Source organism: Oncorhynchus clarkii, unplaced genomic scaffold (genome assembly GCF_045791955.1).
Source record: "Oncorhynchus clarkii lewisi isolate Uvic-CL-2024 unplaced genomic scaffold, UVic_Ocla_1.0 unplaced_contig_5710_pilon_pilon, whole genome shotgun sequence".
Classification (NCBI taxonomy): Eukaryota; Metazoa; Chordata; class Actinopteri; order Salmoniformes; family Salmonidae; genus Oncorhynchus; species Oncorhynchus clarkii.
In genome coordinates, this window is record NW_027258243.1 from 2052 (window position 1) to 74140 (window position 72089).

The 72089-nt window shown below is 43.1% G+C and overlaps 2 pseudogenes; one reads left to right on the forward strand and one right to left on the reverse strand.

Moving 5' to 3' along the window:
* Positions 1–2893: 2893 nt before the first annotated feature.
* Positions 2894–4837, forward strand: LOC139396238 (alpha-2A adrenergic receptor-like; annotated as a pseudogene).
* Positions 4838–18063: 13226 nt separating this feature from the next.
* Positions 18064–51659, reverse strand: LOC139396237 (glyoxalase domain-containing protein 4 pseudogene; annotated as a pseudogene).
* Between the last annotated feature and the right edge of the window lie 20430 nt (positions 51660–72089).

The following is a 72089-nucleotide window of genomic DNA, read 5'->3' on the forward strand; positions in this document are numbered from 1 at the left end:
TTTATATGTTCAGGACTGGGCTGTTCTTTCTCAAATGTCTCTTTTGTACCTAGAAAAACGTGTCGTGTGTCATTTGTTGTCATTCGAGTGTACAAACTTTATCATTTCAGAATGTTCTGATGTTTGTATATTACTCCCGTTATGCCTGCACAACGCTTTGGTTTTCATTTTCTATTTGAGGTTTTCCCACTATTTGTCAAATTGTGGAATTTAAGCTCTGAAAAAAAACTGATAAATGTACTTTTAATCCAATTAATTGTAATGTGCAGTTTGTTACTTGTTCAATATAAAGAAAACGGTTACCCTGTCTTGAATGTATAAATGATGTTGTATGGATGTGTTGTTCTTTCAAATGAGAAAATATAACTGACCACTATATCAGTTTCCCGGCCAAAGATTAAGCCTGGTCATGGACTAAAAGCTAACTCAATTAGGCTTAATTAGTGTGTGGGAGACTGCCCCTATATTGTCCAATTGGATAAAGCGATAACAAATTCATAGACTGGTAGTGTCTTGCTGTTTCAATACAGTCTTACATTAGTTCAATATCTTCCTCTTATTTCACTTATGGCACATGACCGTTTATCCCAAATGGCACCCTATACAATGCACTGCACTACTTTTGACTAGGGTCCCTAGGGTTACGGTCAAAAGTAGTGCACTATATTGGGAAAAGCGTGCCATTTGGGATGCATACATACAGTAAAGCTACGTCAGACTGACCAATGAAAGGTCTAAACCGCAATCGAAGAGCAATAACAGGCACGTAGAATATCTACATGACTAACTTTGTGTAGAGCTGTAGTCGAGTGGTAACATTCATGGCACGTGTACAACTCCCCACTGTTCAATCTCACATCCACTCATTCTTCTGTACTGATGCTTCCCTGCCTCCCACTCTGTATCCAAACTGTCTAAATAAAAACGATATATACATAATTACACTTTCTATTTATATGGATGGGTACGTCTGACTTTGATTCAATATTACAGTTGATGAATTATGAATAAGTAGATGGATGTGGTCTGTGTAATAAAACTGGAAATTGTACTTCTCAATCTCGACACGTTCCATTGTATTGCACCTGTACCCAGAGAGGCTAAAACGGCTCTGCCTGTCCCAATACAAGAGCGTCCCCTACTGGATCATTGAAAACATGGTCCCTCACATCTCGACTCCAGTCAACATCAATTACTTTCACCCTTCAACTTCTAAATGTATTTGAATTCTAGTCAGATTGAGGTTTTTGACTGGGGTTTCAGAATACATTACATTAGACATATTACAAGTGAGGTACGTTTTTTTCTCTTCTGTCTTGTCCTTTGCCATTTAAGCCACCACGAGAAAATGGAGAAAGTATCTGGTAAAGTAACTGGTAAAGTATCACAGTACTTCATGTGTCATCTGAACTGGAAGTCCAAATTTGGACTGCACTTAGCACGTGATGATGATGTTGCATCGGAGTACATTACAATTTAGTGCATTAACCAAATGCCTTGCCTAAAGATTTACCTAGGAAAGTCCTTTCTTAACCTATTTAAATCATGTCAAATATGTGACGCTTTTGCATTTTTAAAAACGTTTTATGGTAGAACAGAAGTTGGAAGCACCTATGGTCTTATTAGAAAAGGTAAACGTTAAAACGCATAATGGTTCATATTGTTTTCAGTAAAAGCATAGAGTACTATGTGGTATAATTCGATACTTAACGGTAGGTTTTACAATCCTGAATGTCACATAACATCAGTGGTGAATGCGCGCCTCAGGCTATTTCTTCCAAAGCGAATCCGAGAGAGACCGACGCCGGGCGCGGAAGCTTTTTCAGAAGACGACAGGTGTCACTGTGTCCTCGCGCTCCATCCGCACGCTGACGCATGATCACTAGCAGTGATGTCTACTCAAAACACAGGATTCCGCTGTCATATGATATCACACTAACAACACCTCCCTCCACTCCCCAACTACACATGATATGATAGAAAAGCTTTATACTGATAGAAGGCTATGTTATTGAAAGCACCTGTTCCAAAATGGAAGAGTGGCTAAATTGGGCATAGCCTACCTCTTGGTGTTATCACTCTTCAAGTTGATCCAATGCGGTCTGTCTCAATAACATATGTTACAATATGCAGAAATCGCTCTGCCATTTCCTGGTTGCTAAAATCCTTATAGCCTCATTTTTAGTTTGTGACAAAACAAGCAATTGTATCATCTAAACTGCTATGAAATATGTTTTCAATAGCCACAAATATTGTTTTTTCAGTTGTTTGAAGCGGGTGTGCAAAACCGGAAAAGAAATACACGAAAACTAAACTTAAGAACAGGAAGCATAGAAGTAGTGCACATGGAACAGATCTATCGCTTCTTAGACTTGCTTTCAATGAAAATGACAGATCTGTAACTCACATTTCGCGGTCGTCCATCAATATTGATCCATCAATGATCATCACATGGGCTGACATTTGTTATTTTACCCTATAGGCTAACTATTAACCTTAGGCTAAAGCCAATGTTAACTGGTCAATAGTTTACTGCTTAGTCTATCTTACCATTGACTATGAACCCCAGCCCCTTTCGTTTTTTTCTATATCGTTTTAACAGTTTTAGAATGGTTGGTGTGACAATAAATGGTGCTTGAAATGGGTTGGTTCGTGAACGGAATGGAGTTGGCGCGCGCCAAGTAAATAAAAAGCCTGTGTTTAATTTCCACGTGGTGTAGGCTCCGGGTGCTGCTATAGCAACCCAGTTCTGGGAGGTTGGGGTTATAAATAGAGGGCGTGGCAGAACTGAGTTTGGAGCCGCCAACAGTAGCATAGTAGGGCGATAGTCTCCACTGATAGAACCGACGGCGGCAGCAGGAGCAGCAGCCACAGGATAACGTGATTACGGCTCATTAGCTCTCCGCTAGTGAGACAGACTTAGATACAGAGCTGTGCAGAGGAAAACTGACTGTGAAACCTTAGCTCGCGCTCGTCCATGGAACACAGAAGAGATGCGTGAGAAGCCAGCTGATTCGGGTAACTGACCTGCATGAAGAAGTTGCTCACTGTCCATTCTATTGTCGGCCACTCAAAAGGACCCAAGTGACACAGCACAATGCTTGAGGTAAGAGTTATATTTAGTGTGTACCTGCTATATTCTTGGAAAGTATAACTAGAGAGTTATGTTGTATTTGTGTAAATTGACAGTTAAGGCATCTCCAGTTCCTGCTAAAATTCTTACTTCTGCACCTCCTATTTTTCAGATGAAGTGACAATCAGCTGTATTCAACCTAAACTGTTCTTGATCGACCAACATGCAATGGAGCGAAAAATAACTAAAACAAAAACACTGAAGAGTCCCACACCCTCACTTTCCAGTCTTCCAGTTGCAAACTACATGGTCTCCTGGATGACATTTGCTGACCTTACATGATTGGATCCCTGAGGATCTAAGGAGAATCAATGGCGGGGTGGATAACATGACGAACGTGACCAATGAGACTCTTACAAGCACGACCATCATGAGCAACATGACCAATGAGACCATCCTTTGGGGTCCGCCCTATAGCCTCCAGATCTCGTTGCCCCTAACGATCCTGGTCGGGATGCTATCCTATTGACAGTCTTCGGCAACGTCTTAGTGGTCATCGCTGTGTTTACTAGCCGGGCCCTGAAGGCCCCTCAGAACCTCTTCCTGGTTTCGTTGGCGTCGGCGGACATTTTGGTTGCGACCCTGGTCATTCCCTTCTCCTTGGCCAACGAACTCATGGGCTACTGGTACTTTGGTAAAGTCTGGTGCGAGATCTACCTTGCACTGGACGTTCTCTTCTGTACGGCATCCATCGCCCATCTGTGTGCCATTAGTCTGGACAGGTACTGGTCAATCACCAAGGCCATCGAGTACAACCTGAAACGGACACCGCGCAGGATCAAGTGCATCATCGTCATCGTGTGGGTCATCGCCGCTGTGATCTCGTTCCCGCCCCTCATCAGCATGGAGAAGGAGAGCGATAAAGAGGAGGGGCCGGTGTGTAAGATCAACGAAGACAAGTGGTACATGATCTCGTCCAGTATCGGCTCGTTCTTCGTGCCCTGCATCATCATGATCCTCGTTTACATCCGGATCTATCAGATCGCTAAGAAACGGACGCGGGTACCACCGGGCGACCGGAAACTCAAAAATGGCGGCCTCAGTGTCGCCGGTGACGGGCAAGAAGGAGAACGGAGCTGGGGGAGTCGGAGGTGACCAACACGCTTGTCACGAGAAGCTGAACGGAGAGCAAGGAGACAGAGAGGGGGATGAACACAGAGGAGAGGACGGGAGATAAACGGCGTGGACATGGAGGACTCCTCATCGTCTGACCACCAGGTCAACAACCCCTGTTCTATCAAGAAGAAGAAACACACGGCTAAAACCAAACTGAGCCAGATCAAACCAGGAGTGGACCACCCGGCGCTGCCTAAACTGGTGGTGAGACAGAGCTCTAAGGGGAGTCGATGGAAGGGGAGACAGAACAGGGAGAAACGTTTCACCTTCGTCTTGGCTGTGGTCATTGGAGTTTTTGTCGTTTGCTGGTTCCCCTTCTTCTTTACCTACACTCTGACGGCGCTCTGTGACTCGTGTTACATACCTGACACACTGTTTAAATTCTTCTTCTGGTTCGGCTACTGTAACAGTTCAGCCAATCCCATTATCTATACAATCTTCAACAATGACTTCCGAAGATCTTTTAAAAAGATTCTCTGCAGGGATAACCGAAGAATGGTATGATTAGACTTGGGACTTTTTGGTTGTTTGTATGTTTTTAAAAAATATATAAATTGTTATCGTGCATGGTCGGATCCGTGGCTTTAAACAAATAATGTACCGTTTTATGTTGCAAAGGCTTTTGGGGGAAAGACTAAAACCCACTACAGTACGTGCAGTAAAAGCATCAAAATGTTGTTTTTCCAAAAGGTCGACAGCACTACGCCACACCACAGCTTGGAAACAAACTATCCTGTGAATACAGACTTTAAAAAAGCTCAACCATTCCAGCCACGTTCATTCAACCAATGTTTTTCTACAGTTTTGTGAATGTTTGAATCACAATATTGGATAAACGTGGCCAGGAGTATGATACTATATGTAGTATTTTATGATATGATGTTGAAATAATTGTCTCTTTCTGAGCCACCTTGGTGTGTTCTATTCATTGTTATTGAAACACACGGCCATTTCATATGATATCAAGCTACAACTGGGAGAATGGGTTACCATAGTTTTGTTAAAGAATAAACATCTCCCAATGACCATTGTCATGGTTTCTGAACTCTTATATGAACGTCAACTCTGAGATGACAGCATCACAATAGTATACGTGGTCACACACACACACACACACACACACACACACACACACACACACACACACACACACAGACAGAGCAGTGTTACTTCTGATGAAAATAATAATAATGCCTTAAGTTCATAGCTAGGGAGAGAACACAGACAATGGGATCGGGAGAAAGAAGTGAGACTGATCATTGTTCATGAAAAAGCTGAAAGAGTGTGAGGACAGGGAATATAGTGTGTCATTTCAGAAGTAGCACACTGTATACGGAATAGCGTTCCATTTTGAACATAGCCTAGCAGCTGTAATCAAAGGAACAATGTTAATTCCCAGTCTGTTCAGACTGACACACGCACACACACACACACACGCACACTGGTAGTTAGGCAGTTATGAGAGCAGGTCTCATCCATGTTGCAGAGTAACGTATCATTTAGAGTTCCACGTACCGCCGCCTCACGCATCATTAAACCCAGGATGTGGATCTAGCTGGCTCATCAAACCAGAACCTGATAGACTGGTCATGGGCAGAACACTCACAAACAAACACACACTCTCTCTCGCTCTCTCTAACTACTGAGCTCACATTTAAAGAAGACATCAAATGAATGTTAGTCTAACCCTAGCTATGAATGTTAGTCTAGCCCTGGCTATGAATGTTAGTCTAGCCCTAGCTATGAATGTTAGTCTAGCCTTAGCTATGAATGTTAGTCTAGACCTATGAATGTTAGTCTAGCCCCTAGTTATGTTAGTTTAGCCCTAGCTATGAATGCTAGTCTAGCACTAGCTATGAATGTTAGTCTAGCCCTAGTTATGTTAGTCTAGCCCTAGCTATGAATGTTAGTCTAGACCTAGCTATGAATGTTAGTCTTGCCCTAGTTATGATAGTTTAGCCCTAGCTAAGAATGTTAGTCTATACCTAGCTCATAGAGGAGCACAGCATGGTTTTTAAATGCCAATATCGTCTGTGTGAAGATATTGGCTATGTTCCCTCATTTTCAGGCAGAGAAACAGACCATAGACCTTTTTTGTAGATTTTTTACTCCAAACAAGCCACCACGCTCTGTGTTCGTTCACTTGGGCCACATAACAAGAACCTCATATGAATCAGCTCAACTAACAGACCTGCTGGTAAGTCTACAGCCCTCCCTACACACGCACGCACACACACACACGCACACACACACACACACACACACACACACACACACACACACACACACACACACACACACACACACACACACACACACACACACACACACACACACACACACACACACACACACACACACACACACACACACCTCATGGTAATAGATCAACAAACCTGAGTGCTCATTTGTCACCAAGAGGGCCCAACCAATCAAAATAAAGGAATCAATGTCACCCTCTTTCCTGCCATCTCGGACATATCAATTGAAGTTAGGAGGAGATGCTGTGGAGCTGGAATCACATTTGACCTGACTGCCTCACTGGTGATGTCATAATACCGTATAGTGGAGGAGGGAAATGATGATGAATCCAACACACCTGCGTAATATTCTGACCTCCAGTGCACTTTCAGCAAAAAACATCAGCTTTTTCAAGGGGCCTACCCAAACATACCAAACAATATCATCGGGGCAGAATAGGGCAATATGATTATGGGCATTGGTGTGATGACGAATTGTACAAAGCTGAAAAACATACGCACATCCAGGTACTTTTCTCAGGTACTGGAGTTGTAAGCAAACTAATGGACAACAGGAAGGAAAACGCTGCACACTGCTGCTCATGCTCCCAGGTGATATTTATTAACAACAAGGTTTCGACCCTTAGGTCTTCATCAGGCATCCATAACCCAGGTGGGGGCGGAAGGTCCTATATATAGGGGCAGTACTCAGTGACATCACTTCCTGAAACAGGTAAGATAGGTAAAATAAATTATAACATAGTTTCCCAATGTTAACATTCAATGTATCAATATATATGATCATACACAGGGAATGTGATCAATATTTACAGTAATATACATACACATACAATATTCAATTAGGATTTTTTTTAAACACAGTTTAGACATATTGAAACTATAAAAACGGTTTCAAGTCAAACTCGTCATTAAGGCCAAGAGGAGACAGTGTGTTGAGCCTGTGGATCCAGAAAGAATCCCTTTGAAGAAGCTTCCTCTCAGTGTCCCCTCCCCAGCGTGACATCTTGACCATTTCTATTCCAATGTATCTCAGAGAACTAATAGGAAGTCCAGCTTGTACAAAATGAGCAGCAACCAGATTGTTTTGTCTCACCTGTCCGTGTGTTGCTGCGGTGCTCACTGATCCGTGTCTTAAGGCTTCTATGGGTTTTCCCTGTGTAAGACAGACCACAAGGACATTTCAACATGTAAATAACATTGGGGGGGGGAATGAGTTGCATTTGTATGTGAAGCTACATTGAGCACATCGGCCACATTTGTAATTACCCCCCGGAACCTTGTCCAAAAACGTTTCCCTTTTCTCTGGTGGGTAATCAGTTTTAACCACAATATCTCTCACGCTTGGGGGTCTTTTAAAAAACATACCCGGGGGATATTTAAAAACGGGTTTCAACTGTGGGTCGGTATCAGTAATGTACCAGTGCTTCCTGATAATGTCCTTAAATGCCATCTCCAATGGTGAGTATTGGGTAAAGCATGAATTGACTGATAGTGAGATTTTTAATAAGTGGACGTGGATGAAAGCTGTCACCACTAAGGAGGGTAATTCTGTCCATAGGTTTCCTATAGAGATCTGCAGAGAGGGAGGTTTTGTCCTGAATAACCATCACATCAAGAAAAGAGATTTGCGAAAGGTCATAGTTAATGCTGATGTGAAGGTGTTCATTCATAGAGTTTAGGTAAGCATGGAATTCCAAAAGTTCTTCTTGGGTGCCTGTATAGATCACAAAAATGTCATCCGAATATCTCAGAATTAGGAGAATATTGGAGAGAAAAGGGTTAAGGTCTGGATTCAGCACCAGCTGTTTTTCATACATACCTAGATACAGGTTAGTATAATTAGGAGAATATTGGAGAGAAAGGGGTTAAGGTCTGGATTCAGCACCAGCTGTTTTTCATACATACCTAGATACAGGTTAGTATAATTAGGAGAATATTGGAGAGAAAGGGGTTAAGGTCTGGATTCAGCACCAGCTGTTTTTCATACATACCTAGATACAGGTTAGTATAATTAGGAGCCATAGTACTCCCCATCGTTGTCCCTTTGGTCTGGAGGAAGAAGTCTCCTCTGAAGAGACAATAGTTGGAGGGTAGTGCCAGTTCAGTCAAGTCCACCATACAATTGGTGCTGGGTAGAGCATTAGGGGGACGTACATTGAGGTAGAACATGAGGGCCTCTTGGCCGCCCTGATGGGGGATGTTAGTATACAGACTGGTAACATCAAAAGTACACAGAGTAGAATTTTCAGGTACAGTTGAAGTCGCAAGTTTACATACACTTAGGTTAACAAACAATAGTTTTGGCAAGTTGGTTAGGACATCTACTTTGTGCATGACACATGACACATGCATGAAGTAATTTTTCCAACAATTGCTTACAGACAGATTATTTCACTTATAATTCACTGTATCACAATTCCAGTGGGTCAGAAGTTTACATACACTAAGTTGACTGTGCCTTTAAACAGCTTGGAAAATTCCCGAAAATTATGTAATGGCTTTAGAAGCTTCTGATAGGCTAATTGTTATCATTGGAGTCAATTGGTGTACCTGTGGTGTACCTGTGGATGCATTTCAAGGCCTACCTTCAAACTCAGTGCCTCTTTGTTTGACATCATGGAAAATCAAAATAAATCTGCCAAGACCTCAGTCACCTCTGGTTCATCCTTGGGAGCAATTTCCAAACGCCTGAAGATACCACGTTCCTCTGTACAAACAATAGTACGCAAATATAAACACCACGGGACCACGCAGCCATCATAGAGCTCAGGAAGGAGACACGTTCTGTCTCCTAGAGATGAACGTACTTTGGTGCGAAAAGTGCAAATCAATCCTAGAACAGCAGCAAATGACCTTGTGAAGATGCTGGAGGAAACAGGTACAACAATATCTATATCCACAGTAAAACAGGTCCTATGTTGACATAACCTGAAAGGCTGCTCAGCAAGGAAGAAGCCATTGCTCCAAAACTGCCATAAAAAAAGCCAGACTACGGTTTGCAACTGCACATGGGGACAAAGATCGTATTTTTTGGAGAAAATGTCCTCTGGTCTGATGAAGCAAAAATAGAACTGTTTGGCCATAATGACCATCGTTATGTTTGGAGGAAAAAGGGGGAGGCTTGCAAGCCAAAGAACATCATCCCAACCATGAAGCACGGAGTGGCAGCATCATGTTGTGGGGGTGCTTTGCTGCAGGAGGGACTGGTGAACTTCACAAAATAGATGACATCATGAGAAATGAAAACTATGTGGTTTTATTGAAGCAACATCAGGACATCAGTCAGGAAGTTAAATCTTGGTCACCAATGGGTCTTCCAAATGGACAATGACCCCAAGAATACTTCCAAAGTTGTGGCAAAATGGCTTAAGGACAACAAAGTCAATGTATTGGAGTAGCCATCACAAAGCCCTGACCTCAATCCCATAGAACATTTGTGGGCAGAACTGAAAACGTGTGTGCGAGCAAGGAGGCCTACAAACCTGACTCAAGTTGCACTAGCTCTGTCAGGAGGAATGGGCCAAAATTCACCAAACTTACTGTGGGAAGCTTGTGGAAGGCTACCCGAAATGTTTGACCCAAGTTAAACAATTTAAAGGCAATGCTACCAAATATTAATTGAGTTTATGTAAACTTCTGACCCACTGGGAATATGATGAATGAAATAAAAGCTGAAATAAAATAATTCTCTCTACTATTATTCTGACATTTCACATTGATAAAATAAGGTGGTGATCCTAACTGACCTAAGACAGGGAATTTGGCGACGGTGCATGTAAACTTCCGACTTCAACTGTATATGGTCCACTGATTTTTTTAAATGGACGAATTGTAAAAAAAAAATAGAACAGAGAGAACAGAGAGAGAGAAAGAGATACATGAATGTATTTGGCTACCTGTGTTTTCCACAATGAGAATGTAGTCTCCGTGGTGGTAGAATGCCCCCCAAAATGTTGATGATTCATCTGATTTAAAAACCTGTTATTAACTTCCAGTAGGCCTAACTTAATACCTATTATTAAATATGTTAGCTTAATAACGGCAACAATCTATTTGCAATTAGTACTGTTCGTACACTGAGATTGTAGCCTAGAGGTTGGACATACCAACAATAGGTCATGGTAACCTTAATAATAATCTCCATGACAACTACATTATCATTTTTTATTTTATTTAACCTTTATTTAACTAGGCAAGTCAGTTAAGAACAAATTCTTATTTATAATGATGGTAGCTACTGTATTCTAGTCTGGGTGAACACATAAAGCTATTGTTCACTTTAACTGGAATAATCTATTTGATAATGGATTGGGCTGTATGTCCAACACATGATGAATATATGCCAACACCAATTTATGGTTAACCTTAATAATAACCTTAATAATCTCTTTGATAAATACAGGGAAATGCCAAAATAATGGAAACACTTGATTAAATGAGGGATACAAAGTATTTTGAAAGCAGGTGCTTCCACACAAGTGTGGTTTTCTGAGTTAATTAAGCAATTAACATCCCATCATGCTTAGTGTCATGTATAAAAATGCCCAGTTGCCCATTACTGTGGCTACCATGGCTAGAAGAAGAGCTCTCAGTGACTTTGAAAAAGGGGTCGCAAAGGAGCATAGGGAGTATAAAGTATGTGTGTGTATGTGTATGTGTGTGTGTGTGTGTGTGTGTGTGTGTGTGTGTGTGTGTGTGCGTGTGCGTGTGCGTCAGTCAGTCACCAGATCTCAACCCAATTGAACACTTATGGGAGATTCTGGAGCAGCACCTGAGACAGCCTTTTCCACTAAATTATGGAATTTCTCGTGGGAGAATGGTGTTGCATCCCTCCAAGAGTTCCAGACACTTCTAGAATCTATGCCAAGGTGCATTGAAGCTGTTCTGGCAGCTCGTCGTGGCCCAACTCCCTATTAAGACACTTCATGTTGGTGTTTCCTTTATGTTGTCAGTTACCTGTATATGATAGTACCATAGAAATATAATGAATATCTATTTTAAATGAATAGATCTATCTTTCTATGGATAGTACTGTATTAGGCTGGGTGTATTGTATACCATGATGCCAAATTCCCTAAACACAGATTTCCCGGAAAACTATTTGGGTGGACAATCTATTTTCCAGAGCTCATTATTACCGAACGCAATTATCTCTCATCCTCTCACAGACAAACAGAGGACATTTGGGGATTTGATTATTGAACCTTCCTGCCATTCTGAAACGCACACAGGCGCACATGCACACATTCATACACACACAGACACAAACTCTAAACAGACACACATACTCAGCCGTTTTTTCTCTCCTCTCTCTCTGTGCCATCGATGGAAACAGGAAGATTTCCTGTTCACTCTGATAAGAGACATAATATTGATGTTTTCAGTCGCTCACAGTTGCATTAATGAGGCTTTAACAGAATACAGCAAAGACACACACACACACACACACACACACACACACACACACACACACACACACACACACACACACACACACACACACACACACACACACACACAATCATAAAGGAGATTCTTCCCATGAACAAACGTCAATCATGGATATTACTGTAGAGTATATTATATTATAGGGTTTAATTCTGATATAATAATGATAGATGAATATAACAGTTATATTAAGACCCATTCTTATTGGTGCTCACTGATCCAGTGTTCCGGGTGTTCCTTCCTCACTGTGTGAGGGCATACAGTATAAAGACTGTTGTAAAGGAGGGACAGAGCTTCACTGTGTTCTCAAACTCACGTTCAGGGAGAGATATTATTATTTTAATCTGAAGTCACATTGATGTATGTGTGTGTGTATGTGTGTGTGTGTATGTGTGACTACACATGAAATTGTGATGCTGTCATCTCACAGAGTTGACCTTCATAAAAGAGTTCAGAAATCATAACAATGTCCATTGAGTCCATTAATCCAATGTCCATTAATCCATATTCCCTGTAACTTGATATCAGGAGGGACAGAGCTTTACCATAATCAACAGCCTCTCTCTCTCTCCTCTCCCTCTCTCTGTAGAGAGCTCTAATCTTCTATCCAGTGGGTGGTGATGGACAGCTTGTGGGTGTGTGATGGAGATTAGACCCAAGTACTCTCCTATTTGGCAGTCTGTAATGGCCTTAAACATAAACTGACTTTTTGCTAGTCGTAAACCCATGTCCTCATTGTCTTGTACAAAGGAGACGTTTTGATTTTCAAACTTGATTCTCAAGCAGTGATAGAGTAGTTTGGGTGTTCTCAATAAAAGCTTTTTTATGATAGCAGGGCGTGATGGTTTAATACAAGTAAGCCATTATCCTTGAAGTCTTGTATGACCAGTCTGTGATAGCTTGATGGTGTAAATGGCCATTTTGATAGCAGTGGGATGTCGTGCAACATCATAGTCGTGTACAAAGGTGTTTTGGGTATTTTCTATGAAAGAATCTCTAATATGTTTGTAGTAGAAATTAGAGTAATGATCAGTGTCAGTCTGGCTGAAAAGAGGCCGTTATGCCTCCATCCACAGAAAACTGGAGCAGGCCCATATGCACAAAGCAGCTCATACATAACTAGTGACCTTAATTCATCATTAGGGTTAGACTGACATTCATAGCTAGGGCTAGACTAACATTCATAGCTAGGGCTAGACTAACATTCATAGCTAGGGCTAGACTAACATTCCTAGCTAGGATTAGACTAACATTCATAGCTAGGGCTAGACTAACATTCCTAGCTAGGGCTAGACTAACATTCCTAGCTAGGGCTAGACTAACATTCATAGCTAGGGCTAGACTAACATTCCTAGCTAGGGCTAGACTAACATTCCTAGCTAGGGCTAGACTAACATTCATAGCTAGGGCTAGACTAACATTCCTAGCTAGGATTAGACTAACATTCCTAGCTAGGGCTAGACTAACATTCCTAGCTAGGGCTAGACTAACATTCCTAGCCAGGGCTAGACTAACATTCATAGCTAGGGCTAGACTAACATTCATAGCTAGGATTAGACTAACATTCCTAGCTAGGGCTAGACTAACATTCATAGCTAGGGCTAGACTAACATTCATAGCTAGGATTAGACTAACATTCCTAGCTAGGGCTAGACTAACATTCATAGCTAGGGCTAGACTAACATTCCTAGCTAGGATTAGACTAACATTCCTAGCTAGGGCTAGACTAACATTCATAGCTAGGATTAGACTAACATTCCTAGCTAGGGCTAGACTAACATTCCTAGCTAGGATTAGACTAACATTCCTAGCTAGGGCTAGACTAACATTCCTAGCTAGGGCTAGACTAACAACCCAAAAGGCAGACTATTATGTATCAGGCATCTACTATGGTGGGAAATGAAGACAGCAGCTGACAACTTATGATAAGGCTGAGGACTGCTGGCAGACTTAGCAAGACAGAGGAAATGACTATTCATTAGTTAAAGGACCAGTTTAGAAAATTTATTGAGGAAACAGAATGGATGTGATAATGAGGATTCAGGAAGTCAGTGAGAATGGAACGGATGAAGCAGAGGGCCGCAGATGAAGGATCCAGACTCTGTAGAGTTTGGCTTGGAGTCTCAGGTAGACGTCCCCGTCAGGCTGTGGTAGTAAGGCTGCTGTGGTGATGACAATCCCCCCCAAGAGATCCTCGGAAGAACCTTATAGATACTAGCTAGACGGATGCAAAACCTTGATCAGGCTCATAACATGCAGTGTCATTCAACGCAACATGCACTAGACTAACATTCATAGCTAGGGCTAGACTAACATAACTAGGGCTAGACTAACATTTATAGCTAGGTCTAGACTAACATTTATAGCGAGGGCTAGACTAACATTCATAGCTAGGGCTAGACTAACATTTATAGCAAGGGCTAGACTAACATTCATAGCTAGGGCTAGAATAACATTCATAGCTAGGGCTAGACTAACATAACTAGGGCTAGACTAACATTTATAGCTAGGTCTAGACTAACATTTATAGCTAGGGCTAGACTAACATTCATAGCTAGGGCTAGACTAACATTCATAGCTAGGGCTAAACTAACATTTATAACTAGGGCTAGACTAACATTTATAGCTAGGGCTAGACTAACATTTATAGCCAGGGCTAGACTAACATTCATAGCTAGGGCTAGACTAACATTTATAGCTAGGGCTAGACTAACATTCACATAACTGTAAACTCTCAGGCAGAGATTGTATTGCCAAAGAATTCCTTCACATAATTCAAACCAGACGCAAAGAGATTCAGGTTCACAGCCAACAGGTGTGTGTGTGTGTGTGCTTGCATTGTGATGAAATTCCTGGCTATCCCCGTCCACAACACCCTAGCAAAACTGAAACCTACTTGAAGGTAACAGCGCTCACTCTTGCCCCTAGTGGCTGATTTCCACGTAATCTCCTGACGTCCTCAGATGGATGGACGTCGAATACTGACTTGCACCGTGAGTTACCGGGCGGGAACAGATACCTACAGAAAGCATCTCTGTGGCATTTTATTGGGGTTGAATGTAATGGTGTTATCTTTCATATTGGAACCCGACACCTTGATTCTGTATCTGTTATGTTGTTAGAGGAAAGTTTCCTATCAAAGATACGTCTCTTATACTTCCTACTGAGATGCATTGTGATCATAACTCATTTCAATCTCCTGTTACACACACACACACACACACACACACACACACACACACACACACACACACACACACACACACACACACACACACACACACACACACACACACACACACACACACACACACACACACACCTCGCCTTTTCTGACACAGTTGAAACAGTCCGTCTCTGTCCTATTCAGACACAGTCGGCAAATTTACCACGGTAACTCTTCCTCTCTGTCCGTTGGTTTATAATGAATCTATACACCAGCCTAGCGCTCCAGTCTCCAGCAGAAACAGACCGGCCGTAGGGCAGTTTGGCAAATGCCAGATGGGCTGGTCCATTGTTAGCTGAGTGGGCCTGTCTAAATAGTTTTTTCTTGAGCAGAATTATCATTATTTGGCTAATACTGGGGGCCTTGAAGAAAACAATGGGCTAGTTTGGGGGCCTCAAGGAAAACCGGTGTGTTAGAAATGCCCAGGCCGATATCTGGTCCCAGTCCGTCTCTGGTCTCCAGCCCAAAAAGCATTATATTATATTAGATTATATTATATTACACAAATCTCTCCTGTCATTCTCTCTCCGCAGTCTCTATGGGGTTTTTTCATTACTGGTACCTACTAAAAGAGAATGCTAGAAATTAATGGAATGCCTTCTTATCCTATTAGAACCCAATGGCCTGTGGAAAGTATTGGGGGCACACACACACACACACACACACCACTTCCCTCTGTCATTGCAATGCGTCATTGGAAGTTTTATACATTTTTGCATTTCTAGAAAAAAATCATGCCGGTGATTCATAAATGCAGATTTTTTTATACAACTGCATTTTTCTATGAGTATCTTGTTGTAGCTGGAACCTGATGCACCTGAGGGAGGGATGTGTGTGTTAATGTGTGTGATGGACAACAATCAGGCAGGAGCAGAGAGCTCTTAATGGGATGACATGAATGAAACAGATATTGTGAAGTGGCCAACAGATATTGAAGAGGGCCAAGCGTGTCATGATGAATGTATTATTCAACAAATTAGATATTTTCACTCATCTTTGGTAAACTTGGTAAAAAAAAAAATGTACAACATTGCTCCATTTCAACTGACACTATTTTTTGTGCATGTTATAGGGAATAGGGTGCATTATATAGGGAATAGGCTGTTATTTGGGGTGCTTCCTAGAATGCAATTCAGGCCCCTAGTCTAGGTCAATATATAGTAGGAGGAAGATAGATAGCCTTACTGTCATAGTCAGACTTACTACCTGTATGTCAGTTGGGATAGAGCCTTGAGTGCCGGTTGGGCCCTAGCCTGTCAGAGATGTCTTCATGGGCCTGTTCACAGCACCACAGTGTAGGAGGAGGATACTAGAGGATAACCTTCCTGTCACAGCCTGTGATTTACTACCTATCTGTCTGAAGGGGGGCTCCAGTCTCTCACTCATTCAATTACCACTTTTTTATGACTCGCAGACCATCCACAGAGCACACATGCGCACACGCACACGCACACACACAGCATCCCCCAGAGTAAACACAGTAATCTCTGCTCAATCAAATACAGCCAGAGGGCCTCATCCAGATGGGATAACTCACAGTCCTGAAGATGCCATGCTGCCAGGCAGTCCCTACTCCCCACCTTTATTGGTTTGTTTGGGCTTTTACAGCAAATAGCTAATAACTGAGTCTGTCTGGTCTCTACCCGCTGCTGCCACAACACAACAATTCAAAAAATGGGTCTGTTTTTTTACACTCATTTTCTCCTGGCTGTCACTGAGGGAAAGAGCTGTTTGGTTGTTCATCGATAATCTGTTTATCAATATGTTTCCAAGCCCACAACCAAACATAACATCATGTAATGTTCTACCGTCTATGTTGGCGATGAGGACAAAACAACAATCGGGATATTGATGATTCCTCAGACATTTTCTTTTTATTTCCTGGCTGTCACTGTAGAAAGAGCCGTTCGTCTGTCCTCCGATAAACTCGACAAAACCTGCCACCGGTAGTCCAAGTAATCACACATTACAAACATCTCGTAGACCGTCTATGTTGAAGATTAGAGCAAAACAACAATTATCACTGTCTAGGCTTCTCCTTATTGGTTCAATGAATCTCAATCACATGCTGGTAATGATCATAACAATCTCCTTCCACACCTTGCAATAACCCTGATGTAATGTTGGCGCGGTGAGACATCCTCCTCCGGGAGTCTCTGCAAACCTAAGAAGGATGCCGGAAATTGAACCTCTGTCGGTTGCCTGACTGCCTCTAATTTCAACCATTTGAAGCACATCTGTAATCTTTTCCTGTTGCATTACCTTCGGGGTGTGTGTGTCTCTCCAAGGATGAGGAGATTCTGAAAGAACAAATACTCGTTATCGCTTATCTCCTCAAGCGCTGCCGCGCCGACATCAGCCGGTGACGACGGTGGCAGGCCTGTATAGCCTACAGTACAGCCTTGAGTCCCACTCTCTCTTCCATGTTTGTGTGGTTTTATTGGACGATAGGACAGTGTAAAGAAGACAAGAAAGGTATGAGTGTGAGACAGAAGGGGACTGGGTAGAGTTTGATCCCATGCCAAATCAGGCCAATCTGTGTCCTGTCCAGGGGGTGTACTTATACATCAAATTGCCTTAAGTTACAACAAGAGATAAGTTCCTGACCAATGGGCTGTTCTGGCTCCTTTCCTATGGGCCGTTCTGGCTCCTGCCCTATGGGCCGTTCTGGCTCCTGCCCTATGGGCCGTTCTGGCTCCTGCCCTATATTCTGGGCCCTGGGCCGTTCTGGCTCCTGCCCTATGGGCCGTTCTGGCTCCTGCCCTATGGGCCGTTCTGGCTCCTGCCCTATGGGTCGTTCTCAAGCGAGGCTACTTACTTTACTTACTACATCTCAGGCTGCTACGTGTTGTTTTCATATTTCAGCTGAGAGTTCCCACTTAGCCACTTAGCAGGGGGGAGGAGAGGTCCCCAGATGTGAGAGCAATGGAGGGAGGGATGGTGGAGCTGGAGGACGACTGGGGGGGAGAAGAGGGAGAGGGGTTTGTTAGTAAGAGGGACCAGAATAAGCTGGCTGTTTGTTATATTGGCCCCCCAGGGACCCTGAGGATAGACTACTAGGAACTCTGGACAGGCTCCATCTGGCTCCATGCTGAGTGGGTCAGAGAGATAACACACACACACACACACTCTGGACCAATCACTGGGGGATGACACATCCAGGAAAACGTTCCTCTCTCTAAGATCACATCCTTAAAGTGGGCTATGGGGTAATGTTTCTGTTTATATATCTCAATATGGGATCAGCACTTTTCCTTGACCCATGAGACCTGAGATCAGGAAAATACTCCAGTTATAAGAGAACTAAAAGTGTGTGAATGTTTAAATGAGGCCTCTGACTGGACATCATACTGTACCACATAGTAGTTCATGACAAATGGAATACCACGGACTATCTGCTGCTTTTTGGGGTCATTTTTCATTTCGTGAAGATTCGATCTCACTATTTTGCTGAGAAAATCCCCCATGGTCTGAGTAATTCCCCATGAAACAAACAAAACTGCCAACATGTGAGCAGAGAAAGAGAGAGAGAGAGAAAGAGAACAAGAGAGCGAGAGAGAGTTTAGAGAGTAGAGCAGATGGTTTCCCTCCCCTAAGCTCTCCTCTCCACTTTTCCTGCCGCTGCTCGGATGGACAGATCTGCCTGTTGTGAGGAAAGAAGGATCAAATGATTACTTCATCAGCATTCCACGCAGCAACTCACACGGACAACTGACTCTCTCACTCCTCTCCCTGTACATGGCCCCGTACACACTCAGGTTGTACAACTGACGTACAACACATTTGACACAACTGTTTTAATACAGCAGAGAGTTTGTCTGCACAATTTTACGTAAACAAAGGTTGTCAAGAATCAATGGTTGTGTAATTGCTTTTGTGCAGTGAAGCTCTCCGTTGTCAGACACAACAATACCAGTTGTAACACAACCGTTGTGTCACATAATTAGCATTTGACCTGCTTTGTGTCTTATTTTTATATTCCTCCATCCATCCATCCATCCATCCTTCCATCCATCCACCCATCCATCCTTCCTTCCATCCATCCATCCATCCATCCATCCATCCATCCATCCATCCCCACCCACCCACCCACCCACCCACCCACCCACCCACCCACCCACCCACCCACCCATCCATCCTTCCATCCATCCATCCATCCATCCATCCATCCATCCATCCTTCCACCCACCCACCCACCCACCCACCCACCCACCCACCCACCCACCCACCCACCCACCCACCCACCCATCCCCATCCATCCATCCATCCATCCATCCATCCATCCATCCACCCTTCCACCCACCCACCCTTCCACCCACCCACCCACCCACCCACCCACCCACCCACCCTTCCACCCACCCACCCACCCATCCTTCCATCCACCCATCCCCATCCACCCATCCTTCCATCCACCCATCCACCCATCCACCCATCCTTCCATCCACCCATCCTTCCATCCACCCATCCTTCCATCCACCCTTCCACCTACCCACCCACCCTTCCATCCACCCACCCATCCTTCCTGCCATCCACTAACCACTAATAAGCTCTAAGGATATAAGGCTTCTTTGTAAATCAAAAACATGAGGCATATGTCTGCCTTTTTCTCAGCGATTGTTGATGTAGAAGATGTATTTAAAAACTTCCCATTTGTCTTTCCCTGTGGGAAGGGATTGAGGGAGGGGTGAGAGGATGGAAGGATAAGAGGATAGAGGGCAGATGTGGTTGGAGCGGTAGAGGAGAGGAGAGAGAGAGCATGGAGTTGCTTCAGGGGCCAAGGCTTATTTCTAAAATGCACTCTTTGTTTCTCTCTCTCTCACACACACACACAACTGTATTGATTAACAATGTGTTGCTCAAGAGAGATACAAACAAAGTGACTCCCTGCAGACTCTCTACAAGAGCTTCTCTTTACTATGACCTGTGCTGCCATGCAACCAATACATCGGCATAGTTTAAAAGCCTTTTCTTCCCAAACAGTAAATAAATACATGGGCTCACAAGTGGGATGGAATACAGTTTTCCACTAGCTGTCAGAAGTATTTGAATATTTTATTTTTATTTGATCCTTTATTTAACTAGGCAAGTCAGTTAAGAACAAATTCTTATTTATTTTACAATGACGGCCTACCCGGCCAAACCCGGACGACACTGGGCCAATTGTACGCCGCCCTATGGGATTACAATTACAGCCAGATGTGATGCAGCCTGGCTAATAATAATGGATGGTTCTGGATACAAGTTGAGCTATCAAGTGGAATAGAATAGTCAAATGACACTGTGAACAAGTCTATCTGAAGAACAGAACAAAGCCCATGCTTTTGAAAGAAAAGTGAGAGATTGTTTCATTATGGTTGTCTAGTAGGCTTAGAGTTAAGGCAATAGACTACGTAGTTACTGTGGATCAACTATTTTAGAGCATATGATCATCTCCGGTTTATGACAATTGATTATTATTTGATGTGGATTAGGTCCTATTAAACAGTAGCCAACTGTCATTGCTAATTCAATCTAAAGATTGATAAAAGCGTCCAACTGAACCTATTTGCCACCCATTTTCCAGATCAAATAAACGTACAGTATAAACACACACAGGGAGAGGGAGAGAGAGAGAGAGAGAGAGAGAGAGAGAGAGAGAGAGAGAGAGAGAGAGAGAGAGAGAGAGAGAGAGAGAGAGAGAGAGAGAGAGAGAGAGAGAGAGGGAGAGAGAGAGAGAGACACAGTCTTGTAACAAATGTATATTTGCTAATGCACCTGTTTTTCGTTTTAAGGTCCACGCGACAAGGCTCATTCCCAGCTTAAATATTTGCTCGTCATGTAGGTTTAACATCCGCATTGTTCTTCTAGCTCTCTGAGGTGCATTAAATAACATGTACGAGTAACCACCTCTCTTAGATTATGTCCCAAATGGAAACCATTGTGTCCCAAATGGAAACCATTGTGTCCCAAATGGCCAATAGGGCTCTGGTCAAAAGAAGTGCACTATGTAGGGGATAGGGTGCCGTTTGGGAAGCATATCTTTCATGCTCTCTCATGTTTCTCTTAGCATCTCCAAGATCGCATAGCAGTTCAGACGTCTTTTGTCCTCGTCTTGCCGTGTCCTGTATATATATATATATTTACAACTTTTTTCACATACATTTTATTTTTATTTTCCATCAACTCATCTTCAAAACACTCTCCTGCAACCAGCCTCACCAATTTATAAAAAAATATTATTTACCTCAGATCTGTAATCCTCCAAGAAGCTAGCCAGGAACTCCAAGAAGCTAGTCAGGAGCTAGCCCAGAAGCTAATCCAGAAGCTAATCAGAAGCTAGTTAGCTTCTTTACTGGCAAATCGTTAGTATTCAGCGAACCACGGTTTGTGGTCATCAGCTATCCTTTAGCTCGAAAATCTATCGAAAATCTATCGCCAGTTTTGTACGGCGCAGCGCGGCTCGGAACGGAACATACCGGACCAATTTTTCTCTCCATGTCCCTGGATTTCAAATGCTCTCTGGACATTCATACCCGGATCTCACAGCTAGCTAGCTGCTATCCGTGTGACAGTCGGCTTTCGTCGATTCCGGAGAAAACATTGATTGTTCCGGTGCTAGACAGCTCCGTCAATCACTCCTGAGTTCCATCATTCACCCCTGGGCTGCAGTCACCTATCCGGACCCGTTTTACTGCCTACGCGGAGCCCCACCGGGCCTTCACAACTGGACTGCCGACGTTATCTACCTGAAGGAGATCCGGCTGGCTCCTCCGTCGCGACGTTACCTGAACGCCCATCTGCGGCCCGCTAACCGTTAGCTGTCTTACCGGCTGCTATCTGAATAGACAATCGGACAATTTATTTATTTTTATTATTATTATGTTTTCTTCTCGGGCCTCTATAACTATATCTATTGTTCTTATTTTTGTTGTTGTTGTGTGATCTGGATTAATCCCCTCTACCACACGGAACCCCACTAATCTACTGACCGAAAGCAAGAGGTGGCTAACAACAGACCTCCATCCTATGCTAGCTTGCTACCGATGGCCTGGCTAGCTGTCTAAATCGCCGTGACCCTCAACCAACCTCTCCACTCACTGGACCCTTTTGATCACTCGACTAAGCATGCCTCTCCTTAATGTCAATATGTCTTGTCCATTGCTGTTCTGGTTAGTGTTTATTGACTTATTTCACTGTAGAGCCTCTAGTCCTGCTCACTATACCTTATCCAACCTATTAGTTCCACCACCCACACATGCAATGACATCTCCTGGTTTCAATGATGTTTCTAGAGACAATATCTCTCTCTTCATCACTCAATACCTAGGTTTACCTCCACTGTATTCACATCCTACCTTACCTTTGTCTGTACATTATACCTTGATGCTATTTTATCGCCACCAGAAACCTCCTTTTACTCTCTGTTCCAGACGTTCTAGACGACCAATTCTTATTGCTTTTAGCCAGCCGCACCCTTATTTTACTCCTCCTATGTTCCTCTGGCGATGTAGAGGTGAATCCAGGCCCTGCAGTGCCTAGCTCCACTCCTATTCCCCAGGCGCTCTCTTTTGACGACTTCTGTACCCGTAATAGCCTTGGTTTCATGCATGTTAACATCAGAAGCCTCCTCCCTAAGTTTGTTCTATTCACTGCTTTAGCACACTCTGCCAACCCGGATGTTCTAGCTGTGTCTGAATCCTGGCTTAGGAAGACCACCAAAAATTCAGACATTTTAATTCCAAACTACAACATTTTCAGACAAGATAGAACTGCCAAAGGGGGCGGTGTTGCAATCTACTGCAAAGATAGCCTGCAGAGTTCTGTCCTACTATCCAGGTCTGTACCCAAACAATTTGAACTTCTACTTTTAAAAATCCACCTCTCTAAAAACAAGTCTCTCACCGTTGCCGCCTGCTATAGACCACCCTCTGCCCCCAGCTGTGCTCTGGACACCATATATGAACTGATTGCCCCCCATCTATCTTCAGAGCTCGTGCTGCTAGGCGACCTAAACTGGAACATGCTTAACACCCCAGCCATCTTACAATCTAAACTTGATGCCCTCAATCTCACACAAATTATCAATGAACCTACCAGGTACCTCCCCAAAGCCTTAAACACGGGCACCCTCATAAATATCATCCTAACCAACTTCCCCTCTAAATACACCTCTGCTGTCTTCAACCAAGATCTCAGCGATCACTGCCTCATTGCCTGCATCCGTAATGGGTCAGCGGTCAAACGACCTCCTCTCATCACTGTAAAACGCTCCCTGAAACACTTCAGCGAGCAGGCCTTTCTAATCGACCTGGCCGGGGTATCCTGGAAGGATATTGACCTCATCCCGTCAGTAGAGGATGCCTGGATATTTTTTTTAAATGCCTTCCTAACCATCTTAAATAAACATGCCCCATTCAAGAAATTTAGAACCAGGAACAGATATAGCCCTTGGTTCTCCCCAGACCTGACTGCCCTTAACCAACACAAAAACATCCTATGGCGTTCTGCATTAGCATCGAACAGCCCCCGTGATATGCAGCTGTTCAGGGAAGCTAGAAACCATTATACACAGGCAGTTAGAAAAGCCAAGGCTAGCTTTTTCAAGCAGAAATTTGCTTCTTGCAACACTAACTCAAAAAAGCTCTGGGACACTGTAAAGTCCATGGAGAATAAGAACACCTCCTCCCAGCTGCCCACTGCACTGAAGATAGGAAACACTGTCACCACTGATAAATCCACCATAATTGAAAATTTCAATAAGCATTTTTCTACTGCTGGTCATGCTTTCCACCTGGCTACTCCTACCCCTGTCAACAGCACTGCACCCCCAACAGCAACTCGCCCAAGCCTTCCCCATTTCTCCTTCTCCCAAATCCATTCAGCTGATGTTCTGAAAGAGCTGCAAAATCTGGACCCCTACAAATCAGCCGGGCTAGAAAATCTGGACCCTTTCTTTCTAAAATGATCTGCCGAAATTGTTGCCACCCCTATTACTAGCCTGTTCAACCTCTCTTTCGTGTCGTCTGAGATTCCAAAAGATTGGAAAGCAGCTGCGGTCATCCCCCTCTTCAAAGGGGGGGACACTCTTGACCCAAACTGCTACAGACCTATATCTATCCTACCATGCCTTTCTAAGGTCTTCGAAAGCCAAGTCAACAAACAGATTACCGACCATTTCGAATCTCATCATACCTTCTCTGCTATGCAATCTGGTTTCAGAGCTGGTCATGGGTGCACCTCAGCCACACTCAAGGTCCTAAACAATATCTTAACCGCCATCGATAAGAAACATTACTGTGCAGCCGTATTCATTGATCTGGCCAAGGCTTTCGACTCTGTCAATCACCACATCCTCATCGGCAGACTCAACAGCCTTGGTTTCTCAAATGATTGCCTCGCCTGGTTCACCAACTACTTCTCTGATAGAGTTCAGTGTGTCAAATCGGAGGGTCTGTAGTCCGGACCTCTGGCAGTCTCTATGGGGGTGCCACAGGGTTCAATTCTTGGACCGACTCTCTTCTCTGTATACATCAATGAGGTCGCTCTTGCTGCTGGTGAGTCTCTGATCCACCTCTACGCAGACGACACCATTCTGTATACTTCCGGCCCTTCTTTGGACACTGTGTTAACAACCCTCCAGGCAAGCTTCAATGCCATACAACTCTCCTTCCGTGGCCTCCAATTGCTCTTAAATACAAGTAAAACTAAATGCATGCTCTTCAACCGATCGCTACCTGCACCTACCCGCCTGTCCAACATCACTACTCTGGACGGCTCTGACTTAGAATACGTGGACAACTACAAATACTTAGGTGTCTGGTTAGACTGTAAACTCTCCTTCCAGACCCATATCAAACATCTCCAATCCAAAGTTAAATCTAGAATTGGCTTCCTATTTCGCAACAAAGCATCCTTCACTCATGCTGCCAAACATACCCTTGTAAAACTGACCATCCTACCAATCCTCGACTTTGGCGATGTCATTTACAAAATAGCCTCCAATACCCTACTCAACAAATTGGATGCAGTCTATCACAGTGCAATCCGTTTTGTCACCAAAGCCCCATATACTACCCACCATTGCGACCTGTACGCTCTCGTTGGCTGGCCCTCGCTTCATACTCGTCGCCAAACCCACTGGCTCCATGTCATCTACAAGACCCTGCTAGGTAAAGTCCCCCCTTATCTCAGCTCGCTGGTCACCATAGCATCTCCCACCTGTAGCACACGCTCCAGCAGGTATATCTCTCTAGTCACCCCCAAAACCAATTCTTTCTTTGGCCGCCTCTCTTTCCAGTTCTCTGCTGCCAATGACTGGAACGAGCTACAAAAATCTCTGAAACTGGAAACACTTATCTCCCTCACTAGCTTTAAGCACCAACTGTCAGAGCAGCTCACAGATTACTGCACCTGTACATAGCCCACCTATAATTTAGCCCAAACAACTACCTCTTTCCCAACTGTATTTAATTTATTTATTTATTTTGCTCCTTTGCACCCCATTATTTTTATTTCTACTTTGCACATTCTTCCATTGCAAAACTACCATTCCAGTGTTTTAATTGCTATATTGTATTTACCTTATCACCATGGCCTTTTTTTGCCTTTACCTCCCTTCTCACCTCATTTGCTCACATTGTATATAGACTTGTTTATACTGTATTATTGACTGTATGTTTGTTTTACTCCATGTGTAACTCTGTGTCGTTGTATCTGTCGAACTGCTTTGCTTTATCTTGGCCAGGTCGCAATTGTAAATGAGAACTTGTTCTCAACTTGCCTACCTGGTTAAATAAAGGTAAAATAAATAAATAAAATAAAAATGTAGCGCAGCACAAAGCAGCACTCCAAAAACCAGCACAAATACAACATCACTGTTTATATCCCCTTTCTTTGATAGATATGAACATGAAGTTTGTGTACGATAAAAATTATACTAATGCTCAATTTTACATCATATTCATTTATGTTTTGTTATATTCTTGTCTACATTTACCCTTTTGTGGATCGGTGAAGTAATTTAAGATCAATCTTATATTACATGTCTGTCTGGTATACTCATAACAGCAATGACATTTATATTGTGTGTTTTCCTTTAATCCTGTAACAGCAATGACACACAGCCTGGTATGTGACTGGTGTCAACGTGAAACATGGGCAGTCGCTTTTTTCCAGGAAATACAATTATTTAGACGATGTACACAGTGTGTGTGTGTGCCACAGGAGGCTGCTGAGGGGAGGACAGCTCATAATAATGGCTGGAATGGAGTCAATGGAATGACATCAAACACATGGAAAACACAGGGTTAATGTACCTGATACCATTACATCTATTCTACTCCAGCCATCACCACGAGCCCGTCCTCCTCAATGAAGGTGCCACCAACCAAATCAATTTAGAGTTTTCCTTTTTTCAATATAAATTATTATAAAAAAAATATTGCAACCAATAGACTGGTATACCGTATATATGGGGGATACAACAATCCCAGCTCTGCAGATTTTGCTGCAACGAGACAGAATCGTTCGATCTGTTTTGATACTGTCCATACGTAGCTTGTTGTTGGTTGCAGGTCCAGGAACAGATGAAGAATTGCAACACATACCTGAACTCTGGAGATAGGGTGATCTGAAAAGTCAGAGTCAATCGATCAATAATATAATAATACTCTAAGCAGAAATGTTTTTCTTTCATGTATAATTTGTGGAAACTATGAGAATAGAGAGAACTTTTGTGAAACGGCACAGTTGGAAAAATATATGGCAAATAGAAATCAAAACTGAATGGTGTTCAGAGATAGATCAGAGGGGTTGAGTGGAGCTGAAGGATGGGACTAAAAACAAACTAAATATAACTAATGTCAAATATACTGTGTCTGTAAAATGTATATAGTGTGTATAAGCTGGAAGTAGAAGCCTTGTGTTGTTGTTCATTAGTTTACTCCAATTACGGAAGGTAGGGTTAGGGGAAAATAATAAAGGAAAATATATATAAATAAATTATAATATATCTACATCTATATTTTTTACATAATATATACACTATATTTATACACTACCGGTCAACAGTTTTAGAACACCTACTCATTCAAGGGTTTTTCTTTATCTTTTGCTATTTTCTACATTGTAGAATAATAGTGAAGACATTAAAACTACGAAATAACACATATGGAATATGTAGTAAGTGTTAAACAAATCAAAATATATTTTATATTTGAGATTCTTCAAATAGCCACCCTTTGCCTTGATGACAACTTTGCACACTCTTGGCATTCTTTCAACCAGCTTCACATGGAATGTTTTTCCAACAGTCTTGAAGGAGTTCCCACATATGCTGAGCACTTGTTGGCTGCTTTTCCTTGACTCTACGGTCCGACTCATCCCAAACTATCTCAATTTGGTTGAGGTGGGGGATTGTGGAGGCCAGGTCATCTGATGCAGCACTCCATCACTCTCCTTCTTGGTAAAATAGTCCTTACACAGCCTGGAGTTGTGTTGGGTCATTGTCGTGTTGAAAAACAAATCATAGTCCCAATAAGCCCAAACCATATGGGATGGTGTATCGCTGCAAAATGCTGTGGTAGCCATGCTGGTAAAGTGTGCCTTGAATTCTAAATAAATCACAGACAGTGTCACCAGCAAAGCACCCCCACACCATCACACCTCCTCCTCCATGCTTTACAGTGGGAAATACACATGCGGAGATCGTCAGTTCACCTCACCGCGTCTCACAAAGACACGGCTGTTGGAAGCAAAAATCTCCAATTTGGACTCCAGACCCAAGGACAAATTTCCACCGGTCGCCTCCCGAGTGGTGCAGTGGTCTAAGGCACTGCATCACAGTGCTAGCTGTGCCACTAGAGATTCTGGGTTCGAGCCCAGGCTCTGACGCAGTCGGCCGCGACCGGAAGGCCCACAGGCGGCGCACATTTGGCCTAGCGTCGTCCGGGTTAGGGAGGGTTTGCCTGGCAGGGATATCCTTGTCTCATCGCGCATTAGCGACTCCTGTGGCGGGCCGGGCGCAGTGCACGCTGACACGGTCGCCAGATGTACGGTGTTTCCTTCGACACATTGGTGCGACTGGCCTCCCGGGTTGGATGGGCATTGTGTCAAGAAGCAGTGCGGCTTGGTTGGGTTGTGCTTCGGAGGATGCATGGTTCTCGACCTTCGCCTCTCCCGAGTCCGTACGGGAGTTGCGGGTCTTCTATTCCTGTGGCGATCCTCATGAGAGCCAGTTTCATCATAGCTCTTGATGGTTTTTGTGACTGCCCTTGAAGAAACTTTCAAAGTTCTTGACATTTTCTGTATTGACTGACCTTCATGTCTTAAAGTAATGATGGACTGTCATTTGTCTTTGTTAATTTGAGCTGTTCTTGCCATAATATGGACTTGATCTTTTACCACATAGTGCCATCTTCTGTATACCACCACTACCTTGTCACAACACAACTGATTGACTCAAACGCATTAAAAAGGAAAGAAATTCTACAACTTGAACTTTTAGCAAGGCACACCTGTTAATTGAAATGCATTCCAGGTGACACCTCATGAAGCTGTCTGAGAGAATGCCAAGAGTGTGCAAAGCTGTCATTAAGGCAAAGGGAGGCTACTTTGAAGAATCTCAAATATAAATATATTTGGATTTACTTAACACTTCTTTGGTTACTACATGATTCCATATGTGTTATTCCATAGTTTAGATGTCTTCACTATTATTCTACAATGTAGAAAATAGTACAAATAAAGAAATTAACTTGAATGATTAGGTGTTCTAAAACTTTTGACCGGTAGAGTATATGGGGGATTGGAAATGACGGAGACAATTAAATCTATCTGCAATATTAAAGCTGATCCACCCCATAAAAATAAATAATTAAAATAAAGTGCCACCAACCTCCTGTGGTGTGTCTTTGCATCTCTCTCTCTCTCTCTCTCTCTCTCTCTCTCTCTCTCTCGCTCTCTCTCTTAAACACACACACACAGTGTCACAGGTTGTCGAACAGAGAGTGAGCGTAGAGCGTGAGAAAGAGAGAGAGCGTGAGAAAGAGAGTGAGAGAGACAGAGAGAAAGAGAGAGAAAGAGACAGAGAGAGAGAGAGAAAGAGACAGAGAGAGAGAAAGAGACAGAGAGAGAGAAAGAGAAAGAGAGAGAGAAAGAGAGAGAGGGGAAACAACCCATACAGAAAAAACATTTTGAATTTCACGTGATCACATGTGAAGTGTTCCAAAAACACATGTTTCCATGTGATCACGTGGTCTTATGTAAAGTTTATATGATAATGTGACAACATGTAAACCAACGTGATAACATGGAACTATACGTGTTAATACATGTGATCACATATGAAGTGTTCCAAATTAACATTTTCACATGATTTCACATGTGAAAGTTCATGTGAAATCGTGTGATTTTCCACATGTGAAATTATGTTTTTTCCGTAAGGGAACTTGATGAATACTAGAACATGAAGCTTAAGTGACGCTGAAATGCATTGGTTGGATGTTTTTCTATTCAACTCCATTCTCATTGTCCCATAAGGGGGTGACTAAATTAATAGTCTTAACAACGGTACACACACACTCACACACACACAGTACACTAGTTGCGGTCGGTGTTTTTATGAGCATGGCCTTATTTCCATTACAGCATATTGGATGACTGTCAGTCATATTCCATTCACCCACCTCAATGTAAACATCGATAGGTTTAGGCTACTACAGGATACATTTTCTCTATACCCATCATGAGGTTGCTACAACCTATAACCTATGAATGAAAGTTTACAATGTAGGTGCACAGGTCGAGAGAAACATTTGAGTAATCAAAGTGACAGATTCAATAACCCCTTGCACACACGTGCATGCATCTAGCGTGTAATCATTAGCCCAACAGTTCCAAAATATACCGTGGGAGAACAAGTATTTGAGACTGCCGATTTTGCAGGTTTTCCTACTTACAAAGCATGTAGAGGTCTGTAATTTTTTATCATAGGTACACTTCAACTGTGAGAGACAGAATCTAAAACAAAAATCCAGAAAATCACATTGTATGATTTTTAAGTAATTCATTTGCATTTTATTGCATGACATAAGTATTTGATACATCAGAAAAGCAGAACTTAATATTTGGTAGAGAAACCTTTGTTTGCAATTACAGAGATCATACGTTTCCTGTAGCTCTTGACTAGGTTTGCACACACTGCAGCAGGGATTTTGGCCCACTCCTCCATACAGACCTTCTCCAGATCCTTCAGGTTTCGGGGCTGTCGCTGGGCAATACGGACTTTCAGCTCCCTCCAAAGATTTTCTATTGGGTTCAGGTCTGGAGACTGGCTAGGCCACTCCAGGATCTTGAGATGCTTCTTACGGAGCCACTCCTTAGTTGCCCTGGCTGTGTGTTTCGGGTCGTTGTCATGCTGGAAGACCTAGCCACGACCCATCTTCAATGCTCTTACTGAGGGAAGGAGGTTGTTGGCCAAGATCTCGCGATACAGGGCCCCATCCACCCTCCCCTCAATACGGTGCAGTCGTCATGTCCCCTTTGCAGAAAAGCATCCTCAAAGAATGATGTTTCCACCTCCATGCTTCACGGCTGAGATGGTGTTCTTGGGGTTGTACTCATCCTTCTTCTTCCTCCAAACACGGCGAGTGGAGTTTAGACCAAAAAGCTCTATATTTGTCTCATCAGATAACATGACCTTCTCCCGTTCCTCATCTGGATCATCCAGATGGTCATTGGCAAACTCCAGACGGGCCTGGACATGCGCTGGATTGAGCAGGGGGACCTTGCGTGCGCTGCAGGATTTTAATCCATGACGGCGTAGTGTGTTACTAATGGTTTTCTTTGAGATTGTGGTCCCAGCTCTCTTCAGGTCATTGACCAGGTCCTGCCGTGTAGTTCTGGGCTGATCCCTCACCTTCCTCATGATCATTGATGCCCCACAAGGTGAGATCTTGCATGGAGCCCCAGACCGAGGGTGATTGACCGTCATCTTGAATTTCTTCAATTTTCTAATAATTGCACCAACAGTTGTTGCCTTCTCACCAAGCTGCTTGCCTATTGTCCTGTAGCCAATCCGAGCCTTGTGCAGGTCTACAATTTTATCCCTAATGTCCTTACACAGCTCTCTGGTCTTGGCCATTGTGGGGAGGTTGGAGTCTGTTTGATTGAGTGTGTGAACAGGTGTCTTTTATACAGGTAATGAGTTCAAACAGGTGCAGTTAATACAGGTAATGAGTGGAGAACAAGAGGGGTTCTTAAGGAAAAACTAACAGGTCTGGAATTCTTTCTGGTTGGTAGGTGATCAAATACTTAAGTCATGCAATAAAATGCAAATGAATTACTTAAAAATCATACAATGTGATTTTCTGGATTTTTGTTTTAGATTCTGTCTCTCACAGTTGAAGTGTACCTATGATAAAAAATTACAGACCTCTACATGCGTTGTAAGTAGGAAAACCTGCTAAAATCGGCAGTGTATCAAATACTTGTTCTCCCCACTGTAGTTTATATTGGAGAAATTCAGGTATGTTTATCCCCGTTTCATTCCTTTTGCTTAAATTTAAGAAACGTTTTCCAACCGAAATTGCGGAATGAATAAACCCCTGATCACACGCAGACACGGTTGACTTTCATAGCAGCCACATACAAACAGCATGATCACTTTGCACGTTGTATAATTCCTTCTCGCGTCTACGCGCTCTCCTCCTCTCGCCCTTTGCTTGTGAACTTCAGTGCACAAAACATCAGCTGGTTGTGGCCAGGGGAAAAAAACTTTCTAAACCAAATCTTTATATCATAACCACTAACCGCTACACACAGCCTACATTGTTGTCACCTAATAAGCTAACATCATATTAGTCAACATAGCTATTGGAACTAACACATTAGGAAACTCACTACAATCATGCAGTACAGTGTAGTCAGCAAGCAGTTTAGCGGTTACACCGGCGGGCCCTGTTGGCAATAAATTAATAAAACCGAAAGATTACCTTAACTTGGAAGAATGCCGATGTTAGATAGCCATAGCCAGCTAGCTAACATAGCATCCCTTTCGGGTTGAGCCAGGTGTTTGAGTAGGCTAAACTAGCTAGCTGCATTCTCTAGCTAAGTGAAAGTGAAAAAAATACAACGACATATAGCTAGCTCTCTCTCCTGCTTCTCATTCATTTTAAAATAAATACATTTGTTCAAAACTGTTCAACTATTGTTTTTCTCGCTCTTTGAGTCGACTACTCACCACATTTTATAAACTGCAGTGCTAGTTAGCTGTAGCTTATGCTCTGAGTACTAGATTTATTCTCTGATCCTTTGCTTGAGTGGACAACATGTCATTTCATGCTACAAGAGCTCTGATAGGTTGGAGGACATTCTTCGGAATGTTGTCATAATTACTGTGTAAGACGTAAATATATTTCGTATAGTTTTATCTAAAAAGGATAATTATTTTAATGTTTCACTATTTTTATTTTTATGAACTTCACTGAGGAGGATGGTCCTCCCCTTCCTCCTCTGAGGAGCCTCCACTGACACACACACACACGCGCACACACGCACACACACACGTCAGTGAGTAATAACGTTACAGTCATCATAGCTGCATTGCATTTCAATGTTTGCGTGTCAAATGGTTTTCTATTCCCTATGGGACCTGGTCAAAAGTAGTGCACTATATAGGGAAAGGTTTCAATTTGGGATGCAAACAATGTTCCTTTTTGAAAAATAAATGTTACTTTTTTAAAGAAAATGTAATTTTCGATGTAATTACTCTTAAGCCATTCGGTTGGTCATGAACGACCTGAACCAACATTGGAGGATCTTACAGGTTTTTTTGTTACACTTATTGAAAACCCACACTGGTATTTGAGCATGAAGACATTAAAACACATGATCTATGACCCAAATGGCACCCCATTTCATTTTTAGTGCCCTACATTTGACAAGGAACCATAGGGCCTCCAGGCACAATATTGGGTGCTGTTTGGGATGCAGCCATTATCGTTGGCCACAGAAGGTTTTGTTCTCGCTTTTATAAAGGTCATACACTCCTACAGTACCCAACATTCCAATGTAATTTACACTAAACGTACCACTCCATAAGCCATTAGACCGATCACAGCCTGCACTTTCACACTACGTGAGTTGTCAGAAGGGCTGGGATGTGCGTGTGTGTGTGTTGCTGTCAGAAAGGAAGGGGAACCATTTGTAATGCTAATGAGAAATAGTGAATTTAAACATTTAGCTGGTGCTAATAAAAGAAGATAAGAAGTTTTACATTTTTCAAAGTAAGTCATGTTTTTCACTTGAAGCGAGAAAGAGACCTGTTTCCTCTACCTTCTTGCTTGTATCCGACTATGGTGATACCTTGTACATGTATGCCCCTGTTGCATCATTACGTATGCTTGACACTGTGTATCATGGGGCACTGAGGTTTATTACGAACACCAAAACCCTCACTCATCACTGTACCCTCTATGTGACAGTGGCTGGCCTTCCTTAGTCTCTGTCTCCCTGAAGAGCTATGTCATTGGTATGTTTTCATTTACAAGGCCATACTGAGACAGCTCCCATTTTACCTGTGAATCTACATTGTTCAGCAGGCTAATGGCAATTACCTCCTACACTCACAGGAATGTATCTAAGGCCCGTACAGAGCTAGGTAAAAAAGCATCCCAGTAGCTCACTCTGCCCCCTCTACTTGGAACGAGCTACAAAAAGACTTGAAAGCACAGGAGATCGTCTCCTCAAATTATTTTACAGCTAGGGTCAAATCTATTGTGGGAAATGATTTAGTGGGCTGTCTATGTTTTGACCCTTATTTGAACCCTCCTCCCAAACCCCATGTGCCTGTTCAATGTAAACTGATGTTTTTCAACTGTAGCGCTTTGTGTTTTACGTTGTAAGTTACGGAAACTTTGTGTGCGGTTCTTTTGGCCTCTCTTGGAAAACATGTGTTTAATCTCAATGAACCTGGTGAAATAAAGGTGAAATAAAGGTGAAATAAAGGTGAAATAAAGGTGAAATCATCAATTATATATACATATATTTTTTAGTGCATTGTTCTGTTTGCTCTTTCTCAATAACACACACACACACACACACACACACACACACACACACACACACACACACACACACACACACACACACACACACACACACACACACACACACACACACACACACACACACACACACACAATCAATATTTAACATTGCATTCACTGTTGACACATGCAAGAACTCTTAATACAGTGCAGAAACAACAGAATTAGTCAGTCAGGTAAATGAAGACCCATTTCAGTTGAATGGATTCAGTTGTGCAACTGACTAGGTATCCCCTTTCCCTTCCCTGCTCCTATTCTCACGTTAGACAGCCACCCTTCACACAATTTGCAAACACCATGTGTCTGTGTGTGTGTAAATCTTGGTGGGGCAAACAAATGCAACACTAAACAATACATTAATTGCACTATAACGGTGTCAAAGTGCCCACAAGCTGTTAGGTCCGACATAAAGCTGTCCCAACAGCAGAGCTTGCTTTTCAGCCACTGCTACACCTGGCTATCAGCGAAACAGTTCATTCAGCCTCATTTACTGCCTTTTTAAAAAACATAGCTGATATGGCTTACTTGCCTAACAAAGAGGTTAAACAAATGTGGTTTCTACTGACAATTGAGATGTACAAACTACGGCATAATGGGACAACGAGCGGATAAGAGGTAATCCGTCATTTCGATTGACATTTTGTTCAGCCCTTTTGAAATGTACAGTGTCAGAATTCAGAACATGGGCCGTTCGTACAGTATTCTCCCTGTACACCGAGTCAGAATCGATGGACAAATAAAGGGGAATATAAGCAGATAATGAAAGAACTTACAATATTCAATGATGACATTTCTCAAAAACCGGCTACAGGCTACATGTATGTGGACCCCATTCAAATGTGTGGATTTGGCTATTTCAGCCACACCCATTGCTGATGGGTGTATAAAATCGAGCACACAGCCATGTTATCGCCATAGACAAACATTGTCAGTAGAATGGCCCGTACTGTAGAGCTCAGTGACTTTCATTGTGGCACAGTCATGGGATGCCATCTTTCCAACAAGTCAGTTCGTTAAAATGTTGCCCTATTAGAGCTTCCCCAGTCAAGTGTAAGTGCTGTTATTGTGAAGTTGAAACGTCTAGGAGCAACAACGGCTCAGCCGTGAAGTGGTAGGCCACACAAGCTCACAGAACGGGACCGCCAACTGCTGAAGTGCATAGGGACTTAAAATAGTCTGTCCTCGGTTGCAACACTCAGTACCGAGTTCCAAACTGCCTCTGAAAGCAAAATCAGCACAATAACTGTTAGTCGGGAGCTTCATGAAATTGGTTTCCATGGCCGAGAACGGCACACAAGAATAAGATCACCATGCGCAATTCCAAACGTTAGCTAGAGTGGTGTAAAGCTCACCGCCATTGGACTCTGGAGCAGTGGAAACGTGTTATCTTGAGTGATGTATCACGCTTCCCCATCTGGCCGTCCGACGGACGAATCTGGGTTTGGCGGATGCCAGGAGAACGCTACCTGCCCCAATGCATAGTGCCAACTGTAAAGTTTGGTGGAGGAGGGATAATAGTCTGGGGATGTTTTTCATGGTTTGGCTAGCCTCCTTAATTCCAGTAAAATCTTAACGCTACAGCATACAATGACATTCTAGACGATTCTGTGATTCTAACTTTCTGGCAACAGTTTGGGGAAGGCTCTTTCCTGTTTCAGCATGACAATGCCCCTGTGCACAAAGCGCAGTCCATACAGAAATGGTTTGACAAAACTGATATGGAAGAATTTGACTGGCCTGCACAAAGCCCTTTGGAATGAATTGGAACGCCGACTGTGAGCCAGGCCTAATCACCCAACATCAGTGCTTGACCTTACTAACGTTATTGTGGCTGAATGGAAGCAAATCCCCACAGCAATATTCCAACATCTAGTGGAAAGCCTTCCCAGAAGAGTGGAGGCTGTTATAGCAGTAAAGGGGGGACCAACTCCATATTAATGCCCATGATTTTGGAATGAGATGTTCAAAGAGCAGTTGTCCACATACTTTTGGTCATATAGTTTATTTAGGGTCAAATCTATTGTGGGAAATGATTTAGTGGGCTGTCTATGTTTTGACCCTTATTTGAACCCTCCTCCCACACCCCATGTGCCTGTTCAATGTGTAAACTGATGTTTTTCAACTGTAGTGCTTTGTGTTTTACGTTGTAAGTTACGGAAACTTTGTGTGCGGTTCTTTTGGTCTCTCTTGGAAAACATGTGTTTAATCTCAATGAACCTGGTGAAATAAAGGTGAAATAAAGGTGAAATAAAGGTGAAATAAAGGTGAAATAAAATATATATATATTCATTTTTTTTCACATTGATCTGCTTGCTTCTTCTTAACACACACACACACACACACACACACACAATATTTAACATTGCATTCACTGTTGACACATGCAAGAACTCTTAATACAGTGCAGAAACAACAGAATTAGTCAGTCAGGTAAATGAAGACCCATTTCAGTTGAATGGATTCAGTTGTGCAACTGACTAGGTATCCCCTTTCCCTTCCCTGCTCCTATTCTCAGACAGCCACGCTTCACACTCTTTGCCAACACTGTGTGCATTTGTGTGTGTGTGTGTGTGTGTGTGTGTGTGTGTGTGTGTGTGTGTGTGTGTGTGTGTGTGATATGGTCACGCTTCATAGATCACTATAAGCCAAGCATGGGCAGTGTTCAAACAGTTGTGTGTGTTGATTTATTACTGCTTGTTCAGTCAATTGAATCATCACAAAGTGCTACAGATCCTGCTCTATATCCGGATAGGTTTAGGTTTATCAACCTTATCAACTATGTACAGTTGAAGTCAGAAGTTTACATACACCTTAGCCAAATACATTTAAACTCAGTTTTTCACAATTCTTGCCATTTAATCCTAGTAAAAATTCTCTATTTTAGGTCAGTTAGGATCACCACTTTATTTTAAGAATGTGAAATGTCAGAATAATAGTTGAGAGAATGATTTATTTCAGCTTTTATTTCTTTCATCACATTCCCAGTGGGTCAGAAGTTTACATACACTCAATTAGTATTTGGTAGCATTGCCTTTAAATTGTTTAAGTTGGGTCAAACATTTTGGGTAGCCTTCCACAAGCTTCCTACAATAAGTTGGGTGAATTTTGGCCCATTCCTCCTGACAGAGCTAGCGCAACTTGAGTAAGGTTTGTAGGCCTCCTTGCTCGCACACACGTTTTCAGTTCTGCCCACAAATTTTCTATAGGCTTGAGGTCAGGGCTTTGTGATGGCCACTCCAATACCTTGACTTTGTTGTCCTTAAGCCATTTTTCCACACCTTTGGAAGTATGCTTGGGGTCATTGTCCATTTGGAAGACCCATTTGCCACCAACCTATAACTTTCTGACTGATGTCTTGAGATGCTGCTTCAATATATCCACATAGGTTTCATTTCTCATGATGTCATCTCTTTTGTGAAGTGCAGCAGTCCCTCCTGCAGCAAAGCACCCTCACAACATGATGCTGTCACCCCTGTGCTTCACAGTTGGGATGGTGTTCTTCGGCTTGCAAGCCTCCCCCATTTTCCTCCAAACATAATGATGGTCATTATGGCCAAACAGTTCTAATTTTGTTTCATCAGACCAGAGGACATTTCTCCAAAAAGTACAATCTTTGTCCACATATGCAGTTGAAAACCATAGTCTGGCTTTTTTATGGTGGTTTTGGAGCAGTGGCTTCCTCCATGCTGAGCATCCTTTCAGGTTATATCTATATAGGACTAGTTTTATTGTGGATATAATTACTTTTGTACCCGTTTCCTCCAGCATCTTCACAAAGTCCTTTGCTGTTGTTCTGGGATTGATTTGCACTTTTCGCACTTTTCGCAAGTACGTTCATCTTTAGGAGACAGAACGCGTCTCCTTCCTGACCGGTATGACGACTGTGTGGTCCCATGGTGTTTATACTTGTGTACTATTGTCTGTACAGATGAATGTGGTACCTTCAGGTGTTTGGAAATTGTTTCCAAGGATGAACCAGACTTGTGGAGTTCTCCATTTTTTTTTCTGAGGTCTTGGCTGATTTATTTTGCTTTTCCCATGATGTCAAGCAAGGAGGCACTGTGTAGGTAGGCCTTGAAATGCATCCACAGGTACACCTCCAATTGACTCAAATTATGTCAATTTGCCTATCATAAGCTTCTAAAGCCATTTTCCAAACTGTTTAAAGGCACAGTCAACTTAGTGTATGTAAATTTCCGACCCACTGGAATTGTGATACAGTGAATTATAAGTGAAATAATCTGTCTGTAAACAATTGTTGGAACAATTACTTGTGTCATGCACAAAATAGATGTCCTAACCGACTTGCCAAAACTATAGTTTGTTAACAAGAAATGTGTGGATTGGTTGAAAAACAAGTATTAATGACTCCAACCTACGTGTATGTAAACTTCCGACTTCAACTGTATGTGTCATATGAGGACAGGATGGGCTGTGTGTGTGTGTGTGTGTGTGTGCGGAGGACTAAAATCACTAATGGAACTCAAAGAAGAGAACTAACCCCTAGAGTCGATTGACTCTAATCTAATTAGCATAATACAAATAATCCTCATCAAAATCCATCCGTTTTAGATAGAGATATCTGTTTCTTAATGGGCTACTGTCCGCGGACCGTCAGCCTTCCATCTGCGGTGGAAGCTGGTAGAGCTACACCAGGAGACATCCCGGAAGTCTGTCTTCTCATGTAAATGTCTGTAGCGACCAAACAGTACGCGCTACAAACTAATTACCCCACTGTAGAAAGAGGAGACTCTCACGAACACGTACATGTCAGATTTTTCTCTACGATGCTTACAAGCTTCGTCTGAAGTAACCCTGTACCAGTTTTAAAAAAGGAATGGAAGTATGGAGGTACTTTAGTGCCAAAAAAGGGTTAAATATGGGTACAAATATATGTAATAATTTCCTGAGCTTTCTTATAGCTCTCAGATATAGGACAGACACTTCAAAATATGCTTCCTTTTAATGTATTTTTTGACTATGTTATTCAATGTGTTGTTATGGGCTAATAGCAGGAAAGCCAAATGTAATGTTTCATCAAATTATTATTTTTGTTGGGTCCTAAAATTCAAACAATTCCTTGGTATGACCATCTTAAAACAATTACATATGTTAGCTTATTAGAAACCCAGCCCGGGCCCTTAGACTCTAGGGGGTTTAACGGGAAAAGAGCACGCCGCAAAGAACCCACAGCAGTGCCAGTAACAATAAACCATGTCTACAGGATGAACCTGTCCCCACTGAGACAACCTCTGCACGTCACCGATTGGCCTATTCAGCTATCTCCAGACCAATAGCAAGCCAGGCCCACACCACAACCCAAACACAGTATACTTGGAAGGAATCATACTGGACTAAGAGGGATCCCAAAGGAAGGTGTGTGATTATGCACACCCACGTGTGTGTGTGTGTGTGTGTGTGTGTGTGTGTGTGTGTAAAGGGCTTAATACGTAGAGAGATTAGCTGTACATGTCAGCTTACTCTGAATTTCATGAAAACATGGTACTGAGTGTGCTAACAGGGTTGAAATTTGTCACATTTTACTCAGTGGATACATTATATTTGCATACTCTCTACATTACATTTTAGCATAATTATTTCAAATGGGTAAGATGCTCCACAGCTCCAAGATGAAGGAATCCTTGGATTTGAACACAGCTGTGACATACTATGTTCTTTGTGTACGTGACAGGAATGTGAAAAAGGAACGTGACAAAACGTAAAGTCACTGAACTCTACAACGGCATAAAGTACTAGGGGTTTCATTCTCAACTTCAATGTGACGACTGTAAAGTTCAGGAATATGATTCGTTGAATGTTGGTTGAGTCCAAAACAACAGTCGTTCTTAACAGTGCTTCATACAACTACACTGCTCAAAAAAAATAAAGGGAACACTTAAACAACACAATGTAACTCCAAGTCAATCGCACTTCTGTGAAATCAAACTGTCCACTTAGGAAGCAACACTGATTGACAATACATTTCACATGCTGTTGTGCAAATGGAATAGACAACAGGTGGAAATTATAGGCAATTAGCAAGACACTGCTAAAGTTCTGCAGGTGGTAACCACAGACCACTTCTCAGTTCCTATGCTTCCTGGCGGATGTTTTGGTCACTTTTGAATGCTGGTGGTGCTTTCACTCTAGTGGTAGCATGAGACGGAGTCTACAACCCACACAAGTGGCTCAGGTAGTGCAGCTCATCCAGGATGGCACATCAATGCGAGCTGTGGCAAGAAGGTTTGCTGTGTCTGTCAGCGTAGTGTCCAGAGCATGGAGGCGCTACCAGGTGACAGGCCAGTACATCAGGAGACGTGGAGGAGGCCGTAGGAGGGCAACAACCCAGCAGCAGGACCGCTACCTCCGCCTTTGTGCAATGAGGAGCAGGAGGAGCACCGCCAGAGCCCTGCAAAATGACCTCCAGCATGCCACAAATGTGCATGTGTCTGCTCAAACGGTCAGAAACAGATTCCATGAGGGTGGTATGAGGGCCCGATGTCCACAGGTGGGGGTTGTGCTTACAGCCCAACACCGTGCAGGACGTTTGGCATTTGCCAGTGAACACCAAGATTGGCAAATTCGCCACTGGCGCCCTGTGCTCTTCACAGATGAAAGCAGGTTCACACTGAGCACATGTGACAGACGTGACAGAGTCTGGAGACACCGTGGAGAACGTTCTGCTGCCTGCAACAGCATGACCGGTTTGGCGGTGGGTCAGTCATGGTGTGGGGTGGCATTTCTTTGGGGGGCCGCACAGCCCTCCATGTGCTCGCCAGAGGTAGCCTGACTGCCATTAGGTACCGAGATGAGATCCTCAGACCCCTTGTGAGACCATATGCTGGTGCGGTTGGCACTGGTTTCCTCCTAATGCAAGACAATGCTAGACCTCATGTGGCTGGAGTGTGTCAGTAGTTCCTGCAAGAGGAAGGCATTGATGCAATGGATTGGCCCGCCTGTTCCCCAGACCTGAATCCAATTGAGCACATCTGGGACATCATGTCTCGCTCCATCCACCAACCATCCACCAACCACGTTGCACCAGACTGTCCAGGAGTTGGCGGATGCTTTAGTCCAGGTCTGGGAGGAGATCCCTCAGGAGACCATCCGCCACCTCATCAGGAGCATGCCCAGGCGTTGTAGGGAGTTCATACAGGCACGTGGAGGCCACACACACTACTGAGCCTCATTTTGACTTGTTTTAAGGACATTACATCAAAGTTGGATCAGCCTGCAGTGTGGTTTTCCACTTTAATTTTGAGTGTCACTCCAAATCCAGACCCCCATGGGTTGATAAATTTGATTTCCATTGATCATTTTTGTGTGATTTTGTTGTCAGCACATTCAACTATGTAAAGAAAAAAGTATTTAATAAGAATATTTCATTCATTCAGATCTGGGATGTGTTATTTTAGTGTTCCCTTTATTTTTTGAGCAGTGTATGTTAAATAACAGGAATTTCAGTCTGTCACGTGTCGAACACATACATCTTGTTGAAAACAACATCTATTACAATGACTCATACATGTCCTCGACTCTACAGGACACACAAATACTCATTTCCATCTTAAATTCAGCCTGACAACCAAACACACGTACACTCACTGAACTTGTACATAATCCATTAAAACGCCAAGTCTAATTCATCAGTCTAAAACAACAGCCATTATGGTGATTCATATCAACACACAACACTGAGGGGGAGAACCAACCATCCATCCATAATGGAGAGGACCTGTAGCAGGCCCATTATCCCCACATTACAACTTGGAGAAATGCCTTATTTGTCATGGTTACGTTTCCTGTCTGTCAGCGTGTTCTAGAACACGCAGCTCCAAATTACCCATGAGAGGGATACTTGGAGGGGTGTAATCACCCAGGTGCTACGACCTCCATTAGGTTCGCTAGTACACACACACACGCGCAAGCGCATACGTGCACCTTGCATACAGAACACGTGCGTGAACACACGCAGGCATGTACACATATTTCTCTCTCTATTGTGTACAGTATGTTCCATACTTGAGATATGAGATGACAGTGTGTGTGTGTGTGTGTGTAATAGTTGTGTTATGTTCAGCTAAGCCTTCCAGCCATTATGTTCAGTAAAGGGAAGGGTGAGGTACATTATAAGGAGAGGTGACAGATGATTCCGACATCAGCGGCTGATTTGCGCTGGGACTTTGTCAGCCTCTTGGACTTCATCCACCTTTAGCATCCTCCTCCACTAATGCTAGAGAGGGTTGAAAGGTCACTTGTTCACTGTTGTTGGCATTAGATCATCTACTATTACATTTTCACATTGTTTATCAGTTGATGTAAAATGTGTGGACCTTGTTGGCCATTTGATCTCGTGGTGTGGTTATTAAATATGGACCCACCTGGTGGAATTTTATCATCTATAATTTTTTTGTATTGTTTATTAGTTGTTATATGTGTATCTATGGACCCCGATGACCAGCTAACATTTGATCATATACTATAGATTTTAAGAAAACAAATTCTGAAAAACAAATTAGAGCCTTGTATGGCAGGAGAGGATTTGTACAAAAATCTATTAAGTATCTGGTAAGATGTTGAATGGCTTTCCTGATACAGCGCCTTCAGAAAGTATTCAGACCCCTTGACTTTTTCCACATTTTGTTACGTTACAGCCTTATTCTACAATTGATTAAATATTTTTTTTTACCACTCATCAATTAACACACAATACCCCATAATGACAAAGCAGAAACTGTTTATCAAATTTGGGAAATGTATCAAAATATAGAAAGGAAATTAAACATTAACGTAAGTATTCAGACCCTTTACTCAGTACTTTGTTGAAGCACCTTTGGCAGAAATTACAGCCTTGAGTCTTCTTGGGTATGACGCTACAAGCTTGGCACACCTGTATTTACAGAGTTTGTCCCATTCTTCTCTGCAGATCCTCTCAAGCCCGGTCAGGTTTAATGGAGAGCGTTGCTGCACAGCTATTTTCAGGTCTCTCCAGAGACATTCGATCTGGTCCAAGTCCAGGCTCTGGCTAGGCCACTTAAGGACATTAAGGACATTCAGAGACTTGTCCCGAAGCCACTCCTGCGTTGTCTTGGCTGTGTGCTTAGGGTCATTGTCCTGTTGGAAGGTGAACCTTCAGTCCAGTCTGAGGTCCTGAGAACCCTGGAGCAGGTTTTCATCAAGGATCGCTCTGTACTTTGCTCAGTTAATCTTTGCCTCAATCCTGACTAGTCTCCCAGTCCCTGCTACTGGAAACCATTCCCACAGCATGATGCTGCCACCACCATGCTTCACTGTAGGGATGGTGCTAGGTTTCCTCCAGACGTGACATTTGGCATTCAGGCCAAAGAGTTCAATCTTGGTTTCATCAGACCAGAGAATCTTGTTTCTCATTGTCTGAGAGTCTTTAGGTGCCTGAAGTCCAAGTCTGACAAAATTACAGCGCAAAACTCTGGAGCTCTGTCATAGTGACCGTCGGGTTCTTGGTCACCTCCCTGACCAAGGCCCTTCTCCCCCGATTGCTCAGTTTGGCCGGGTGGCCTGCTCTAGGAAGAGTCTTGGTGGTTCCAAACTTCTTCCATTTAGGAATGATGGAGGCGACTGTGTTCTTGGGGACCTTCAATGCTGCAGAAATATTTTGGTACCCTTCCCCAGATCTGTGCCTCAATACAATCCTGTCTCGGAGCTCCAAGGACAATTCATTCAACCTCACGGCTTGTTTTTTGCTCTGACATGCACTGTCAACTGTGGGACATTATATAGACAGGTGTGTGCATTTTCAAATCATGTCCAATCAATTGAATTTACCACAGGTGGACTCCAATCAAGTTGTAGAAACGGCTCAAGGATGATCAATGGAAACAGGATGCACCTGAGCTCAATTTTGAGTCCCATAGCAAATTGTCTGAATACTTAAGTAAATCAGGTATTTCTGGTTTTTGGATTTAATAAATTTGCCAACATTTTTAAAAACCAGTTTTTGCTTTGTCTTTATGGGGTATTGTGTGAGGATTGCTGAGGAAATTGTTTTATTTAATCCATTTAAGAATAAGGCTGTAACGTATCAAAATGTGGAAAAAGTCAAGGGGTCTGAATACTTTCCGAAGGCACTGCATGTCAGTGGTGTAGTTGATTATGTGTTAACTTATATGCCTTAAATGACGTACACAATTGATTACATGATTGTGGTGAATTTCCTACATGAACATGGTATGACACATTTGAGACAAAATATATTAATTACATGAATATTATAATACAATTGTATGTTCTGACAAGGTCAATTCTACAAAATAAATGCGTTCGTTATAGGTTTAACATTGTTTTTATAATTTACCATATAAAAAACTATAAGAACATTCCAATATTTGTATATACACTGAGTGTACAAAACATTAGGAACATATTGAGTTTGTCCTCAGAACAGCCTCAGTTCTTCAGGGCATGGACTCTACAAGGTGTCGAAAGACTTCCTCAGGGATGCTGGCCCCTGTTGACTCCAATGCTTCTCACAGTTGTGTGAAGTTGGCTGGATGTCTTTTGGGAGGTGGACCATCTTGATACACACAGGAAACAGTTGAGCGTGAAATACCCAGCAGTATTTCAGTTCTTGATACACTCAAACTGGTGTGCCTGGCTCCTACAACCATACCCTGTTCAAAGGCCCTTAAATCGTTTGTCTTACACCTTCACCCTCTGAATGGCTCACATACACAATTCATGTCTCAATCGTCTCAAGGCTTAAAAATCCTTCTTTAACCTTCATCTATACTGACTGAAGTGAATTTAACAAGTGACATTTATAAGGGATCATAGCTTTTACCTGGATTCACCTGGTCAGTCTATGTCATGGAAAGAGCAGGTGTTCCTAATGTTTTGTACACTCAGTGTACATTTTCAGATATGAGTTTCCATGGTTAAAGCTGGGCAACACCTTCTACGGGACAGTTCATTTATCTACGGTCTCCCTAACCTGGCTGGCAGGTTGCATTTGGACATCGTTTTTTTTATTCACATAGTGTATCTTGTCACTATTTCCAAGAACAGTATTTTGTCCTTTCAATTTTTTCTAAGAAATTGATTATGATGCATGCAGCAGAGCTCCGATAGTCATGAAAGATGTTCCAATAGGAAGAAGTGATACCCCAAGACCAGAGCCATATAGTGGGATACACCAATATGCATCATCCAATATTACTATTCTTATGTCCAGAATGTACTTCCCACCACCATCACCAGCACAACCAAGGCACAGTAATGCTAGCTAGGTGTGCAAAGGCTGTTAGGTTAGTCACGTGGGAATCCACCAATACCTTATTCCCAGGTGGGAAGAAATATAGGAGGACGGGCTCATTGGAGTGGAATAAATGGAACGGAGTCAAACGTGGTTTCAATATGTTTGATACCGTTCCGTTGATTCCATTCCAGCCATTTCAATGAGCCCGCCCCTCTATAGCTCCTCCCACCAGCCTCCACTGGAATCTACCCATGACCCAAACCACCCCGAGTCCCCAGCAAAGGCTCTTGGCCTCATCAATTGGGTTCAATCATCCAGCAATACTGGTCTTATACCCAAACACGGGGACGCAGGCATGCACTCATTCTCTCACACACACACACACACACACACACACACACACACACACACACACACACACACACACACACACACACACACACACACACACACACACACACGCACACACATAAGAAACAGGCAAACAATTAGACAAAAGATATGAGGGAAGTTGAACGTGAATATGTCAATAAGTAGTTCTCATTAACTTAAGTTAATTATGATTACCATACATTTTCATCACATTCGGTAGGTGGACTACTTGACCTCAAATAGGCAAATACTTTTTTGGGGGGGAATAGGTGTATTGTGCCTATTAGAAAATACCACTGGTCACTAGATCACTGTACCAGACAGAACATTTAGAATGTTACATCTCCTCTTCTTTACTCTTCTCCTCCTCCCCTCTCCTCTCTTCATCTCTCCCCTCCTCTCTGTCGCCTGTGCTGTCCTGTCCTCATCTCCCTCGCCTCTCCTAAATTATTGATCTTCCTGGCAGAAATACTGAGAGAGGAGATGTATTGGGTCTATGGGTGAAGGTTAGAATGTGCAAATGAGGTGCGATGCGAGTCGCACTTCGTTAAAGGATGCCAGTCATTAACAGAAGTGTGTGTGTGTGTGTGTGTGTGTGTGTGTGTGTGTGTGTGTCAATCCCAATAACAAATGCATTGTCTGGATGGTACATTGGGTTCTTTAGTTTGTTCTCTGGACTGACATGAAAGAGCACAGAATATATTATCATAAATATCCATGTGTCTTTATGCTACTGAAAATGTGATCCAAGTTTTGGCACGCCTGCTTTCTCCGTGAAATTACGAAACAACAGTTGAAGAATGTCTGATCTGTCTGCACAGACAGGTCATACAGCCAGCCTATTCTGTCTCTCTGCAAACTCTCTTTCTCCCATAAACTGTTTTCAAAAATGATATCAAAGTGATGGTGCTATTTCCTGGAGTGTGTTTGCGCCGGCTCACGCACAGCAGCGCAAGGAAACCCACAGCGGAATCACAATTCTCCACAACCTCCAATTTCATGTGAACGGTAACCAAGCAACCCACAGAAACACAATTATCATTCATGCGGTGTGAGCATTCAGTTTTTATACCATTTTCCTTTCCTCCCTTCCTCCCCCCACTCAATTTACAGGGTAGCATCCCAAATGGCACCCTATTGCCTATATAGTGCACTACTTTTGACCAGAACCCTGTGGGCCCTAGAACACCATATAGTGAATAGGTGGCCATTTGGGAAGAAGTCGAACATAAAAGCGGTATTTGAATAAAGGGAGAGGTATTGTCAATACTCGTGGGGGAATGGCGGTAAATGTAATTTCCTGCAATTTACACCTAGCAGCATCAAACAGACAGATAGTCCTACCTGTCTGTCTTGTCCTGAAAGGGGGGTGGAATCAACAATGTTCTATGGTGAATCAGGCGACAGGAGACACTTGTCCTCAGATTTGAAAGACACATTTCAAAGTCTATATTGGAGAGAAAGACAACGAGAGAATGGGAGAGTAAAATAGAGAGAAAGATGGATGGGGAAGGAGGATAAGAGAGAGACTGAGGTAGAGAAAGAAAGAGATGGGTAGAGAGAGAGAGAGAGATACGATAGAGAAAATATAGCAAGAGAACAAAAATGGCGAGAATGTAAGGGGAACCCCCCCCCCCCCCCTAGCATTGTAAGCGCAGCTCATATAGATTAGCCTGACTGGGCGGCAGGGTAGCCTAGTGGTTAGAGCGTTGGACTAGTAACCGGAAGGTTGTGAGTTCAAACCCCCGAGCTGACAAGGTACAAATCTGTCGTTCTGCCCCTGAACAGGCAGTTAACCCACTGTTCCCAGGCCGTCATTGTAAATAAGAATTTGTTCTTAACTGACTTGCCTGGTTAAATAAAGGTAAAAAATAAAAAAAAATAAAAAAAAAAGATTAGCTGGCTCATTTGGCAGCTCTAGTAGGTCTAGTACACATCGTACATTAACACACACATATACACTGCTTCATTTGGCAGCTCTAGAAGGTACTCTGTACTCCTGGGTCTGCTTCATTATGCATCAAATGTTTCAACAACAAAAAAACAGACAAATGGGAGGTCTTTACCTGAACTTGTCCAATAAGAAATGCTCGTTTTAATTTCCGGTTGCAAAACATTTTGCTACAGTGTGCCAAATGAATTTGAACCTGTACTCCTGTCCCCATCCCCAGTTCCAATCCGTGGGTGGTCACTTCCTGATTAAACAGATTGGGTAAACACTGGCGAGCTAGGAGGAAGGAGGTTGACTCCCAATTGGCACCCTATTCACTACACAGGCCCATGGGGCTCTGGTCAAAAGAAGTGCACAATATAGGGAATACGGTGTCATTTGGGATGCCTCCCCTGCTCCATGATTAGGGTTAGGATGTTCTGTACATAACGTGACACATGGTGAAGAGTTTTGAGAAGAGTAGGGTGTCTAGACAGCTCACTCTCTCTTTCCTTCTCCTTTTCTTTTGCTCACTCACTATCACTTTCTGTTGCTCCACCTCTTGCCTTCTAAAACCAACAACATATTTTGTAAGGGAGGAGACTTGGGCATTAGACCAATTTTAGAATCAGAGGAGGGGTGGTAGGAATATATTTTAGTTTGGGGAGATATCTACAGTATCACAGTGACATGGAAGGAGCAGCTTGTTCTGTCCTTGTGAGTGGAGTTACAGACAGAAAGAGCAAGAGAGAGGGAGATAGAGAAAGAGGTACTGGGACTCACAAACAAAAACAGACCCCACAAAGCCCCAGGACAGCAATACAATTAGACCCAACCAAATCATGAGAAAACAAAAAGATAATTACTTCACCCAAAAACTGAGCCAACTGGAAAGCTTTTTGGCACTAAACAGAGAGTAGACAGTAGCAGAACACCTGACAACTGTGACTGTGACTGACCCAAAATTAAGAAAAGCTTTGACGATGTACAGACTCTGTCACCCCCTGATCTGTTTCACCTGTCTCGTGCTTGTCTCCACCCCATTATGTGTGGAGACAAGGTGTCATTATAGGTGTCTCCTATTTTCCCCATTATCCCTTGTGTATTTATACCTGCGTTTTCTGTCGGTCTGTTGCCAGTTCGTCTTGTCAAGTTGTCCCAGCGTGTTTTTCCTTCTCTTTAGTCTTCCCGGTTCCCTTTCATCCCAGTGGGTCAGAAGTTTACATACACTCAATTAGTATTTGACATTGTTGTCCTTAAGCCATTTTGCCACAACTTTGGAAGTATGCTTGGGGTCATTGTCCATTTGGAAGATCCATTTGCGACCAAGCTTTAGCTTCCTGACTGATCTGGGTTTCATCCTGTGTCGTTGTAGACTCAGTGAGCATAGCCTCTTATCGATAGAGGCTGCTGTAGGCAGACCTGGCTCTCAAGAAAAGACAGACTATGTGCACAAATTAGATGGAATCTGAGCTGCACTCCCTGACCTCCTGCCAAATGTATGACCATTTAAGAGACAGATATTTCCCTCAGATTACACAGACCCAGAAAGAATTTGAAAACAAATCCAATTTTGATAAACTCCCATATCTATTAGGTGTGCAAGCACAGCAGCAAGATTTGTGACCTGTTGCCACAAGTAAAGGGCAACCAGTGGAGCACAAACACCACTGTAAATCCAACCTATTTATATCGGTTTATTGATTTTCCCTTTCGTACTTCAACTATTTGCACATTATTACAACACCGCACATAGCCAATAATATCATTTGAAATTATTATTTAAAAACTTTTGTGAGGGTAATGTTTTAATTTCTGATGGTTTATTTTCCTTTTGTTCATTATCCATTTCACTTGCTATGGTAATGTAAACATATGTTTCCTGTAAAGCCCTTTGAATCAAATTGAATTAAAGGACAGTGTGTGTAAGAGAGATAAAAACTGTGAGAGAGAAAGAGATGCAGAGAGAGAGCGAGAGAGAGAGAGATAGATAGAAATACAACATTATAAAATTAATGTACACAAACAAGTGTGTGGTTAAAATTGGCAAAAAACACACATTTCTTCCCACATGGCCGTGGGGTGACACAGGGATGCAGCTTAAGCCCCACCCTCTTCAACATATATATCAACGAATTGGAGAGGGCACTAGAACAGTCTGCAGCACCCGGCCTCACCCTACTAGAATCTGAAGTCAAAGGGTCTACTGTTTGCTGATGATCTGGTGCTTCTGTCACCAACCAATGAGCGTCTACAGCAGCACCTAGATCTTCTGCACAGATTCTGCGAGACCTGGGCCCTGACAGTAAATCTCAGTAAGACTAAAATAATGGTGTTCCAAAAAAGGTCCAGTCACCAGGACCACAAATACAAATTCCATCTAGACACCATTGCCCTAAAGCACACATAAAACAATACATACCTTGACCTAAACATCATCGCCACAGGTAACTTCCACAAAGCTGTGAACGACCTGAGAGACAAGGCAAGAAGGGACTTCTATGTCATGAAAAGGAACATAAAATGTGACATACCAATTAGGATCTGGCTAAAAATACTTGAATCAGTTATAGAACCCATTGCCCTTTATGGTTGTGAGGTCTGGGGTCTGCTCACCAACCAAGAATTCACAAAATGGGACAAATACCAAATTGAGACTCTGCATGCAGAATTCTGCAAAAATATCCTCAGTGTATAACGTAAAACACCAAATAATGCCTGCAGAGCAGAATTAGGCCGATACCCGCTAATTATCAAAATATAGAAAAAAACGTTAAATTCTACAACCACCTAAAAGGAATCGATTCCCAAATCTTCCATAACAATGCTATCACCTACAGAGAGATGAACCTGGAGAAGAGTCCCCTAAGCAAGTTGGTCCTGGGGCTCTGTTCACACACAAACACAGTGTTAAACTACCATATCTATTGGGTGAAATACCAGTGTGCCAAAACAGCAGCAAGATTTGTGACCTGTTGCCACAAGAAAAGGGCAACCAGTGAAGAACAAACACCATTGTAAATACAACCCATATTTATGTTTATTTATTTTCCCTTTTGTACCTTAACCACTTGCACATCGTTACAACACTGTATATTCAGTATACACATAATATGACACTTGTAATGTCTTTATTCTTTTGGAACTTCTGTATGTGTAATGTTTACTGTTCATTTTATGTTTTATTTCACTTTTGTATATTATCTACTTCACTTGCGTTGGCAATGTTAACATATGTTTCCCATGCCAATAAAGCAGAGATAGTTAGTGTGAGAGAGAGGGAGAGAGAGAGAGTCAGCCCAAATGACCACTTCTACTGTAGCCTTCCCAGGGGTTTCCAGGCTTACCAAGAGAGTAAGGATTTTGTGGTTTCCCTTTGTCATCAAGGGTTCACGATCTGCCAACTGCTCACATGGACACTAGAATGCTATCCACTCGAAGGCTGTCCCATGATCTACAGTCCCAACAATGTTGTGAATCTCTAGTTTACACTGAGTGTCTGTGAATCCCATCAGCACAGTCTTCTTCTCCTCATTTCTCTCTTTCACCTTCATCCCCAGAAGGGAGGAGCAGCGTATTGATTTCTGCAGGTCAGACCCTGCCAGACACACCTTCTGTACAGGATCATTGGGAGGCTGTTCTTTGTCCAGAAGAAGCGATAACCTCCTGGGGCCTCAGCCAGAGGCCCTTTCCAACCTCAGTGAGGGGCCAACCAAGCCGCTTAGCATTGCTGACAGCCTGGCTAGACTGCAGAGTTAAACCGAGGATGTCATTGCCTAGGCGATATCCTTCCACTCCATAATTGTAGATCAGTTCAGCCATGAAGTCATCATCCTCTGGCCCAAAGCCGACCATTGTCTTGGTCCATTTTCCATCATAAGGGCCCTTACAAGATGCCTTCTTTAAAAACTCTTTGTAACGCAAATATTGTGACGCAAAATCTTCATGCCGAGCACATCTGGGTAAAAATGTGGCCGTTTTGCTTCTGTCACCCACTTTGAAAACGAAATGCAAGGCTCGCCTCAAAGCCAATGTAATCCAAGTGAGTTTGCTGTGTACTGTACGATTATATATCACGCTCAGTTTGTCTACGTTGATTGAGGGTCCTTGTAATTGATTGCCGTATAGAAAAGTGAAAGGGAAAAACAGAAGAAACCACAGAGAAATGAGAGAAAAACACCCTATGAGGCATGATCATCATCATTGTTTTAATTTTCTCTGATCCTGACTACGTTTCCCATTACCCTTTGCTGCCGTGACAGCAGTAACACATTTCCTCAAATGGAAACGCTTCTTCACACTCAGCTGGTCTAACCCCACCGTCTCCTGGAACACAACAGCTGACCTCACAAACTTATTATCATCAAAGAAATCTGCCAATTTGACAGATTTCCCAAAAGTCTGATCCAGGAACCCATTTACATCCTCTAAATTGTAAATTGAGTCGTCACCAGCTGCTATCATATCAACAGAGATGTCCATATCCTTCTCCTGATCCTCCTCAACTGAGGCCACAGACCACTGACTCCCCTCAGGCACATCACTCTGAACACTCCCCACTTGCACCCCATCACTCGTACCGGGCATCTCCTCCACTACCTGGGAGACTGGCCCCACCTGAACCCCATTACCCGTACCGGGCATCTCCTCCACTACCTGGGAGACTAGCCCCACCTGAACCCCATTACCCATAGTGGGCATCTCCTCCACTACCTGGGAGACTGGCCCCACCTGAACCTCATTACTCGTAGTGGACATCTCCTCCACTACCTGGGAGACTGGCCCCACCTGAACCCCATTACCCATAGTGGGCATCTCCTCCACTACCTGGGAGACTGGCCCCACCTGAACCCCATTACCCATAGTGGGCATCTCCTCCACTACCTGGGAGACTAGCCCCACCTGAACCCCATTACCCGTACCGGGCATCTCCTCCACTACCTGGGAGACTGGCCCTACCTGAACCCCATTACTCATAGTGGGCATCTCCTCCACTACCTGGGAGACTGGCCCCACCTGAACCCCATTACCCATAGTGGGCATCTCCTCCACTACCTGGGAGACTGGCCCCTCCTGAACCCCATTACACGTATCGGGCATCTCCTCCACTACCTGGGAGACTAGCCCCACCTGAACCCCATTACCCGTACCGGGCATCTCCTCCACTACCTGAGAGACTAGCCCCACCTGAACCCCATTACCCATAGTGGGCATCTCCTCCACTACCTGGGAGACTAGCCCCACCTGAACCCCATTACCCGTACCGGGCATCTCCTCCACTACCTGGGAGACTGGCCCCACCTGAACCCCATTACTCATAGTGGGCATCTCCTCCACTACCTGGGAGACTGGCCCCACCTGAACCCCATTACCCATAGTGGGCATCTCCTCCACTACCTGGGAGACTGGCCCCTCCTGAACCCCATTACACGTATCGGGCATCTCCTCCACTACCTGGGAGACTAGCCCCACCTGAACCCCATTACCCGTACCGGGCATCTCCTCCACTACCTGAGAGACTAGCCCCACCTGAACCCCATTACCCATAGTGGGCATCTCCTCCACTACCTGGGAGACTAGCCCCACCTGAACCCCATTACCCGTAGTGGGCATCTCCTCCACTACCTGGGAGACTAGCTCCACCTGAACCCCATTACTCGTATCTCCTCAACTACCTGGGAGACTGGCCCCACCTGAACCCCATTACTCATAGTGGACATCTCCTCCACTACATGGGAGACTAGCCCCACCTGAACCCCATTACTCATAGTGGACATCTCCTCCACTACCTGGGAGACTGGCCCCACCTGAACCCCATTACTCGTAGTGGACATCTCCTCCACTACCTGAGAGACTGGCCCCACCTGAGCCCCATTACTCATAGTGGACATCTCCTCCACTACCTGGGAGACTGGCCCCACCTGAACCCCATTACTCGTAGTGGACATCTCCTCCACTACCTGGGACACTAGCCCCACCTGAACCCCATTACTCATAGTGGACATCTCCTCCACTACCTGGGAGACTAGCCCCACCTGAACCCCATTACTCATAGTGGACATCTCCTCCACTACCTGGGAGACTGGCCCCACCTGAACCCCATTACTCGTAGTGGACATCTCCTCCACTACCTGGGAGACTAGCCCCATCTGAACCTCATTACTCGTAGTGGACATCTCCTCCACTACCTGGGACACTAGCCCCACCTGAACCCCATTACTCGTACTGGGCATCTCCTCACCAGTCTGGGGAATTGCCTCCCCAAATCCATCCTTACCTCCTACAACAATACTTTTCTGCTGCATAACAGACGATGTTCCCCTCTGGCACAAGCTGCAAGTCCGTACCCTCAACACGGACAGCTTGTTCCTCAGCAACAGGTTCTTGTGATTGCTCAATCACTGTCGGACCACCTGTCCCTACATCAGTGGACCCAGGCGTTACGAGGACCACCTGCACCCCTCCCTCCGCCTTCTCCCTTTTCGGGCAAGCATGTCGCTTATGGCCAACATCCCCAAACTCAAACCATTGTTGACTACCCGTACTAGCATAAGCCATACACAGTCTGCTGTCATACTTTAAAACAATAACTCCAAAGTATGCTCCGGTGAGTCCAAAAACAAACACCTGTTGCCGTAACGACATAACCTGTTTCAAAGCCGGGTGTAAAAGACATAACCCGTTTCAGAGCCGGGTGTGAAAGACATAACCCGTTTCAGAGCCGGGTGTAAAAGACATAACCCGTTTCAGAGCCGGGTGTAAAAGACATAACCCGTTTCAGAGCCGGGTGTGAAAGACATAACCCGTTTCAGAGCCGGGTGTAAAAGACATAACCCGTTTCAGAGCCGGGTGTGAAAGACATAACCCGTTTGAGCCGGGTGTTTGCAACCCAAAGGGACCATTTTAATTCAACTTGCAAACTTCCCAAAATGCAATAACTTTTTAAAGTAATGATAACCTTATTCATGCCTAGAAAAAGGAAAACCACCAGGAAAATGATTTTTTTAAATAAAACACAGGTGATGTAATTTTTGTATTGTTTATCCATTTCACTTGCTTTGGAAATGTAAACATATGTTTTCAATGCCAATAAAGCCCTGAAATTGAATTGAGAGGGAGACAGAGAGAGAGAGAGAGAGAGATAGAGATAGTTAGAGAGAGAAAGAGACAGAGATAGTTAGAGAGAGAAAGAGACAGAGAGAGAAAGAGACAGAGATAGTTAGAGAGAGAAAGAGAGAGAGAGTGAGCGAGAGAGAGTGAGCGAGTGAGAGAGAATGAGAGACAGAGCCTGAGACAGACCCTGAGAGACAGACCCTGAGAGACAGAGCCTGAGAGACAGAGCCTGAGAGTGAGAGAAAGAATAGAGAAAGAAAAGAGAGAAAGAGACAGAGATAGTTAGAGAAAGAGGGAGACAGAGAGAGAGAGACAGATAGTTAGAGAAAGATGAGGTGGAAACTGAGCTGCACTTCCTAACCTCCTGCCAAATGTACGACCATATTTCCCTCAGATTACACAGAATCCACAAAGAATTTGAAAACAAATTCAATTTTGATAAACTCCCATATCTATTGGGTGAAATTCCACAGTGTGCCATCACAGCAGCAAGATTTGTGACCTGTAGCCACAAGAAAAGGGCAACCATTGTAAATACAACCCATATTTATGTTTATTTCTTTTCCCTTTTCTACTTTAACTATTTGAACTTTGTTACAACACTGTATAGGCATAATACGACATTTGCAACATCTCTATTATTTTGTGAGTGTAATATTTACTGTTGAAATGAATTGAAAGAGAGAGATAGTTAGAGAAAGACAGAGACAAAGAGAAAAATAAAGAGAAGCAGAGAGAGAGTCAGACAAAAAGAGAGAGATGGGTAGGTAGAGAGAGAGAGAGGTAGAGAGAGAGGTAGAGAGAGAGAGAGGTAGAGAGAGAGAGAGGTAGAGAGAGAGAGAGGTAGAGAGAGAGAGAGGTAGAGAGAGAGAGAGAGGTAGAGAGAGAGAGAGGTAGAGAGAGAGGTAGAGAGAGAGAGAGGTAGAGAGAGAGAGAGGTAGAGAGAGAGAGAGGTAGAGAGAGAGAGTCAGACAAAGAGAGACGGGTAGGTAGAGCGAGAGAGAGGTAGAGAGAGAGAGAGGTAGAGAGAGAGAGAGGTAGAGAGAGAGGTAGAGAGAGAGAGAGGTAGAGAGAGAGGTAGAGAGAGAGAGAGGTAGAGAGAGAGGTAGAGAGAGAGAGAGGTAGAGAGAGAGAGAGGTAGAGAGAGAGAGAGGTAGAGAGAGAGAGTCAGACAAAGAGAGACGGGTAGGTAGAGCGAGAGAGAGGTAGAGAGAGAGAGAGGTAGAGAGAGAGAGAGGTAGAGAGAGAGAGAGGTAGAGAGAGAGAGAGGTAGAGAGAGAGAGAGGTAGAGAGAGAGAGTCAGACAAAGAGAGAGACGGGTAGGTAGAGAGAGAGAGAGAGGTAGAGAGAGAGAGAGGTAGAGAGAGAGAGAGAGGTAGAGAGAGAGAGTCAGACAAAGAGAGACGGGTAGGTAGAGCGAGAGAGAGGTAGAGAGAGAGGTAGAGAGAGACGGGTAGGTAGAGAGAGAGAGAGAGAGAGAGAGAGAGGTAGAGAGAGAGAGTCAGACAAAGAGAGAGACGGGTAGGTAGAGCGAGAGAGAGGTAGAGAGAGAGAGTCAGACAAAGAGATAGACGGGTAGGTAGAGAGAGAGAGAGGTAGAGAGAGAGAGTCAGACAAAGAGAGAGACGGGTAGGTAGAGCGAGAGAGAGGTAGAGAGAGAGAGAGAGGTAGAGAGAGAGAGAGGTAGAGAGAGAGAGTCAGACAAAGAGAGACGGTAGGTAGAGCGAGAGAGAGGTAGAGAGAGAGGTAGAGAGAGACGAGTAGGTAGAGAGAGAGAGAGAGAGAGAGAGGTAGAGAGAGAGAGTCAGACAAAGAGAGAGACGGGTAGGTAGAGCGAGAGAGAGGTAGAGAGAGAGGTAGAGAGGTAGAGAGAGAGAGTCAGACAAAGAGATAGACGGGTAGGTAGAGAGAGAGAGAGGTAGAGAGAGAGAGTCAGACAAAGAGAGAGACGGGTAGGTAGAGCGAGAGAGAGGTAGAGAGAGAGGTAGAGAGAGAGGTAGAGAGAGAGAGAGGTAGAGAGAGAGTGAGAGAGAATGTGGGGGATTCTTGAGTAAAACACTTTCCATCCATCCAGGAACAGTCGTGCCAAGCTTGTAAATAATGAGCTAAAGCAATGAGGTAGAGGCCCGAGCACTAACGTCTTAAATTCGTTATTGATTTGGACGGATCGGCCAGAGCTGCCTCCCGACTCTCAAAACCAGAGAGTTGTTTTTTTAATATATATATGTATTGACATATTTTCAATTTCGAGAAGAACACATTTTATTACACTTCAACAGAGTGAGAGAACAAACAGAATAATAAAATGTAGGCATATAGGTGTAATATAGTGTATTTATGTTTCAGAACATGTCATCAACTCTGGGGGTTGGCGTTTGTGTACTATATCATGGTGGCTGGACTTGTGACAGTCATTATTGTTTATTTAGTAAAAGAAATGTGTCACATCCCACACACTTGCATGCTTATGGGCAGGCACAATAGGCACGCTCTCACACACACACCCCTCACTGTCCCATCCCGTCCCCCCATCACACACTCCAATATACGACATCACACACTGCAACAAGAGCAACCGGAAAAATGATGCCATTATCCCTGCAACACAAACATTAATAACGTTTCCATTGACACCGTCGCCAGCCATGACCGCCCGCCAGGCCAGATAACACACACACACACCCACACACCCCCCCCACACACACACACACACACACATCTAACACGGATGGTGTAGTGAGCCATTTTGCACCATTTATCTTGGTGCCTGTTTATTTTGGGTATATCACTCACACAGTGCAGCTGTTGGGAGGGTTAATGACATCTCACAACCTCCCCGCCTGGCCACACCACACGTCCGTCCGTCCGTCCGTCTGTCTGTGTGTGTGTGGCTGACCCGTATTGTGTGGCTAATGTGGTTGTGGTGGCCATTAGCCCAGGGCATGACCTCTCACTCTTTTTTTCTCACCTTCGTTTTTTACTCTCTTTTCTCTCTCTCTCTCTCTCTCTCCCTTTTTCTCTCTCCTTGCTCTCTCACTCGTTTGCTCTCTCGCGCTCTCTCCCTCTAGCTTTGTCAGGATTTCTATCACTCTTCGGTCTTTCTCTTGATCCATCTGTCTCCTCTTCTTCCCTCTCACTCATTTTATTTTTCTCATAGACACTTTCTCTATTTTCCTCTTTCATATTCCCTCTCACCCCTCCTCTCATCAGAACCCTTTTACAGAGCTCACCAACAACATCTCACGGTTTGACTTCAGTATTCAACGTTTGTCAAGGGGGGAGGGGATAACCGCCCCTTTTTAACAGTTAAATATAGGCATTCATTCTGAATGGTTGAGTTAAGGGTTAAGGTTTGGGATAGGGTTCAAGACCTGCCTAGCACTGGCATTGAACACATGACCCTCGGAGCCCCGAGCTCGCAGCTTATCCGCCATCCACATCGCCCTTGCCGCAAGCCTACTTGATGGTAATGGAGCTCACCGTTGCCTCTAATGGCCGGTTTTGAAGGCCTCTCCCGACATCCTGGGGACATGGATGAACGTCGAATATCGCCTTGGATCTCGAGTGACCTGACTGCCCTCACACTCCGTCTCTCCTCAGAACCCTTTTTTTCCAGATCACAGGGCTTTAGATGGATTTTGTTCTCCTTTCATCTCTCTCTCTCCCTCTCTTTCTTCCTTTAACTCTCCCCCTCTCTCTCCCTCTTCCTTTAACTCTCCCTCTCTCTCCCTCTCCCTCTCTCTCTCCCCCTCTCTCTCCCTCTCTTTCTTCCTTTAACTCTCCCTCTCTTTCTTCCTTTAACTCTCCCTCTCTCTCCCTCTTCCTTTAACTCTCCCTCTCTCTCTCCCTCTCTTTCTTCCTTTAACTCTCCCCCTCTCTCCTCTTCCTTTAACTCTCCCTCTCTCTCTCCCTCTTTCTTCCTTTAACTCTCCCCCTCTCTTTCCCGTTCTTTCTCTATAGACGTGCGTACACCCGCGGTGTGGAAGGCTTTGCGGAAAAGAAACCTATTTTCACTCCATATTGTTTTTCTCAATACCCAGACTTACTCAGCCCTAAAAGTCCACATATCTATTACCGAGAAGGGAGAGAAGGCTAGTGCTCAAAGTGGGATTACAACCCTGAGTCAGAACATTAATAAAGTCTCCAAGTTTGAGAAATAAAAGTCAACTTTGGTTCAAGAGGACAAATGCATGTTTTAGCATAGCTGCTCAATCAAGTAGAAATCTTAATGTCTTAAAAATACCATTATACTCTCTTCTCTCTACGGATGTGTTTTTCTATTCCACCCTCTGTTGCTACCTACCAGAGCGATTGAGTGGAATTCATTCATAATGGGTAGGCTTGCAAAGCTACTGGCTATTTAGCAAAGTTACCGCAATCTTCAGTAATTTTGGTGATGAACAGAAAATATATGGCAATCTATCAGAACTTGGGTCATTTATAATTGAATAACAAAAACATATATATTCATATATAGTAGTAATTTATTATATCTGTGTCCATATTATCCATGACTTTCTAGTACATAGATCACGCTATTCAAGAGAAAATAGACTATTCTTTTCATTAATGATGCTAATCAACAATGACATTATTGTCAGTTAACTCTGCAACTCTTGCAACTAATGACTTTTTTCACAACTGACCCCAGTTTGACACCAAAACATTTACAACAAATACATATTGATATAGTAAAAAAGTTTGTGTAAAAAACATGTAGGGGATATTTCATACTGAAACCCTCAAATTAAACACCAATGATGGTTCATATTTCAGAGAACGTTTTACAGCTTTGTCAGCTTTACAACTTTTTTTATCTTATTCAATTATTTTATATATTTTACATGTGATAAGGCCACACATATTTACATACCTGTGACACTGTGAAGTACCCTAAAGAGCCACTAGATGTGATGTGATAGATTAGATCAAATCCTTATAGTTTAGTGCTAAACTTTGAAGGTCTCCAGTAATATACCCTCCTTTTGAAATCCTAGTTATGGGTCTCTGGGATATTGCGGCTGAAATATTGTCACATTAAGCCTCCTCTTCCTCGTCGCATTTATCCCATCACCATGGAAACCATCTCCCAGAAGTCCCCTCTCTGTACAGAGAGAAGAATGATAATTGTGAGCTAGACTCGGCTGGAAGTAAAGAACACCCCTCTCCACGTTTCCCAGACTCATAAAACTAACTTCAGGGTTTCATTTGATTAGGTGAGTAGTGTTGTCTTTTGTCAACATTCTTCCCCAGCGTGATGATCCATAGGCTACAATGACTGTGGGGACTTGATGCTGTTTCGCTTCCTCTATCTACACTACTGTTCAAAAGTTTGGGGTCACTTAGAAATGTTCTTGTTTTTGAAAGAAAAGCACTTTTTTGTCTATTAAAATAACATCAAATTGATCAGAAATACAGTGTAGACATTGTTAATGTTGTAAATGACTATTGTAGCTGGAAACGGCTGATTTTTAATGAAATATAAGGTGTACACAGGCCCATTATCAGAAACCATCACTCCTGTGTTCCAATGGCACGTTGTGTAAAGCTAATCCAAGTATATCATTTTAAAAATGCTAATTGATCATTAGAAAACCCTTTTGTAATTATGTTAGCACAGCTGAAAACTGTTGTTCTGATTAAAGGAACAATAAAACGGGCCTTCTTTAGACTAGTTGAGTATCTGGAGCATCAGCATTTGTGGGTTCGATTACAGGTTTAAAATGGTCAGAAACAAAGAACTTTCTTCTGAAACTTTCTTCTGAAACTTCTTGTTCTGAGAAATGAAGGCTATTCCATGCGAGAAATTGCTCCCTTCACAGAACAGTGCAAACTGGCTCTGACCAGAATATAAAGAGGAGTGGGAGGCCTCGATGCACAGCTGAGCAAGAGGACAAGTACATTAGACTGTCTAGTTTGAGAAACTGTGCTCAACTGGTAGCTTCATTAAATAGTACCCGCAAAACACCAGTCTCAACGTCAAGAGTGAAGAGGCAACTCCGGCATGCTGGCCTTCTAGGAAAAGTTGCAAAGAAAAAGTCATATCTCAGACTGTCCAATAAAAATAAAAGATTAAGATGGGCAAAAGAACACAGACACTGGACAGAGGAAGATTGGAATAAAGTGTTATGGACAGACTAATCTAAGTTTGAGGTACTCAGATCACAAAGAAGAACATTCGTGAGACGCAGATAAAATGAAAATATGCTAGAGGAGTGCTTGACGCCATCTGTCAAGCATGGTGGAGGCAATGGGATGGTCTGGGGGTGTTTTGGTGGTGGTAAAGTGGGAGATTTGTACAGGGTAAAAGGGATCTTGAAGAAGGAAGGCCATCACTCCATTTTGCAACGCCATGTCATACCCTGTGGGCGGTGCTTAATTGGAGACTATTTCCTCCTACAACAGGACAATGACCTAAAGTACAGCACCAAACTATGCACCAACTATTCAGGGAAGAAGCAGTCAGCTGGTATTCTGTCTATAAGGGAGTGGCCAGCACAGGCACCGGATCTCAACCCTATTGAGCTGTTGTGGGCGCAGCTTGACCATATGGTACATAAGAAGTGCCCATCAAGCCAATCCAATTTGTGGGAGGTGCTTCAGGAAGCATGGGGTGAAATCTCTTCAGATTATCTCAGCAAATTGACAACTAGAATGCCAAAGGTCTGCAAGGCTGTAATTGCTGCAAATGTAGGATTCTTTGACAAAAGCAAAGTTTGAAGGACACAATTACTATTAAAAATCATTATTTATAACCGTGTCAACGTCTTGACTATATTTCCTATTCATTTTGCAACTAATTTCATGTATGTTTTCATGGAAAACAAGGACAATTCTAAGTGACCCCAAAATCTATCTATCTATCTATCTATCTATCTATCTATCTATCTATCTATAGCATGACAGCAAATAATGACAAGGAAATGGCATAAAAACAGCCAGCTGGCTGTTTAGATAGCAACCCCACAGATAGTAACTTATGTTGTGTTCATAGGTCCTTTGAGATGAATGCTGTCTATCGTGGTCCTTTATGATGCTAGTTGAGAAACATATGGCCTTCATAAAGATATTCCTGCTACGAAAATGCACTCACTTCTGGGTTAAAAGCATCTGCTTAAATGGCATGTATTATCTTCCCTTCCCTGAAGTAGCTATGTTGAAGTAGGAAGCACGCAGAGTTAAAAGCATAACTGACTGGTATATCTTCACTTAAATGTTGACGGATGCCTTTTGCACATACTGTCCCTACCTGAGAGATAATGAAATATAACTCATATTCATCACTACTATTAACCTTTCACCTTTCCGTCTGGTGTTGGATCTTAATGTGATCACCCTGTAGCAGGAGAACGTTCCTGCAGTGCAGGACATTTAAAACTCGTAGTGTATTTGAGGTTTAAAAAGGCTTCTGAAGTTTGTAATTTCCACTTTGACATTTCAGACTATTTTCCGTTAAGAAAAATATATCAACCCCTACAGAAATGTCCCTGAATTATAATCCACGTAATAATTCACATTTCCTGTTGCTGTGGAAATATTTTCCTGTTGTAGCAAACTGGAAGGAATATTACGAAGGAATATTATCAATACATGTGAACTTGGGCTTTCCTGCACATGGCCCTCTGGAGAACAAATGAACACTGTGTGTGTGTGTGTGTGTGTGTGTGTGTGTGTGTGTGTGTGTGTGTGTGTGTGTGTGTGTGTGTGTGTGTGCGTGCGTGCGTGTGTGGGTGTCACACAGCTATCAGTCAATCTCTTAGATTATTATCACTAATGACCTTAATGATAAAAGAGAAACGGAATCATAGAATCATAGAACATGCAAATGACTCACAGTGGAGAGAATAGCAATGAAGAGGTCAACTCTCTCTCTCCCTCCCCCATCTCTCTCTCTCTCTCTCCCCCATCTCTCTCCCTCTCTCAGTAATGACGGTGGAAAACAGGCCTTAGAAAAACAGTCAAATGTTTGAGAACATTTTTCACTTAGTTTAGTTACAATCACATTTCGTAAGATCGCACCAGTGACCACGTGTCGCTAATGGCAACCAACTGGTACCCAAGGGAGTTGGGAATAGCCAAAACCTTATTCGAATGATGTAGAGTCATATTTAGAAGCCATTAGCACTCCCTACTAGGGAGAACATTTGAGAAAATGAACACCAAATACAAGGCAACAGATTTCAGTACCTGTGGAGCCTTTCAGGAGTTTTAATCAGCATTTAATATATTGTTGATTCGCCCAATCGTTCAGGCTAGGCCTTCAGATAAACATACTGTACTGGTATGGTACTGTAGGCAAGTCATTTTTAATATACTCTACCGTTCAAAAGTTTGGAGTCACTTAGAAATGTTCTTGTTGTTGAAAGAAAAGCAATTTTTTTTGTCCATTAAAATGACATCAAATTGATCAGATCTACAGTGTAGACATTGTTAATGTGTAAATGACTATTGTAGCTGGAAACGGCTGATTGTACATCTATCTAGATATTCCATAAACAGAGGCCCATTATCAGCAACCATCATTCCTGTGTTCCAATGGCACGTTGTGTTAGCTAATTCAAGTTTATCATTTTAAAAGGCTAATTGATCATTAGAAAACCCTTTTGCAATTATGTTAGCACAGCTGAAAACTGTTGTTCTGATTAAAGAAGCAATAAAACTGTCCTTCTTTAGACTAGTTGAGTATCTGGAGCGTCAGAATTTGTGGGTTTGATTAAAGGCTCAAAATGGCCCGAAACAAAGATACTTTCTTCTGAATCTCATCAGTCTATTCTTGTTCTGAGAAATGAAGGCTATTCCATGTGAGAAATTGCCAAGAAACGGAAGGTCTTATACAACGCTTTGTACTACTACCCGCATAGAACAGCGCAAACTGACTCTAACCAGAATAGAAAGGAGTGGGAGGCCCCGGTGCACAACTGAGCAAATGGACAAGTACATTAGAGTGTCTAGTATGAGAAACTAATGCCTCACAAGTCCTCAACTGGCAGCTTCATTAAATAGTACCCGCAAAACACCAGTCCCAACGTCAACAGTGAAGAGGCGACTCCGGGATGCTGGCCTTCTAGGCAGAGTTCCTCTGTCCAGTGTCTGTGTTATTTTGCCCATCTTAATCTTTTCTTTTTATTGTCCAGTCTGAGATATGGCTTTCAGACCCCTTGACTTTTGCATTACAGCCTTATTCTGAAATTGATTACATTGTATTTTTTCCTTATCAATCGACATACAATGCCCTATAATGACAAAGGAAAAATGAGGTTGACAAAAAAAAACTGAAATATGACATTTACATAAGTTTTCAGACCCTTTACATAGTACTTTGTTGAAGCACCTTTGGCAGCAAGTACAGCCTCGAGTCTTCTTGGGTATGGCGCTACAAGCTTGTATTTGGGGAGTTTCTCCCATTCTTCTCTGCAGATCCTCTCAAGCTCTGTCTGGTTGGATGGTTGGATGGGGAGCGTCACTGCTCTGGGTGGGCCAGTCTGAGGTCCTGAGCGCTCTGGAGCAGGTTTTCATCAAGGATCTCTCTGTACTTTGCTCCGTTCTTCTTTCCCTCAATCCTGACTAGTCTCCCAGTCCCTGCCCCTGAAAAACATCCCCACCTCATGATTCTGCCACAACCATGCTTCACTGTAGGATGGTGCCAGGTTTCCTCCAGGCGTGACACTTGGCATTCAGGCCAAAGAGTTCAATCTTGGTTTAATTAGACCAGAGAATCTTGTTTCTCATGGTCATAGAGAGTCTTTAGGTAACTTTAGGAAAACTCCAAGTGGGCTGTCATGTGCCTTTTACTGAGGAGTGGCTTCCATCTTGCCACTCTACCATAAAGGCCTGATTGGTGAGAGATGGTTGGACAGAGAAGGTTGGACGGACAATTACTTCGACCTCATGGCTTGGTTTTTGCTCTGACAGGCACTGTCAACTGTGGGACTTTATATAGACAGGTGTGCCTTTCCAAATCATGTCCTATCAATTGAATTTACCACAGGTGGACTCCAATCAAGTTGTAGAAACATCTCAAGGATGATCATTGGAAACAGGACGCACCTGACCTCAATTTTGGGTCTCATAGCAAAGGGTCTGAATATTTATGTAAAATTAGGTATTTCTGTTTTATACATTTGCAAACACTTCTGAAAACCTGTTTTCACTTCATCATTATGGGGTATTGTGTGTAGATTGCTGAGGATTTTTATTAATCCATTTTTAGAATAAGGCTGTAATGTAACAAAATGGGGGGGGGGAATCAAGGGGTCTGAATACTTTCCGAAGGCGCTGTATATATATATATATATTATTGGCCTTCAGTTAATAAAAAGTAAGTAGGTCAAATAAAATATTCACAGTGGAATATGTAGCAGTTTATTCAAGGGCACTCATCCAAATGTATAAAAGATATCTAGACATTATGGTTAAATTATTTAAGTTGCCACCTGAATTCAAATCGCTATCAAGCTCTGTAACTGAAGTTGGAATGTAGATTATCGAACTGTTGACTGTTCAGTGAAAGTTATAAATTAATCCTTTATGGTGGAACACACACACACACACACACACACACACACACACACACACACACACACACACACACACACACACACACACACACACACACACACACACACACACACACACACACACACACACACACACACACACACACACACACACAGAGAGAGAGAGACACTTTGATACTGGTAGTGACAGCTCAGGGATTCTTATATCTCTCTTTTCGGTTTCCAGGTTGAGGTTTGGTGTTGGGTGGGAGACTAGGGTGTAGGGACATTGTAGTTCACCTTTTCTTGTTGTTCTCAACTTGACTTTTATTAAAACAAACTTTATTGGGTTTAAAAGGTGTAAAGAATAATGAAGATATTGACATAAAAGTGAGGGTAAGGTTGTGTTGGATATAGGATACAAACCCGGTTTAGGGTTTAGGTTTGGGGGTAGGGTTGGGTACATGATATGAACCCAGTTTAGAGTAAGGGTAAAGGTTTAGGGGTAGGGTATAGCATATTAACCCAGTTTAGGGAACGGGTAAAGGTTTTGTGTAAGGTTGGGTGCAGGACACGAACCATGTTTAGGGTAAAGGTTTAGAGGGTAGGGTTGGGTACAGGATACGAACCCGGTTTAGGGTAAGGATAAAGGTTTGGGGGTAGGGTTGGGTATAGCATATTAACCAGGTTTAGGCGAAGGGTATAGTTTGGGGGTAGGGTTGGGTACAGGATACGAACCCAGTTTAGAGTAAGGGTAAAGGTTTTGGAGGGTAGGGTTGAGTACAAGATATGAACTCAGTTTAGGGAAAGGGTAAAGGTTTGGGGGTAGGGTTGGGTACAGGATACGAACCCGGTTTAGAGTAAGGGTAACGGTTTTGGAGGGTAGGGTTGAGTACAAGATACAAACCCAGTTTAGGGAAAGGGTAAAGGTTTGGGGGTAGGGTTGGGTACAGGATACGAACCCGGTTTAGAGTAAGGGTAAAGGTAAAAAATATCAGAAACTTTGAACATCCCACGGAGCACCATTAAATCCATTATTAAAAAATGGAAAGAATATGGCACCACAACAAACTTGCCAAGAGAGGGCCGCCCACCAAAACTCACAGACCAGGCAAGGAGGGCATCAATCAGAGAAGCAACAATGAGACCAAAGATAACCCTGGAACTGCAAAGCTCCACAGCGGAGATTGGAGTATCTGTCTATAGGACCACTTTAAGCCTTACACTCCAAAAAGCCATTGTTTAATGAAAATAATAAGCAAAAACGTTTGGTGTTCGCTAAAAGGCATGTGGGAGACTCCCAAACATATGGAATAAGGTACTCTGGTTAGATGAGACTAAAATTGAGCTTTTTGGCCATCAAGAAAAATGCTATGTCTGGCGCAAACCCAAAACCTCTCATCACCCCGAGATCAACATCCCGACAATGAAGCATGGTGATGGCAGCATCATGCTGTGGGTATGTTTTCATTGGCAGGGACTGGGAAACTGGTCAGAATTGAAGGAATCATGGATGGCGCTAAATACAGGGAAATTCTCGAGGGAAACCTGTTTCAGTCTTCAAGAGATTTGAGACTGGGACGGAGGTTCACCTTCCAGCAGGACAATAAGCCTAAGCATACTGCTGAAGCAACACTCGAGTGGTTTAAGGGGAAACATTTACATGTCTTGGAATGGCTTAGTCAAAGCCTAGACCTCAATCCAATTGAGAATCTGTGATATGCCTTAAAGATTTCTGAAGCTGGAGCAGTTTTGTCTTGAAGAAAAAAATCCCAGTGGCTAGATGTGCAAAGCTTATAGAGACATACCCCAAGAGACTTGCAGCTGTAATTGCTGCAAAGGTGGCTCTACAATGTATTGACTTGGGGGGGTGAATAGTTATGCACACTCAAGTTCAGATTTCCTGTCTCATTTCTTGTTTGTTTCAATATTTTGCATCTTCAAAGTGGTAGGCAGGTTGTGTAAATCAAATGATACAAGCCCCCCCAAAATCTATTTTAATTCCAGGTTGTAAGGCATCAAAATAGGAAAAATGCCAAGAGGGGTGAATACTTTTGCAAGCCACTGTATATATAGGTGTGCATTTATATCTGCCTGGAGTGGAAGTCTCTATTGCCTAGACAAAGAGAGAAGTATTTCACTGAATGTATTTCCCTATGACATATCCCTGAAGAGGTTACAAGAGGTGTGGTGGAGAAGACAATGTCTGCATCTTAAATGGCACCATATTCCCTACATAGTGCCCTACTTTTGACCAGGAACCATAGGGTGCCATTCGGGCCACACTCTGCCATCCTTAAATACTACACAGCTGGTGGTGTTCACACATACACACGCGTGTTTGCCTCTGTTATCCACCCAGTGAACTACAGCTGGACGCTTCACATCATGAAATGTCAAGTGATGATGAGGTGTTTAGAGGGAGAAAAGAGAAAATATGGTGTGTGTGTGTGTGCACGTGTGTGTTTGTGTGTGTTCGTGTGTGTGTGCGCGCGTGTGTGGGTGCATGCGTGTGTGAGTGTTGTTGTTGTTTTCTTGTGTCTCTGAACTGCGAGTTAAACTTGGAAACAGATCAAGTAAGATAACCATGATGGATGTTAGATCTTGACACATTCAAACCCAACCCTGTGGGTAATTCACAAGAACAGAACAGCCCGCTAGAACTGCCTGTTCAATTCCTAGAACTTTTGCTCAACCCCCCTGCTGATCCCCTATATGGTGCACCCGGTGTGTGTGCGCGCGTGTGTACGTATGTGTTAGTGTGTGTGTGCACGCATGTGTTAGTGTGTGTGCACATTACAACAGCCTCTTCAATTCAATTCCTCCTACAAGAAGAGCCTCAGCTCCACCCCCACTGATCCTCCTTGATGGTGTCCTCCCCCGCTAATCACCACAACAACAAATATCGGCAGATAATGCTACCAGACAATAACCAGCAGATCATGCTACCAGACAATAACCAGCAGATCATGCTACCAGACAATAACCAGCAGATCATGCTACCAGACAATAACCAGCAGATCATGCTACCAGACAATAACCAGCAGATCATGCTACCAGACAATAACCAGCAGATCATGCTACCAGACAATAACCAGCAGATCATGCTACCAGACAATAACCAGCAGATCATGCTACCAGACAATAACCAGCAGATCATGCTACCAGACAATAACCAGCAGATCATGCTACCATCAGGGCCATTTGATGCTTGAAAATCCCAGCCAGACGTGAGGGGACACGAATGGGGAGGTTTTTTGAAAATGCATTAGAACTCATGAAACAAAGATGAACCGGCGAACCGGTGACCTCGACCCCCTCCGTTCATCCATCCCCCTCCTGATCGATTTGAGACACACACATGCCCGCCTGCATGCACATAATCTCTCTCTCAAACACACACACAAACACAAACACAAACACAAACACACACACACACACACACACACACACACACACACACACCAGGTTGCCCATCCACTCTCCGATCTCAGCAGGGTACATACTCCAGCCGTCTGGCATAACATAAAAAAAGGTTGTCTGATAGCGTTTATATCATGGATAGTGGATATAGGGCTACTTAATGGCTGAATCCCTATGGGCCAGGTCAAAGCTAGTGCACTTAATAGGGAACAGAGTGCCATTTGGGACGTAGACCATGTCTATTCTGTTTGTTTCAGACTTTGCACTAATGTCATAGCATTAACAAAGGTCCTACTTTGCGTAAATACAGATACCTATAGATCACCTAAAGACTGATAGTCCCCATCGGCTAAACCCACAGCAGACATTGTTATTTTCGGTTTTGTTTACTCATTGAAAGTGAGTGCATGTCATAGCATTAGTAAAAGGTTACGCTACTCGAAACCTGATATGTTAATTTCAAATCTTCCACTAATGTCATAGCATTAGTAGCAAATGTTCTACTTCGACCGAAACAGCCTATGCTCTGACACTCCCCATGGGTTAAAAGCACAGCACTGTTATTTTCTCTTACCGCTTGATGGAAGTTGATGTGTTTTTAAATGTATTTTTTTCATTGATGCAGAACTATTGAAGCACACATGCATCTGCTCTGAATGCATATTTCAATGGTGATATACACTACACAGCCAAAAGTATGTGGACACGGGCTCGTCGATCATCACATTCCAAAATCATGGGAATTAATATGGAGTTGTTCCCCCCTTTTGCAGCTATAACAGCCTCCACTCTTCTGGGAAGGCTGTCCACTAGATGTTGGAACATTGCTGCGGGACTTGCTTCCATTCAGCCATAAGGTCATTTGTGAGGTTGAGCACTGACTGGCTCGCAGTCTGTGTTCCAATTCATCCCAAAGGTGTTCGATGGGGTTGAGGTCCTGTCAAGTTCTTCCACAACAATCTAGACAAACCATTTCTGTATGGATCTCACTTGGGGGCATTGGGGGCATTGCCTGGGGGCATTGGGGGCATTGCCATGCTGAAACAGGAAAGAGCCTTCCTCAAACTGTTGCCACAAAGTTGGAAACACAGAATTATCTAGAATGTCATTGTATATTGTAGCGTTAAGATTTCCCTTCACTTGAACAAAGGAGCCTAGCCCGAACCGTGAAAAACAGCCCCAGACCATTATTCCTCCTCCACCAAACTTTACAGTTGGCACTATGCATTGAGGCAGGTAGCGTTCTCCTGGCATCCGCCAAACCCAGATTAGTCCATCGCACTGCCCGATGGAGAAGCGTGATTCATCACTCCAGAGAACACGTTTTTCACTGCTCCAGAGTCCAATGGCAGTGAACTTTACACCACTCCAGCTGACGCTTGCCATTGCGCATGGCGATATTAGGCTTGTGGGCAGCTGCTCGGCCATGGAAACCCATTTCATAAAAGCTCCCAACTAACAGTTCTTGTGCTGACGTTGCTTGCAGAGGCAGTTTGGAACTCGGTAGTGAGTGTTGCAACCAAGGACAACGCTTCAGCACTCGGCGGTCCCCTTCTGTGCGCTTGTGTGGCCTACCACTTCACAGCTGAGCCGTTGTTGCTCCTGGATGTGTCCACTTCACAATAACAGCACTTACAGTTGACCAGGGCAGCTCTAGCAGGGCAGACATTTGACGAAAGGTGGCATCCTACTGTATGATGGTGCCACATTGAAAGTCACAGAGTTCTTCAGTAAGGCCATTCTACTGTCAATGTTTGTCTATGGAGATTGCATAGCTGTGCACTCGATTTTATACAACTGTCAGCAACGGATGTGGCTAAAATAGCCGAATTCACTAATTTTAATGTCCACATACTGTTGGCCATGTGTGTATTTCCACATTGTAATTTTCAGATTCTATACTTGTCTCCAGTATATTGATTAGCTTCATCTTATTTAATTGATTTTTGCTAACCATGGAGTTTAATGGCATAGATTAAACTATGAAGTCATGAAAAACTAACGTTTTATTGACTTTCATCTGATTTTGGCATCAGCCTGAAATCAGATCCGGCTTCAAATAGTGTTTGAAACTATTTCAAACACTTGATCTGGGCTTGATTGAACTTGCTTGGCGCAATGGAACCAATAGAAGTCTCAAAAAAGCACACCAAGGTCATCTGGCACTCCAGGCAGGCTAAAGCAAATGCAAAACGTTTTGAACCCAGGTCTGCCTCAAATCCAGATCAAGTTTGTTTAATAGTAGTGACACAGCAGTGACACAAAATGTTCAAATCAAATAAAGGAACGTGTGAACACCTATTTACAGCCATCATGTTTCTCAGAGGGCAGTCATTCACTACACATGACGCATGTTATGTATCTTGGTCAAACATTTAATAATAAGCAGACAGCTAGCAGAGCGAGGGGAGATACAAAGGTTGGTTTGTTGACACGGTGCAACAGGAAGTAGACTGTCTGTCCACTGACCAGACATTGGTAAAGATAGTTGGCCAAAGACCTCCATAAGTGGAGAGCCTTTGTTGCTGCATTATCATTTTATTTCATGTATTTAACCTTTATTTTGACAGGAAGACATGCTGAGACCAAGGTCTCTTTTACAGATGAGCCCTGAATATACATCAATATACTATACACATCAATACACTATACACATCAATACACTATACACATCAATACACTATACACATCAATATACTATACACATCAATATACTATACACATCAATATACTATACACATCAATACACTATACACATCAATACACTATACACATCAATACACTATACACATCAATACACTATACACATCAATACACTATACACATCAATACACTATACACATCAATACACTATACACATCAATACACTATACACATCAATACACTATACACATCAATACACATCAATACACTATACACATCAATACACTATACACATCAATACACTATACATATCAATACACTATACACATCAATACACTATACACATCAATACACTATACACATCAATACACTATACACATCAATACACTATACACATCAATACACTATACACATCAATACACTATACACATCAATACACATCAATACACTATACACATCAATACACTATACATATCAATACACTATACATATCAATACACTATACATATCAATACACTATACACATCAATACACTATACACATCAATACACTATACACATCAATACACTATACACATCAATACACTATACATATCAATACACTATACACA